The 72,089-nt window shown below is 37.4% G+C and overlaps 5 protein-coding genes and 1 long non-coding RNA gene across 6 annotated transcripts; 4 read left to right on the forward strand and 2 right to left on the reverse strand.

The window, feature by feature from the left end:
- Positions 1 to 25,556: 25,556 nt before the first annotated feature.
- LOC145052668 (uncharacterized) lies at positions 25,557 to 28,200 on the forward strand. Its single transcript, XM_079000523.1, has 3 exons — positions 25,557 to 26,210; positions 26,704 to 26,784; positions 27,485 to 28,200. The coding sequence occupies exons 1-3, from the start codon at positions 25,808 to 25,810 to the stop codon at positions 27,904 to 27,906; spliced, it is 906 nt and encodes a 301-aa protein (XP_078856649.1). The 5' UTR covers positions 25,557 to 25,807; the 3' UTR covers positions 27,907 to 28,200.
- Positions 28,201 to 29,002: 802 nt separating this feature from the next.
- On the reverse strand, positions 29,003 to 29,590 carry LOC145049619 (uncharacterized). Its single transcript, XM_078998003.1, has one exon. The coding sequence runs from the start codon at positions 29,588 to 29,590 to the stop codon at positions 29,003 to 29,005; it is 588 nt and encodes a 195-aa protein (XP_078854129.1).
- A 1,724-nt stretch (positions 29,591 to 31,314) lies between these two features.
- Positions 31,315 to 32,415, forward strand: LOC145052669 (uncharacterized). Its single transcript, XR_013684135.1, has 2 exons — positions 31,315 to 31,745; positions 32,020 to 32,415. It is a non-coding gene; the product is annotated as an uncharacterized LOC145052669 (long non-coding RNA).
- An 8,168-nt stretch (positions 32,416 to 40,583) lies between these two features.
- On the forward strand, positions 40,584 to 43,830 carry LOC145052670 (uncharacterized). Its single transcript, XM_079000524.1, has 8 exons — positions 40,584 to 41,041; positions 41,500 to 41,658; positions 41,768 to 42,099; positions 42,238 to 42,577; positions 42,987 to 43,135; positions 43,253 to 43,346; positions 43,418 to 43,489; positions 43,622 to 43,830. Exons 1-8 carry the CDS (start codon positions 40,676 to 40,678, stop codon positions 43,664 to 43,666), a joined length of 1,557 nt encoding a protein of 518 aa, XP_078856650.1. The 5' UTR covers positions 40,584 to 40,675; the 3' UTR covers positions 43,667 to 43,830.
- Positions 43,831 to 46,704: 2,874 nt separating this feature from the next.
- On the forward strand, positions 46,705 to 50,164 carry LOC145052672 (aspartate aminotransferase, cytoplasmic-like). Its single transcript, XM_079000525.1, has 11 exons — positions 46,705 to 46,933; positions 47,820 to 47,891; positions 48,042 to 48,187; positions 48,299 to 48,398; positions 48,501 to 48,621; positions 48,775 to 48,938; positions 49,013 to 49,150; positions 49,310 to 49,431; positions 49,505 to 49,599; positions 49,685 to 49,805; positions 49,945 to 50,164. The coding sequence occupies exons 1-11, from the start codon at positions 46,775 to 46,777 to the stop codon at positions 50,027 to 50,029; spliced, it is 1,323 nt and encodes a 440-aa protein (XP_078856651.1). The 5' UTR covers positions 46,705 to 46,774; the 3' UTR covers positions 50,030 to 50,164.
- A 13,642-nt stretch (positions 50,165 to 63,806) lies between these two features.
- LOC145052673 (transcription factor MYB3R-1-like) lies at positions 63,807 to 68,729 on the reverse strand. Its single transcript, XM_079000527.1, has 12 exons — positions 68,468 to 68,729; positions 67,937 to 68,142; positions 67,755 to 67,809; positions 67,593 to 67,650; positions 67,230 to 67,324; positions 67,040 to 67,143; positions 66,600 to 66,728; positions 65,079 to 66,450; positions 64,729 to 65,003; positions 64,548 to 64,656; positions 64,274 to 64,465; positions 63,807 to 64,099 (listed from the first exon to the last, which is right to left on the reverse strand). Exons 2-12 carry the CDS (start codon positions 68,014 to 68,016, stop codon positions 63,974 to 63,976), a joined length of 2,595 nt encoding a protein of 864 aa, XP_078856653.1. The 5' UTR covers positions 68,017 to 68,142; positions 68,468 to 68,729; the 3' UTR covers positions 63,807 to 63,973.
- Between the last annotated feature and the right edge of the window lie 3,360 nt (positions 68,730 to 72,089).

Here is a 72,089-nt window from a genome sequence, read left to right on the forward strand (position 1 = left end):
TGGGACATGATTCATGATGTTTCACATAAACACATGATACTAGACCAGTCTTTTGCTACAATATTTTTTATTTGCCATGTTTTCAAAATTTAACTATGAAGAGGGATGCCGTAATCATAATCGAATTTTTGAAAACGCAATATATATAGAATTTCTTTAAGTTGAACCATTCCAACATAAAATATATATATATATATATATATATATATATATATATATATATATATATATATATCCTTGACTAAAGATGATTAAAAACCCAATCTAAGCTTTTAGAATTGAAATTAAGTATAATTTCCTCTCCCTTAATTATAGCAAAACAACTTTTTCAACCCCTACAACTTTACGAATTGAAACTTTTGTTTTTCTATAATTAACATTGCTAACTTGCAACACTATACATAATAATCATGCTCCCACTAACATGATGATTATCAGCATAACACTTATGCTCCCACTAGCTCTGACATATTTCCAAAAATCAGTTGGACTTCTGAAATTTAAATTCGTACACCCTTTCTTAGATAGCTCACATGTGTGTCTAAACATTTTCCAGAACTATGAAAAGGGATGTTGTAATCATAGTCTTAATTGTTTAGACCTTTTCCATTTCTCACAAGTCCATGTTAGTGTGTCGGTTAACCACACACGCTCCACTAACGACTTTGAGAATGCAAACATCACAATTGCTATCTACTTAAAATCTTCTTAGTGAAAGCATTTCCTCACCATCATTTTCATGAATAGGAGAGAAACCTTATGACACTTAGATTTTATAGTGTATGAGTTTCTATCCATGTGAATTTGTTAAAACCATAATCACAAGACAAGGTTAGTGACAAATGTAGCTTCACATGGATTGAACTTGTTCAATCTTAATTTCTTGTCACCTGGTAGCACAAGACCCACCAATGCTTCCAAGTTGTTATGCACACAGTTTAGAACTAACAAAACGCACATGCATAGTCAACTTAATAGGAACAGACACAGAAACAAGAATTATGTCAACTTAATAGGTTGCAAACCTTAAGTCATGTGCTAGTGATAAAACTCAGGTTTTACTCTTGATTAAATCTTGAAATCCTTTCAGGATCTTTAAGACTCCCACTGTCCTTGACAAAACAAATATTCAAGGGATAATGCGGATTGTTATCAAGATAAACACTTCACACAATTGGTCTTAGTTGGTCTTTGTCTTATCCAAGACATCACAACTTACCAATTTCAAATGTACAGAAGTAGAAAACATTTTACACTACATTTGATAAGTGTTTTAAACCTTACTTTATGTCACTCAATGTTACAATCTTGGAGTATGACTCTAAGAGTTGTTTTGGAACGAAGTATGACTCATTCTCTTGATTTTAACCATTCCAACAATTCATGACCCCTCTTCTTAGTCATAACAATGCACCAAGATGTCCTTAGAGTATGAATTTGTGATATGGTTTCATAATCATTAAGATGATCATAAAACATGATACTAAAGTACTCTCCCATCTTTTCAGATTTGAGAAACTTTTATCTCTCTGCCAAATTTGATTCTTCTCATCCGTTCTGCCATACATTGAAACTTTTCCAATGTTACAGAATTATACTTAACCTTATAAGTATAACCATATTTACTAATCTTTAGTAAGTCATGATGAATCGATCTTTGTGGTGGACCTTGAACAACACACACCCAGTGTACCTAATTCCTTAGTCCTTCAATTGACTCACATATGCATGTGATCAATGAATTAGTCTCAATTTTACAAAGATGAAAATTCTCATTCATCATACAATACAGCTTGTATGATTCCAAGTTTCTGTCCAATTGAAGCTTGGGTGATGAGAACATTTCCTCATTTGGTAAATTCAGACACTACCACAAATGAGAGAATCAAACTCATATTTCCATTATTGCTAGAAACATACAAACATCAATTTTCCATAAATGTCATTGTAAGGGGATATAATATAAAATAAACTAAACAAAACTTTTATTTCTTTATAAATGCGGAAAAATATTCCTTACAATGCATCTTCAAATGAAAACTATGCTATTACATATTTCCTAGCAATCTATCATAACTTTTAAGTAGTAGCTCAAAAATACGATCTTCGAACCATGCGATAGAAATCCATCTTCGTGATCAGATTCAGCACACTCTTCTTTTAACCTTCCTTTTGCTCGATTCTGAAGCAGAGTCAACCATTTTGTATCTACTTGCTTTCAAATCTTTCAGGTATTCAGGGCAGCTTCGCTTCCAATGTCCCTTCTCATGACAATAAAAACGTATAGACTCTTTGGGAACGGTACATGAGACAATCACAGACTTAGCCTTTCCCTTTACCTTTCGGTCAACCGGGTTGACCAAGGTCGATCCCTTTCCATTGGGAAGAGAAAGCTTTTCTGGACTTCCAATGTTACCATTATCCATGTCCATGGAAGTTTGAGAATTTGATCTTTCACCAATATTTACTTTTCCAGTGCGCCAAAACATTTCTGATTCAACATCAATGAGCAAATAAGAAAGATTAATAAGAGTCGTGTCGTGATCTGTCACATAGTAGTCCTTAATGAACTCACTATATGACTCCGGAAGTGTCTGAAGAACCCAGTCAACAACCAACTTCCTTGTGATATTGACACCTAACAGTCTCAACCTGTCAATGTGTGACTTCATTTCTAAGACATGAGTGTTTCCATCTTTATGTTTCATTGCCAGTAGGGCTTGAGTGATCTTGAACTTTTCAAGTCTTCGATCTTGTGGGTCAGGGAGAATAAATGGAGGAGGTGGAGGAAGTGAAGCATGATGTTGAGGGACATCATCTTCAAGAGGAAATTTTGTTCCAAGAGATTTGGGAAGATCATAGTTCTCTGAACCAGACATCTACAATGGGAGAAAATCAAGTTAGTTGATTCAAGTCCTTAATATAACACCCAATATTAAATATTAAGGCTAGGACCTAACACAATATTTTATGACTTGGAAGAGGGATGCCGTAATCCAAGCTATAAAATATTTGAAGGTAGGCGAATGACGATTCACCAATTTCCACAATGAATAACGAAATAATTTATTAGTTTTTTATTGGATTTGAAACTCCTAGATCTTTTGAGATTCATTGAACTTTTAAATGACATGTTTCAATCTCGACTGTGCCCTCTCAAGTTTTGTGACTGGGATGTCGAGGATCACAAAACAAGGTGTGAATAACCATGCAAATTCACTTGGTACCCTTAATATTATCACCTAATCAATGTGCCGGTTAACCACACATGCTCCACCGATCTATGATAAACATTAAGTCACCCTTTGTGATCCTTACTGGTCCAAGTTAGTGTGTCGGTTAACCACACACGCTCCACCAATGACTTGGTAAGGTACAAAGTGTGAATTTCATGGGTTAGCACCATGTTCACATTTTTCCTAAAGTAACTAAGTTTGGGAATTAAAAAATATTTAGTTACTTTATAATAATCATTATATTTTTAATGAGAATTTAAAGTCACTGTCCTACCCGTTCGGCTAACAACCCTCCACCGATCAAGGAAGTGGTGGGTGAGAGTGGACACCCATTAAGCTGCCATTTTATAGGCAACAACCTTATACCCCCCTTATAGACCGGCTTCGTGAATGAGGCCTACTAATGGTAAAACGACTTGTTCTTATACATATATGTAATTATTAACCATTAATCTTATAATAGTATAAGGTTGAATTTTATCTTTTAAAACTTCTAGGGTATGGAATTAAAGTTTGTGTGAGACTTTACAAATTCCAAAACTTGAGGGCAAGTTTTGAACAATTCAAAAACTCTTGGATATTCATAACTTATGAGCTTTAATTAAGTGTTTTAAAACTTTTAATGAAGAGACTCTTGGATATCCATAACTTGAGGACAAGTTATGGAGTCCATAAAAGCATTTATTAGAAAACTCTTCAAGAAAATGTAACTTATGACTTCTTAAAAAAACATTCAAAAGAAAAACTTTTGGAATTCCATAAATTGAGGAAAAATTATGAATTCCATTAAAACACATTAAGATCAAGAATTAACTAACAAACAATTTGCAAATAATTCCTATGATCTAACAAAACTCATATGAACATGAACATCCACATCAACAATTTCAAGAATCATATGAACACATATAAAAACTTGGAATTTTGATATTAGCCTTGAAATTGGTTTACCACAATCATTACCACATCAAAAACAGGTTTTATAAGTCCAAAACAGTTTGTGGTAGTGATTCTAGACCAATTCCAGCCAAAACAGTCGAATATATGTTGTCAGGGGTTCCAACTCGTCGAGTGCATGAACAAACTCGACGAGTTGGATGCGTTTTGCCTTGGACTCATCGAGTCCCTTCATGGACTCGGCGAGTTTGTTGTGCAGACATCATATAAACTTCGATTTTTAGCAATTTGCATCAAGTATTCAAGAAAACAAGCCTAGGCTCTGATACCACTGTTGGGTTTTGAGCATTCTAACACTCCTAAGTGTACATACAACCCTAATAAACCTTGGATCTATGTTTTCTCTAAAATACATGCAAATAATAATTTCCAAGGTTTACATCCTAACTAGCATGGCATGAAGAACTAGAATCATAAAACACTAGAAGAATGACATGCCTTTTGATAGTGATTGATTGCTTGGAGTTTGAGAGCCTAGCACCAATAATGTGAATGCCTCAAGTGGAATCACAAATCACCACAAACTTGTAAAACTTATGAAAGTGTATACTTTGCTTTAAGAAATCAGCCACACCCTTTTTTCACACACTATGGTCAATTTCATGCAACATAAAATTGTTTATATAGTGTGCATGATTAGGGTAAAACCCTAATAACCCATGTCTTTTTCTTTCCAAGGATCCATGGGTTAAAAGCTCCATGGATCATCCATGGACTTCCATATAAGCTTAGCCCATTTCCAAATGAGTGTTAGCCCACACTATATAAATATAATAGCCCATGATTTAATTAGTCTTCCTTTTAATCACTAAATTAATTCATAATTAATTTAAGACTAAAAACTAATTAAATAACATGACTTCATATTTATATATTATAACTTATAATATATTAATAAACCATAAGTATACAATTCTGATAATATTATCCATAAATTGTTTGGGTGAAGTGCAACCCAAATGGACCATGTCGGGTCGGGTCAAGTATATATCAAATAAGTTATGGACTTAGACACCTTATCCAACAGGATTACCGTTTACGAGGGTCTGCCGGTAATGGCTCCCCTTAATTGCCTTCTTGGTGATGAATGGTCCCGCTTAGTAGCTTTGTTCAACTATAAGGGGGGACAAGGACAAGAACGACTAAAATCCGATATTGTTAGTAAATGGTTGGATTTAAAGACTAAAGTCACATGGTACAATCGATGCTACAATTATGAGAAAATGCGATGCTCTGATGTTGATGATGAAAAACTTCTTGAATACGTGAACGGATATTACATGTGTTAGTTTGATGAAACTGAGTTCGAGTATACGGACGTTTGGAATCTGGTTAGAAATAAACCTTTTTTCATGTAGACGACTCTTCTATTCATAATGTTCTATGTAATGTTTGTTAGTTGTTCATCTTTTATTTGTAATGTTATTATGTTATTTCAAATGTTTGTAATATATGTTAGTGAATTATGTTTCAAAAAATATATGATACAAAAGTTGTTTATATTAATCAAAACTACTAAAAACAAGTATTTCATAATAATGTATACAAACTTCCAAACATCAAGTTATTTAGTATCCCAAATAATATTTGTCATCCTATTTCTGTAGAGAAATCCCGCATCTCTACATGGCTTATCACTCTTCACCAGTACCCCGAAGCAATCATTTCCATATACATGCTTACGAATACTCCACAATCCCTTCTATTAATAATATATTATTGTTGTGGCGCGTCTACAATATCAATAAACTCCACAACTGCGTTGTATTTGTGTCCATCGGGGAAATCCTTCCAGTAGTCAATCGCATCTAGCTCTTCGATTATACTATCCCCAAAACTTTTGAATTCTCCATCAGTCAAGTACATAGTCAAGTACATTGTGAAGTAATTCATACATCATGCTGAATCATAAATGTGTACTTTCCAAATATCTAAATGTAGCACTGCCAAAAACCAATGGACATGAGGAACGTTTATGAGGAATAAAACCTGCAAACAGAAACAAATTTAATAGTCATTATTTGGTTTCCTATATAAAATAAATAAATAATAAACTTAACTAACCATATCCACATCCTTCCATTTAGGATGGCCTCCGACACCATTTGCTATATTCCTAAGAACATATGTTTTTCCGTTTTGCAAATTAAGTTCTTGAGGGAATATCGTTCACCTTGCGTTCATCGGCCGTCTTTCCATGAGCAAGACACTCCATATCGCAATATGCTGTACACATTTTAAGATAAAAATGTTCCAGTTTTTTATATAAATTATCGTCTAAAATTTTAGTTAAAAATTATATTTAACGAATGTTACCAAAGAAATTAACCACCCAACGTTAGTAACTGCAAGTAACCTCGACCAAAACTCCACATCCAATGTGAGCATATGCTGACTGTGCTTAGTGTTTAGGTTGGAAGAGATCGAATTCCATTATTTCTAAGAACTCAACGTACTGGCAGCTTCAAGACTGTCAAGCAGGAGATGATTTGAAACATCATTACTCTCTTCATTCACAATGTCTTCATTTGGTTTTTCAGGACTCTTCTCTGTTTTTTTTTCTTTGCTTTGGTGATTTTCTTCCCATTTGGCGTGGATTGCAACTAAAAAATTAGCATGTTAAATAATTATCAATACGTTAATATTTTAAAAATATACCATATTTAAAATATGAGTTTTGTACCAATGTGAACGGAGTCCACTGATACCATGGAACACCCATTTTTCATTGCGGCCAAACAATAGGAGTCATTTCTTTTGTGTGATGTTCACCTACGTCCGATGACTGCTCAACATGCGTAGGCGTAGGCCCAAATTCCCCCTCCATACCATGAGTAGAGATATCATCATAGTCAAAATGTGTATCATGGTAATATTTTTCTTCCTCCACTTCATTTATTATCTCTTCCTCCTCTCGAAACCCTTTGTCTGGTTCAACATTTGTGTCTGCTTCATCTTTTTCCTATAATACACGGTCTACTTTAGAACTTAAGTCAGCCACAATGCCTAGTAGACGCTTCACTAATGCCTTTGTGCTCGTCTTTTTCTTATTTACCAATCTTGATGTGTCGTTTGACATATAACTTGTTTCAAGATGTTGCGAGGAAGAAGCATTTGTGGCAAATTCAGTCGAAGATGTTTCTATTTCGTACTTGTACATCCTTCTTCGAGCAGGCGAGAACCTGAGGTGGACTATTTCGAACAGAACTATGTTGCCGTGGGGGAGACTCTACAGGGTTAAGAGTCCAATTGACATAACGAACATAAAACGACAACATCAGCTCCTCTGGGTTTGCCACGATATTAATAGGTTGGTTGTTAGGCTGCAAAAATCAGATTGTTAGTTTAACATGAAAATACATTGAAATTTGTAAATATAAATTATTGTTAATATAAAAACCATACCACATACTCGTTCATTATTCGACAACATTGATCCCAATTTAACGGTGTTTTACTTCTCCACGCCCTCATCTGTGGCAATTCTGTCAGCGTGCGTATATAAAACATGGTTGCCTCTGGGAATGTCTCCAAAATCCATATCTATGAAAAAAAAGTCATGATACAAACTTATTATATAATACAAAACGAAGTTCAAATTTTTATAGTATAAAAAACTAAACAATGATAACTATTAAAATGCATTAGAAAGTAACCTTAAACGGAAGTATAAAACCAGGAACGGTATACTTGTGTCCTTTCTTCGATTCGGGATTGGCCTGCTTAAATTCTCTAAACTCTTCTATTTTCTCAAACATTGCACGCATCATACACGAAGTATATTTCCAGATATACGTACCCCATGCAAACCTGCAATTTTCAATTTATTTTTTATAATTAGTACATTTCATACTACTACGTGAATGTCTGTTTTAAATGTAATACCTATTCCAATCATCTATATTATCAGCAAGCTTGTATACTGCTGCAGGAATGCCCGTTTTAACGTCCTGTCCGTGTAGACTCTTCTGTTGGAATAGTGTTTAAGGCTACAACTATATTAGGCAAGTATTTGACCCGGTTGAGCATGGTCCTTTTGGGTTGTCTTCACCATAGCAACTTGACAGGATGATTTATAATGAGAGAAGGAATATTATTAATATATTATAAGAATAATATAAGGAATAATAATATTGTTATTTGATTAATATAAGTCATAAATTAATTTGGAATTAATTTGGTGACTTAAAGAGATTAATTAAATAAAGGGGTATAAACTGTCAATTGTTTGATAGTTGCACTTTGGGCTATAAATCCTTTAGGGATAAGGGGGGATGAATTCTAGGGCTTTGGATAGGCTTAGATTTCGTCCAAGGCTTATCATGGAAAGGATTTGGATTGCTTAGGGCTTAAGTTATCCAATTAGGGTTTAAGGGTGAAACCCTAGGAGCCTTACTAGTATAAATAGACCCTATGGGTTGAGGGAATTGGACACACTTGTCTCTAAGGAAACCCTGGCCGAATTCTTCCTCCCCTCTCCTCTCTCCTAAATCATCTTCTTGCTAGTTGGTGTTTGTAAATCATTAGAGGAGTGACAATTGTGACTCTAAAGCCTCAAGGACAACAAGATCAAGCAAGTGATTCAAGGTAAACTTCTAATCTTTGATTTCATATTGTTAATATTGTATATTAGCCATTAGAAGTCTTGGATTCAATGTATGATCAATTAGAGAAACCTAGATCCAAGCATTAGGATTGCATGTGCACATAGGGATGTTCATATGGCTAAAACCCATCATCTTCAACATAAAAACAAGCTGGATAAGCATCATAACATCTTCATCTTATAGTGCCAAATAATTCGGGGACATATTCAAGTCTTCTAAATCTTTCAGCCGCAAACGTGCATCAGAAATATCTGGGAACAACCGAGAACGAAGCTTTGAATTTGACTGGCCCTTTTCGTCATGGAGTAAATCCACATAAGGACCAACTTTTAAACCACAAATCAGAATATATTCAGTTTCACCAAAATCCAATCGGACCCCCTCTATATCAAACAGAAACCTCCCCATTTCAAATATTTGTTGACACCTTACTTCGTGGAACATTATCATATGCACAAGTAAGGGAACACCATGTGGGATATGCATTCCTAAGAATATTCCAAAGGGGGAAGCTTCGAATAATACTCGTTGTGATTGTGTTAGGCGCGGAAAATACTTTTTAATGATAGTCCCCACCACGCCTTTCAAAGTTAATTTCACTTTTTATTGAGATCTTCGTGCTACACAACAAAAAAAATAAAAAAATATTATTTCATTTAAAACATTACTAATTGAAAAAAAGATATTAAACCATTATGAAATAGCAACATACTTAAAAGAAAAATAAAAATTGTGCAAAAACCATCACTCCGCAGAGGATAGAGGTCATTCCGCGGAGGCCTCTATGCGGAGTGACCTCTAGCCTACGCAGAGGCCTGTATTGTTGGATTATAACATTCTGCGGGGAAAAAGGGCATTCCGGAGAGGCCTCTCTGCGGAGTGACCTCTAGCCTACACGGAGTGACCTCTGGCCTGCATTGTTGGATTATAACATTCCGCGGAGGAAAGACATCACTCCGCGGAGCACCCTCTGCGGACTGACGTCCACCTCCACGGAATGGATCATCCAAAAAACGTATATGTGATTTGTAAACCTAAAAATCCTAAATCTGTATACATATTCAATGTAATAAAAGGAGTTTTCGTCTAATTTGAATCATATTCGACGTTTTCGACATTAATAATTAGATGAGAATGTGAGAAATACTCGGGAACCGTATCCATCGGCCATAACATCGAGGAATTCGGGGTCCATCGGTGATGGAAAGAGTTATATGCCTCGATTTCGCCGGATTTGAAGTCGTTTCAAGTTGAAGTCATCGTCGGAGTTGAAGTCGTCGTCGGATTTGAAGTCTTCGATCGAAGCCTATGCGACCCGATGCAGAGTGATGAAGAGGAACGAGGACCAAAAGAAGATCCCTTCGTTTTTCTCAAAAAAATATGGTTGAAATTATGAAATTGCCCACTCTACGCGGAGATTTCATGGTTCCGCGGAGGTCCGCAAAAGGTCCTCCGCGGAATGTATGTCTATATCTAGAAAAACCTTTTTTTATGATTAAATTCAGAAATTAAACCCAATTTTTTTGTCTATTTGCGGTATTTTCCTGATAACAATTCCCTTCGTTTAAAAACCCTAACCTCCAACTCGTAAAGGAACCAATGATTGTTAAAGGGAAAATACCGTCAATAGTAAAAAAAATGGGGGTAATTTCAAAATTTAGACATGAAAATATATACATTTCCAGGTATAGACATACATTCTGTGGAGCTCCGTAGAATGGCAAAATCATAAATAAATAAGTGTATTTAAAAAAAAAAAAGAACTCAAGATCCGCTCCTACGAAGGTAGCTCCGATGAATGGATCTGCAGAAAAAAAAAATCTCCTCCAATAATTTTTTTATGTAATGATCTCTAATTAAAAGACTAATTTTTTTCCACCTCACATTCATTCTAAACATTGTCAAGAAAAATTTATACTATCGTAATCTTTTCTTGAAAATAATTAGTTGGGGGAATGAATATAAACCTCGAATAATCGATTTGAAAAAAAAAACTGAAGATTCATTCCTCGGAGCTCCGCGTAATGGATATTGAGTTTTTGTTTAATACACTAATTTATTTACGATTTTGCCATTCTGCGGACCTACCTCCGTGGAATGCATGTCTATACCCGGAAATGTCCATTTTCATGTCTAAATTTTGAAAATACCCCCTATTTTTTTTACTATTGCCGGTATTTTCCCATTGTTAAACTTAAAAAAAAAAAGTCAATTTGTCATTCTTTCACAATAATGAAAAATATGATACGGAAGGTTTAGTTTTTAAAAACACTATTTTTTACATTATCTTATCTTATCTTATCCTCCATAATAAATGAAAATAATTTTGTCAAATGTTACATTCTCATTAATTTGGACACATGTCATTTTTTGATATTTTTGAATAAATGTTTTTCCATTTGTTATTTTCTCATTTTTTTTATCTTTTCTTAATTAGCACATCATATTTACACATCACTTAATAATTGTCTTACTAAAATGACCAATAAATTACAATATTACTACTCATACAATATTTAATATGTTTCCTTTTAAAATTTAAATTTTAAATTTTAAATTTCAAATCTTAATAAATTTTTGTTTAACCCTTCATATTTAACTAGAATATAGTCCGCGTTAAAAGCGGGAAACGCATAAAAAACATATAATTGTCTACAGATATTGCATGATGATTATAAAAAAAATATATGGTTATTGATATTATTGAAATGTGTAAAAAATACATTAAAAACGATAAAAAATATTATAATCATTGAAGGACCTCTTTGTAGACAACATTTTTTATTTTATTAGTTGAACGACCTTCCTCGTCTCATATAGTTATGATATTGTTATATAATTATAAGCATTTTACTTAGACGTTCCTTTCATAATAAGGTTACCTAATTTAAACATATATTGACAACCAATATACCGTTTTTTCCACTGCATTAAATATTGACAACTATTTCATTTATTCAAATAAAGTCATATAATATAATTTATAGAATGTTAGATGTTACATGGATTTAATTTTAGTATATCATTAATGAAGATTATTTTCTAAATCATGATTGGTTTATATTAAATTGATTATGAATATAACTGTTAACTTTTATGTTTGTTCTTATTTATTTGGTATTTGCAAGAACTTTGCATTCGTTATGGCGCAACTTTGAATAATTTTAGTATATCATCAATGTAATTTGGTATATCTTTCAGTTATATGAAATATCAAATAAAGACATTTCATTACTATTGTGATAATTTAGTATATTGTATTTTTACTAATATTAACAGGCTTATTTTTCTCTAATAACCGTAACGCTTTGACTAATTGTACTTTTTACAAATCTACTGATATCTTATAACTTTTATCTTACTTTATAATTTTCCATAACTATGTTATTTTCAAAATTGACTGTCTTAATAGTTTTTTTTTCAGTCTATTCAATTTTATATTTTATTGCACAACATCATCGTTTGTATGTATTATGAAATTTCACTTTAAAAATGCCTAATGTTTATACCTTGATATTAATTTTTTTAATAAACCCATTTAATAATTACGGAATATATATCTCGTTTTAATTAACATTTACTTCCTTTATTAAATCAAATTCCTCATTAAACGGATATATTTTTAGAAAGTAATAATTATAATGGGCAACATTATCTAAGACGTAAATACTTGATATACTTTTGGACGAAAAAAACCAGGATCATTAAAAAAATTTATATAAAGAAAATACAAATTTAAATTTGGTGAAATTATGAATAAAACTACTGACGAAAATTATTTTGGAGGGAGTTTTATTTTGTAAGGTATAATAATATTACACAATTCGAAATATATATATCTGTTGTAAATTTATAAATTTTATTATTACAATATAAAGATAAAAAAGTAGGTTGATATGATATACAAAAACATAATAATTTCAATGATATTTTAAAATCATGCCAAAATTAATCGGATTCTTATGACATAAAAATTAAAAAAAAAAAACTCATAATCATCTCTAATATATAAAAGTAACATTTTCATAATTAATGTCAGTTTCCAAGATAGTTGATTTCTATTTTGTTAAAGGTACGTAATATCTTTTCCTATTTATTTGAAAAGTTTTAGAAAAGTAGTTAACTAATTTCATGTAATTTGTGACAAAGAAAATCGAAATATATGAATACGTATATTTGATATAGGAACAAAAAAATAATCAAAAAAAAAATATAAAAAGCAAAAGAAGGTACTGACCTTCTGGTGCACAAGTATCACAACTAGCATTTTTGCTAGGAAAATTCTATTCTCATGTAAACATCATATATTGTAAGGCATGTACTCTAAGTGAAAATCATACTCTATGCTTAATCAAAACTATCCATTTGAATCCAAACTCTTGATTTAAGTTTAAAACCTAATACAATACATCTCATATGGATTGAAAACCCTAGAAATCCCGATTCAAGTTAATATGGACTAGGATTCTCTTATTGGGCTTAATGGACCAATAAACTTTCAATTTGACTACTTTGGGCCTAGGAACCCTATTTAGGCTCTAATTGGACCCACCTCCATGAAATTAGGGTATTTTGGGTCATATGGGCCTAGAATAATCCATCTTATTTCTGATGGGCCATGATGGGCCATAACTAGTTTCATGTCACACCCCAAAATCGGAACGGCGGAAACGTTCGGGTGTGGAGGACGTTATGTTTAGTATCACAAGACATGCATCATAGTAATCAACGTAATAAACAACCATTTCATTAGAAAGAAAGTGTTTACAATGTGTGTGTGTTCACAAAACATAGAATACATAAGCAAATAACAAAACAAGACTTGAAGTTATTATGCACCATCTTCTGAATTCCCAGTGCGAGTACATGTCTACTAGTCTCCTGAGAATACAAGTTATTTTGAAAGAGTTGATCAACAATTAAGCTTGTGAGTTCATAAGATTTTAGTGATGTAAGTATGTTGTGGAAAGTTGTTGTAAAATGTAGTAAGTTGTAAGTTCTATTTAGAAAAGTTCGCCTGTTCCTCTAGAAAGTCCTATATTTCCTACTTTGATGAAAGATAGGTAAAAATGACTCTACAATCCTTTCTATGAGTACTAAATGGATACAAGTTATATAAAACTCAGAGTAAACAAACAATCGATTGTGTGTATCTACCCTAAGCCCACAACCAAATAAGGAACATGAAGTAAGGCAGAAAGCACACATCCCATTGTTTGTTAGATCATTGTTGTATATAACCCTAGCGTATTCACTTGTTACTTATAGAGTTAATTGTAATAGTTCCTTTATATTTAATGAAAAGATTCTTTAAGAAAACCCTTATTTCTTATAATAAAATGGCGACCACAATGGTTCCTTCTATAATCACTTAATTTATACTGACTATATATAATCTAATATCAAATCGATAGTTAATTGGATGAATATGCCCTAAGCCCACAACCAAACAAGGAACAGGAAGTAAGGCGAAAAACACACATTCAATTACCTATCTGGTATTAATTATATATAACCATGATGTATAAACTAAGGTATTATAGAGTTAACCACCTAAGGTCTTTTAAGTTTATAATGGTTTAATAAAATGGATTAAACCCTTTACTGGGAAGTTTCTAGTTTTGTATAGCAAAAGTTATGATTTAAAAAGTATGTTTTGTACTAGAAAACTGTGCATTGAATTAGTGTCCTACGACTTAACCCATACCTGGTACCCCTTATGATGACTTAATGTATACGGAACATATATATCGCTAAGATCGAATGGATAATAGGTTGGGTGAATCCGTTCCAAGCCCATAACCAAACAAGGAACAAGAAATGAAGCGGAAAGCACACATCCTATTACCTGTCAGATCCTATTGATATATATCCTTTGATGTATACATTAAGGAATCATAAGGTTAGTGTAACACCCGGTTTCCCAGGTATATTAATTATATTGTAATTTCTTCATTTTTAGGCTACTCGACGAGTTGGTGCTTAGACTCGTCGATTCTGGTCGCGATTAGATGATGTGTTTAATGAGGGGACTCGACAAGTCCGGGGGAGTGACCCGCCGAGTCCGAGCTGGCGAAAGAAACCCTAATTTCTCGGGTTTGGGACCTATTTAAAGGCCCTTATGGCCTCCATTTGCGGCTACCTGTTCTCAGAGAGAAACCCTAGAGTGTGTGAGCGATTTGGGAGAGAAAGGAAGCCATTATTGACTTTTGTGGTGTTGTTTAGCAAGAAGAAGGAAATCCAATTCAAGGGGAAGCAAATGAGGTTGCTATTCTGTGGATTTGAACCTTAGATCATCACATTTGAGGTAGTAATTCGACTATCCTTCTGTTCTTATGATGATCATATGGATTTAGGGTTTCTTAGACCCTTTGTTGGTTAGATTTGATGACCAAATAGTCCCTCTTGGTGATGAGGCTTTGGATCTGGATCCATAGAGGTCCATAGAGCCTTACTCATTAAGCTTTATGAAGAGCAATGGAGGTTATGACCTTGGGTTATGGTATTTGGGGCTAAATCATCATATATGACCAAATAGATGTTGTATGTGCATCAAGATAGAAACTTTACATGGTTATTGGGTTTGGGAATGATGGATCTATAGATTAGAGGTCTGGATCTGACCTCAGGAAGTTGTTTGAGGATGTGCATGGAATGAACTCGCCGAGTCCAAGATCGGACTCGACGAGTCGGGGCGGGTTGTCCCGTGTCTCAGACTAGTTGATGACCCTCCGAGTTGGGTGAGTGACTCGGTGAGTCAGAAGGGATCCAGAGGAAATGAATTCACGTATGGACTCGACGAGTCGGGTCAAGGTTGATCGTTGACCAGGGTTGACTAGTGTTGACTTGTTAGTGTTAGACAAATAAGTCAGGAAAAGTATTAATTAGAGATGCACTTATGATATAGGAGGACGAGAGGTCGGGAGATCGAGCACGAGTGATTATCCGACATCAGTAAGGTGAGTTTTCTCACTATGTCGTGCTCGATTGGGTAATTATATGTGACCGGAAGGTCTTATGTTTATGATGTGTATGTGATGCATGTTATATATGATATGTTATGATATGAGAATGATGATGTGGACCGGAAGGTCAAGATGATATGGACCGGAAGGTCAACAAAGTTACGGGATGGAAATCCCCTGAGACACTTGGATCGGAAGATCCTAAGGCTTGGAAGGGCGTATGTGCTATACGTGGTATTTTGGGGAACTCACTAAGCATTTATGCTTACCGTTTGTGTGATGTGTGTTTTAGGTACCAGTGATGACCGCGGGAAGGCGCCAGCTTGATCAGTACACACTTGCAAATGACATGTTTTTTTAGATCTTGGGATATGGATTTTGTTATGTATTTGAGAGGATATTGGATATTTGATTTTTGAATGATTTGGAAGTGAAATGTTTTATTAAAATAAATTGAAAAATTGTTGAAATTTTTAATGGTGCTACAAATTGGTATCAGAGCCTTGGTTTGAGGGATTCAGATTCACCTTCGGGTGTATTTGAACTCAAACTGAGGATTTGAGAAAAAATTTCAATAAATAAACAATTTTTTCTAAAAAGAGTAAAATAATTTGAAAGATACGCAAGAAAGCAGTGTGTACGATCAGCCAGCGCCCGAACGGTGATTTCCCAAAATACCCTTACATTTGGTGTTATGAGATATGTTGAAATGTGTTATGCATGCTAGAATACGCGAGGTATTCATATTAGGACTAGAGTGGCCTGATTTGTGATGCCTTAGCCTAGGAAGATTTCTGCTGCCATGAGATGCTTTAGAGTGAATAGGTAGCAGTGAGGTGCAATAAGAGCCTACCGAAGGGTAGTTTACGTGTGGAAAGAGATAGAGTACTTGGGACTTGGGATCCTTGGAGGATGACTTGAGATGAATACTGATACAGTGTGGAAGGTAGTATTGGGCCCGTACTACTGGAAACACCGGATCAGTGTGCAACCCAAGTAGGAATCCTTCGGGTTCTAGGAATCGAGTAGGGTTGGGTTATCGAGTGTGAGTACACTCGAGCGAGTCTCTGATATTTTTATGATTGTATTTCAGAGACATCATGGTTGGGACGCACCATAGACCAGAGATCCGCGAGGGAGGTGTGAGCGACGAGGAGCTTCGCCAAATGATTCATTATGAGGTGGCTGCTGCCATCCGAGCTGAGATTCCAGAGATGTTTGGGTCTATCAAGACCACCCTGATTGAGACCTTTGACGAGCGATATGCTGCTCTTACTAATGTTGCTGTTGCCGCAACCACTGCGGCCGTTGCTGCTGCCAGGTTGCAAGGGAGTGACTCGTTGTTGTACCGGAAGTTCAGCAACATGAAGCCACCAGAGTTTGATGGGACTCAGGATCTGATAGTCGCGATGAGGTGGATATCAGACATCGAGGGGTGCTTTTACACATGTTCATGTCCAAAGCATCTGAGAGTTCGGTTCGCGCTGAACCAGCTTTGCTTGGGGGCGAAGAATTGGTGGAAGTTCGTGACAATGCATTTTTCTCCAGCAGAGCTTGCTGCGGTGACCTGGGAGAGGTTTATCGCTATGTTTCGTGATGAGTAAGTTCCCCTGGTGGAACGGGAGCGTTTGGCTCAGGAGTTCTTGACCCTCAAGCAGGGTACCGAGTCAGTTAATGTGATTACCCGGATGTTTCATGAGAGGGCGATGTTCTTCCCTGAGCACGTGTCGACCGAGCAGGCATGTATGAGCCGATATCTGAGCATTTTGAGGAGGGATATTCGTGAGTTCGTGGTGAACTCATCGTATCAGACATTTGCTGAGCTCCAGGCAAATGCCCGGAAGAGGGAGATTGAGCTGGAGACTCAGGCCAGGGAGGAGGCCGAGTCTCAGAGCAGGGATCGCCGACTGGCATAGTCTCAGCCGGCGGCCAAGCGGGGAAAGCCCGCTGATTCGAGATCTGGGGGCCAGAAGGGCCGCACTTGCGGGAAGTGCGGCAAGGGTCATGATGGAGTTTGTAGAGCGGGAGCTTGCTACAAGTGTGGCAAGGAGGGGCATATCGCTAAGGATTGCCCCAAAGGATTCATGGTTTGCTTTCATTGCAACCAGACTGGACACCGGAAGGTGGAGTGTCCACAGTTGCAGGGAGCCTCTCAGGGATCTGCCCCTGCTACTGCGAGAGCCATTGAGGGTCGGCCGGTGAAGGTCGAGGCGCCGAAGGCGCGAGGAAAAGCGTTCCAGCCGACAGCGGAGGAGGTCCGTGCTGCACCTAATGTCGTGGCTGGTATGTATTATGTTCATGTTTATTTATGTTGTTACGAGATTTTGTGTTTATATTATGTTATGCGTAGGTACTTTTCTTGTGAATTATGTACCTGCTTTGGTGTTATTTGACTTGGGTGCGAGTCGGTCGTTTGTGTCATTAGCATTCTGTAGACACATCAGTGCCCAGCGAGAGGTGAGGAGTCGACCTCTGCGTGTTTCTATAGCTGACAAACGAGCAGTGTATGTCACGGATGTGATTCGCGAGTGTGTGCTAGAGATCTTCGGCGTTGGGTTTCCGATAGATCTGGTTCCGATTGCGATGGGGGATGTGTGCGTTATCGTGGGCATGGATTGGATGAGCCATGTTAGGGCGGTGATAGACTGCGAGCAGCAGCTGGTGACTATCTGAAATCCTGGTGGGGGAGTGCTGACGGTTTATGGTAAGGGAACTCGTAGCGGGTCAACATTCTGTTCGGCTGCCAGAGCGAGGCAGAGTTTGCAGCAGGGATGCAAGGGATTCGTAGCTTATGTGATGGATGTGCGGGAGGCCACTGGGAGGCCACGTTCAGATGATAATGTCCTGATAGTGCGTGAGTTCCCGGATGTATTTCCCGAGGAGTTGCCGGGTGTGCCTCCCGAGAGGCAGGTGGAGTTTCGCATCAATTTGATTCCCGGGGCCGCGCCTATCGCTAAGGCGCCTTATCGCCTAGCACCACTAGAGATGCAGGATTTATTCTCACAGTTGCAGGAGCTGTTATGGAAGGGATTCATTTGTCCGAGAAGCTCGCCTTGGGGAGCGCCGATTCTCTTCATTAAGAAGAAGGATGGTTCACACCGGATGTGTATCGATTACCGGGAGTTGAACAAGTTAATGGTTAAGAACCGTTATCCGTTACCAAGGATTGATGATTTGTTTGATCAGCTACAAGGGGCATCTTGGTTCTCCAAGATTGATTTGAGGTCTGGATATCATCAGATGAGGGTGCACGATGAGGATATCCAGAAGATGACATTCAGGATGCGTTATGGACACTATGAGTTCGTGGTGATGCCTTTTGGGCTCACCAATGCGCCAGCAGCGTTCATGGATTTCATGAACAGAGTATGTAGGCCGATGTTGGATCGATCGGTGATTGTGTTCATTGATGATATCCTGGTGTATTCTAGATCTCAAGAGCAACATGAGGAACACTTGAGAGATGTTCTTGAGGTGTTGAGATCGGAGAGGCTTTATGCCAAATTCTCCAAGTGTGATATCTGGTTACGGGAGGTCCAGTTCATGGGGCATCTCGTTAACCATAATGGGATTTTGGTCGATCCGGCTAAGATTGAGGCGGTGATGAGCTGGGAGGTACCGAAGTCTGCCTCCGAGATCAGGAGTTTTCTGGGGTTGGCCGGTTATTATCGAAGATTCATTCAGGATTTCTCCAAGATTGCAGTGCCACTCACTAGCTTGACTCGGAAGGGTGTTTCTTTTTCATGGGATCCAGAGCAGCAGACCTCGTTTGAGACTCTTCGCCAAAAGCTATGCGAAGCCCCGGTGTTATCCCTTCCAGAGGGAGTTGATGATTTTTTGGTTTATTGCGATGCATCGATATCAGGGTTAGGTGCGGTGCTTATGCAGAAGGGGCATGTGATAGTGTATGCATCGAGGCAGCTGAAGCCTCATGAGGTGAGGTATCCCACTCATGATCTGGAGTTGGGGGTGGTAGTGTTCGCCCTCAAGATCTGGCGTCACTATCTGTATGGGGTTCGGTGTACCATATACACTGACCACAAGAGTTTGAAGTATTTGATGGATCAGCTCAATCTGAACATGCGGCAAAGGAGATGGTTGGATGTAGTAAAGGATTATGATTGTGAGATCATGTACCATCCGGGCAAGGCTAATGTTGTAGCCGATGCCTTGAGCCGTAGGGCGGAGAGTGCCCCGATGCGAGACGTTTGTTTAAAATTGACAGTGATGACTCCGGTGTTGGATACCATTCGAGGGGCCCAGGCGGAGGCCGTGAGACCGGAGAACCGCAAAACGGAGCGGGTGATCGGGCAGGTATCGAAGTTCGTTACTGATAGTCGAGGACTTATGACATTCCAGGGTCGTATATGGGTACCGATTGTGGGAGGGACGCGTACCATTTTGATGGAAGAGGCTCATCGATCGCAGTTCTCGATCCATCCCGGGGCCACTAAAATGTATTTGGACCTGAAAAGGGAGTATTGGTGGCCCTGTATGAAGAGGGATATCGCATGGTTTGTAGAGAGATGCCTGACCTGTCGCAGGGTTAAGGCCGAGCACCATTGTCCACATGGTAAGCTGCAGCCGTTAGAGATTCCCGAGTGGAAATGAGAACAGATTACCATGGATTTCATCACCAAATTGTCGAGGACTGCGAGAGGCGTCGATGCAATTTGGGTGATTGTGGACAGGTTGACGAAGAGCGCTCATTTCCTTGCTATTAGTGAGAGTTATTCCGCGGAGAGGTTGGCAAAGATATACGTGAGGGAGGTGGTATCGCGGCATGGGGTGCTGATCTCGATTGTCTCAGATCGAGATGTGCGTTTCACTTCCAAATTCTGGAAGAAATTTCATGAGGAATTGGGCACGAGGCTGTATTTTAGTACCGCATACCACCCACAGACTGATGGGCAGAGTGAGCGGACGATTCAGATGCTCGAGGACATGCTCCGAGCATGTGTGTTGGATTTCGGCGGGAGTTGGGACACGTGCTTGCCCTTGGCAGAGTTTTCCTACAACAACAGCCATCATTCGAGCATTGGTATGCCACCCTTTGAGTTGTTGTATGGGAGGAGGTGTCGGACCCCCATTTGCAGGGGAGAAGTAGGGAAGCGTGTGATGGGTAGTACAAAGATCATGCTTCAGACGACTAAGCAGATTCATCAGGTCAGGCAGAGGTTATTGACAGCCCAGAGCCGTCAGAAAAGTTATGCGGATAGACGACGGTCAGAGCTCGAGTTCCAGGTGGGTGACTTTGTTCTCCTGAAAGTCTCACCTTGGAAAGGTGTGGTTCGGTTCAAGAAAAGAGGCAAGTTGGGGCCTCAGTATATTGGTACCTTCCGGGTGACCGCTAGGGTGGGCAGGGTAGCGTATCGTTTGGAGCTACCTGCGGAGTTGAGTCAGATTCATGATACCTTCCACGTATCTCAGTTGAGGAAGTGTATCGCCGACGAATCGGCCGTGGTTCCCTTGGAGGATATTCAGGTGGATGCGAGCCTGAACTATGTTGAGAGACCGATCGCGATTCGGGATAGGAGGATCAAAATTCTGAGGAACAAGGAGGTATCATTGGTTCAGGTCCAGTGGCAACATCGGAAGGGGTCCGAGCTGACTTGGGAACCGGAGTTAGAGATGCGTGAGCAGTACCCCGAGTTATTTGTCGAGCGAGACTTCGAGGGCGAAGTCTGATTCTAGTGGGGGAGAATTGTAACACCCGGTTTCCCAGGCATATTAATTATATTGTAATTTCTTCATTTTTAGGCTACTCGACGAGTTGGTGCTTAGACTCGTCGAGTCTGGTCGCGATTGGATGATGTGTTTAATGAGGGGACTCGACGAGTCCGGGGGAGTGACTCGCCGAGTCCGAGCTGGCGAAAGAAACCCTAATTTCTCGGGTTTGGGACCTATTTAAAGGCCCTTATGGCCTCCATTTGCGGCTACCTGTTCTCAGAGAGAAACCCTAGAGTGTGTGAGCGACTTGGGAGAGAAAGGAAGCAATTATTGACTTTTGTGGTGTTGTTTAGCAAGAAGAAGGAGATCCAAGTCAAGGGGAAGCAAAGGAGGTTTCTATTATGTGGATTTGAAGCTTAGATCATCACATTTGAGGTAGTAATTCGACTCTCCTTCTATTCTTATGATGATCATATGGATTTAGGGTTTCTTAGACCCTTTGTTGGTTAGATTTGATGACCAAATAGTCCCTCTTGGTGATGAGGCTTTGGATCTGGATCCATAGAGGTCCAGAGATCCTTACTCATTAAACTTTATGAAGAACAATGGAGGTTATGACCTTGGGTTATGGTATTTGGGGCTAAATCATCATATATGACCAAATAGATGTTGTATGTGCATCAAGATAGAAACTTTACGTGGTTATTGGGTTTGGGAATGATGGATCTATAGATTAGAGGTCTGGATCTGACCTCGGGAAGTTGTTTGAGGATGTGCATGGAATGAACTCGCCGAGTCCAAGATCGGACTCGGCGAGTTGGGGCGGGTTGTCCCGTGTCTCAGACTAGTTGATGACCCTACGAGTTGGGTGAGTGACTCGGTGAGTCAGAAGGGATTCTGAGGAAATGAATTCACGTATGGACTCGACGAGTCTGTGCAAGACTCGACGAGTCGGGTCAAGGTTGATCGTTGACCAGGGTTGACTAGTGTTGACTTGTTAGTGTTAGACAAATAAGTCAGGAAAAATATTAATTAGAGATGCACTTATGATATAAGGGGACGAGAGGTCGGGAGATCGAGCACGAGTGATTATTCGACATCAGTAAGGTGAGTTTTCTCACTATGCCGTGCCCGATTGGGTAATTATATGTGACCAGAAGGTCTTATGTTTATGATGTGTATGTTATGCATGTTATATATGATATGTTATGATATGAGAATGATGATGTGGACCGGAAGGTCAACAAAGTTACAGGATGGAAATCCCCTGAGACACTTGGATCGGAAGATCCTAAGGCTTGGAAGGGTGTATGTGCTATACGTGGTATTTTGGGGAACTCACTAAGCATTTATGCTTACCGTTTGTGTGATGTGTGTTTCAGTTGTAACATCCCCCTCTAGCACGTATCACAATATTGTCCGCTTTGGGCCACTCGGCACGAGGACTTCCCAGGGGGTCACCCATCTTGGTACTACTCCCGCCCGAGCACGCTTAACTACAGAGTTCTTATGGGATATGCTGCCCTCACGACTTTGAAACGCGTTGTGATAGGGAAGGTGTCCATACCCCTTATAAGGAATGCTTAGTTCTCCTTCCCAGCCGATGTGGGATCAGATCTAACCCACTTTCAAGTGGGTTAGATCTGATCCCACATCGGCTGGGAAGGAGAACTAAGCATTCCTTATAAGGGGTATGGACACCTTCCCTATCACAACGCGTTTCAAAGTCGTGAGGGCAGCATATCCCATAAGAACTCTGTAGTTAAGCGTGCTCGGGCGGGAGTAGTACCAAGATGGGTGACCCCCTGGGAAGTCCTCGTGCCGAGTGGCCCAAAGCGGACAATATTGTGATACGTGCTAGAGGGGGATGTTACAAATGGTATCAGAGCCAGGGCACGGGTCGATGTGTTCGACGGGGACGTCGAACCCTATAATGGGGGTGAAAGTAGGTTAGATCTGATCCCACATCGGCTGGGAAGGAGAACTAAGCATTCCTTATAAGGGGTGTGGATACCTTCCCTATCACAACGCGTTTTAAAGCCGTGAGGGCAGCAGATCCCATAAGAACTCTGCAGTTAAGCGTGCTCGGGCGGGAGTAGTACCAGGATGGGTGACCCCTGGGAAGTCCTCGTGCCGAGTGGCCCAAAGCGGACAATATTGTGATACATGCCAGAGGGGGATGTTACATCAGGTATCAGTGATGACCGCGACCCTGGGAAGTCCTCGTGCCGAGTGGCCCAAAGCGGACAATATTGTGATACGTGCCAGAGGGGGAAAAAATGAAAGTACCGTAGTATTGTATATAGTAACTACTGTTATACTAATTACCTTAAATCACTTGTTAATTAAGGTATAAACGTGATATGGTTGTACCATACTATTGACTAAAAACACGGCGATAAAAGACATCGGAAGAAATGATATTTGGCACCCGTAGACTTGCAAGTCCCACTGTAACGAACAGCAAGGTGTAGGATAGTCAATCCCGTATAGATCTATACACAAATTCACAAACTTGTATAAAAGTCAAAAGGCCCAAAAATTCATTTTTTGGATATAAAATTAATATAAATGATTAGCCAACATTAATTATGCCTTATTCCGTAAAAGATCTATAAATATAAAAGGATATGTGTGATGGCTCCTATAATAATTCAATCCCAAATTTTGGGCTTTTATTTTCTTGGCTGAAATTATATGTAATTAGTAAATATGGCAACTCTAAAAAACTAATAAATAATTTTTAAATTATGAGATATTTTAACTTATGAATGTGTCAAAGAAACGATTTTTCACTTTCAAAACAAAACTTAATAATTGTTTTTTAAATTTAAACCTAAAAATAGTGATCTTGTAAATATGAATTATAAACCAAAAAAATACATCGTATTTTCTATACTTGTCCAATAATTAGTCTTTTAACATATAATATTAGAAAAAACAAACAAACACACACACACACACACACATATATATATATATATATATATATATATATATATATATATATATATCCCTATTCTAATAAATGAATAGTTTTAATCTTCTTTTGCCAAGTGCCACTCTAACACAACACCTCATTAATATTATGCCATGTGTCATGTAGATATATTAGGTAATTCATTTCAAAATTCAAATTTACATTTTCTAATTATATATTAAATTTGAAGTTATAATAACTTTAAAATTTTGAGATATCTTTTAATTAATAATTTATTTAAAATGAATTATTTAAAATAATTGATTAATAATTATAATTTTTTATTATAAAAGTTTAATTAATTTTATAACCATGGTTTCTACGGGTTATAAACTAATATATATATATATATATATATATATATATATATATATATATATATATATATATACCATCGAGAATACAACAATAATTATGGTGTAAATTTTTTTTCGTTATATTTTTTTTAAGATTCTTTGCATTTATTATTACATTCAATGTATTTAATGCATTATATATATATATATATATATATATATATATATATATATATATATATATATATATTAAGATTCTTTGTATTATTAAATGTATTTAATACATTATATATACAAATATTGATATTATGTGACATACTAATTGAATTTAATTAAAAAAGACCACAAAATAACATGTGGATTTAAATTTATTCAAAAAAAACTACAAAATTACATGTGACAAATTCAATAAAAATGTGACATTTGGCAAAATTGATCATTATTTATTAGGATAGACTGATTTATACCCTGTGAGAACCATATTTATAAAATTAATTAAACTTTCATATTAAAAAAATTAAAATTATTAATCAATTATTTTAAATAGATTATTAACTAAAAGATATTTTTTTAGTTATATAAAATTATAATTATTGATTTAATATATCACCTTATAATCTGTATTAATTTTATAATATTTTTTAATCTAATGTTAATAATTTAATATAATTAAAATTTTAAATTTTAAATTTTAAAATAAATAATCAATTATTAATTTAATATAATTAGAATGAAAAATTAAAAATTGAAAATGATAATTAATAAGTTGACAAGTGATTAGAATAGAAAAATTATTATATTCTATTACTGTTATATTATATTAAATAAAAATGAAAGTGAAAATATTGAAGAGAAACGTGAAGATGAATCAAAAAACAATTGAAGCAAGGCGACCGCCACAGCTGCCATCCATCAACAAATCAAGTTGTAAGATTCATCTATACTTCCATTTCCATACCCCCAAATTTTAGGGTTTATAATTCCCATCAGCTCAATCCCCTTAAAATCAATTTCTTATTTCTAAAAAATCTCCATCAATTTATACACCCAACTACGGATAAATCATAGGGTTTGCACTTTGTTCCAAGTTGAAGATATGGCCATCATAGGCGACGCTTTACGACAAGCATTCATGCAGAAACACGAATACGAGAGTCTACGTGACGAGGATAAAGCTTGGACTAAGCTACAAAGACCGATCTTGATCTGTGGTTTTGCCTTCATCACATTCTCGATCTTCATTTCTACTATTATTAGCTTGAACATAATATTTCCGAATGATCCCGGACGACGGCCGTTCTGCAGTGATCTGAGAATCCAGCCTCTATCGATTAATTTCAGCAGTATTGTTGCTGCAGACGTTCGTATCGGTGGTGGCGAAGACCGCGTGGGCGGTGCTTTTTATCTTACGGATCAAGAGACTGTTGATTATTACTGGATGGTTGTGTTTGTTCCTTCCGCCATGGTTTTTGTGGTGTCTGCAGTTTATCTTGTGGCAGGTGAGCTCTGCTTCCTTTTGTTCTAATTGTAGTCTGAATATATCGAACTGAAAAAAAAAGGTATAAGACAACGTGTTAAACGTTTTCCAGGCGTTCTACAACATAATCAATCAGTTAACAGGTTAAGCAAACTTCCATCATGAACACCTAGCTGCAATAATCACATTGAAAAACACACATCTAAACATCCCTACAGTAATGTTATTAGTGGAGCTTCACTTACCCTGTTGGCTGTTGGCAGTTTCAAGCTATCAGTATATTCTTTATAAATCTGGTCACTATTGTTTAGAAATTACATATGGATTATGTTTCATCAAGTAATCGATTAAGTAGTTTGCAAGAAAGAGCTGCCATGTGATTTTCATTGCATATGGTAGGGATTTATGCAAGAAAACTGAAATAACATTGAATAATAAGACAAATGTCATAAAGAACTTCAGTAATTATAGTTAATTGCTACTAAGTTTTTGGGCATGCTTCCATTGATATGCAGGTATTAGTGTATCTTATACTGCTCCAACAAGACATGGATGCCTGAAGGTGGTTGAGAATAACTACTGTACTTCCAGAAGAGGTATCTTTAATACCCTTTTGGCTTGTTTTCTGCTTATATTGGAGTGCATTTTGGCTCTTATGCTGTATACAAATAATAAAAGGTTCTTTCAAAAAGTTTATTCCCTACAAAATATCAGTTATGAACATACTATCATTTTAAAAAAAGATCCTTTCCAATATTCATTAATACATTATATTAACTTTTTGTTTATGACATAAAAATTGACAAAATATTTTCACTTTGTTACTACCAAAGATTGCTATTAGTCATTTGGTTCCACATAACTCATGTTGTTATTGGCTGCAAGGGTAAAAATGTCATTTTGTCTACTAGCATATCTCACCCATGGATCCAGTTATCATATCTATTGTCTTATTTTTAACATCTCATGTCCAATCCTTTTGATGTTCAGTTATAAAACTTTCAACTTCATTTCAAAAAACATATTTTGTCAAATGGGTAAAATAGTCATTTTCATCAATTGAACTTGTGCTTGCTGCGTTGGACAACTTAATATATTGTAAAACAATCGACAACCGTAAGTCAAGCACACTTTAGTAGTTTATTTAGAAAACTATGTATGCATAAATTGATAAAGAGTGAAACGTTGTTGCATAAATTGGTAAAAAATGAAGCATTTACTCGAAACATGTCTCTCATTTGTGTAAAAGACGTAAATACCCTTGCCATTTCTCATACTTATTTTCATGATTTACAGGAGGGGTTAGATGTCTATCAATTCTAAACTTAATATTCGCCATAATTTTCGGTCTTCTAGCACTATTTCTAGGTTCAACTCTCCTCACACTTGGTTCCCGGTGTTCGATCCCCTTATTTTGGTGCTATGAAATCTCATCATGGGGACTAGTGATCCTCTATGGCGGCACCGCCTTCTATCTCAGGCGGAAAGCCGCCACGGTCCTCGATGAAACCGAATTTTCCGGCCGGAATTTAGGGTTAGAGATGTTGGAAGCTAACACTGTGGAATTCACACCGGATGTTGAGAGGCGAGTAAATGAAGGGTTTAGATCGTGGATGGGAAGTTCGTATTTGTCGTCTGATGATGAAGATGAAGATGAGAATGATCCGAATGGTTATATGAACTTGTCTCGAACTAATTCGAGCAGACAAAGAGTGTGAAATGAAATCTGACTTAAACCCTAAACCCTGAACCCTAATTTGTAGTGTTTGATGTGATGAATATGAGAAATACTAACGGGATTTTGTGTGAACGGATGAGAAGAGAGGTGTTAGTAATGTGAATTATAGAGGTGGAGAAATGGCTATTTGTTGTAGTTGAGGTGTACAAAATTTTTAATTGTGAGAAATTGATTTTGTATTCCCACGTAGGCCGTTTGGTTGCTAGTTCTTGCTTTTTTTTTTTAATTAATTTATAATTTTGAGGTTTTGGGAACTTGGTGATAGTTGAAGAAAGGTCGGAGTTGTTATTGGTAGTTGCGAAGGCTTAACATATGTGTTGATGATTTGTAGAATGGGCTTGGCTTTGATGTAAGATGTGCTCTGTTTCTCAAGTTGGATGTTTGTATCTATATAACCTGTTTTTGTTACATTTTAGAGTATTATAGGGTTGTTTTTCTATGACAAAAGATGAATAGGGTATTTATGGCTTTGATCATATGAGTGATGGGAGAGTATATGAGTGATGAAGAGTGAGTTTATGTCTTATTAGGAAAAATGTATGTATTTTTTTTGTCCTGTCATATTAGTCTTATTAGGAAAAATATATATATATATATATATATATATATATATATATATATATATATATATATATATATAATCTTATTATACAAACCTTACTATTTCTAAAAATAGATTTAAGACGTCCAAACCTTTAAGCTGAATGTACAAACATTTATCAACAAATTACAAAATATAATGCATTAAGTACAAATGTAAAATTAATATTGAAACATTCAAACATATATCCTTATCTTACCAAGGATTTAAATTTTAAAAAAAATCATACTTTTTTATTAGAATAAGTCAACATAACTTTTGAAATCTATATCTATATCTTTATCTTTATCTTAATTTTTTTTTTTTTGGAACCGACAAATATATTATAAAAGCTTCACTAGCAAGATGCTAGAGAAGCGAAAGAGTACAAAATAATTAGTTTTACAAGATAACGTCTACATACTTATCCGCATTTTAGCGGATTGTTACACCATAAATTCCAATCCAAGACACCTTTTTTGATTTTATGTTTTATTCAAGTGAATAATACCGTTTTGATATTATCCACTATCTTCGCCGGTTGACTTCTAATGTTTCTGAAAACTCTTTTGTTTCTTGCCTTCCAGAGGCACCAAACTGTCCCATATTTTATAGCTTCAGCAATTTTCTTTTCCTTTGGGCAGTTTCCCCATCTTCTGTCATTCGCCAGCACCTCCTTGACTGTAGTACACTCCAAGATGGAATTCACTATACCACACCATTGTTCCACCTTTGACCACACTTCTTTCGCCACCGGGCACTCTATCAGCAAATGATCCGTTGTTTCATCAATTACTTGGCACACATCACAAGTAATGGCGTTAACATGGGCCCCTCTTTTGATTAGCGCTACCTTTGATGGGATTCGATTTTGTTTTGCCCTGCATACGAAGCACGCGAACTTTTTTGGAACCGCGTTAGACCATGTGAATTCACCATCTGGTACCGGGTGGGATGCCCTATCGAGCCGTGTTCTTAACAATGCTACAGATAATTCCCCATCTTCTTCAAAATCAGATATCCATCTGTCGTTCGAGTTCGCCATCTTCATTACTTCTCTTTTCAACAAGCCTAATTTCTCCATTGCCTTAAATGATTTCACAATGTTCGACCATACACCACTTGTCGACGACTTTGCAAAGCAATCATTAAGATTATTTCCAAGCTTATGTATGGCCGTGACAATGCGGGCCCATAGGTGTGTCGGGTCCACCTTGAGTTTCCATAGCCACTTCGATAATAGAGTCGGATTCAGAGTTCTAGATAATAGAGCCAGATTCAGAGTTCTAAGAGAACCCAAGCCCATACCATCCACCTGTTTTGGGGCTGTGATTTTTTCCTAGGCAACCCAATGTATACTTGACTTGTTTTCCATCCCTCCCCAAATAAATTGTCTTTGGATTTTCTCCAGTTCTTTAATTACTCCAATTGGTGCAGCAAACAGAGATAGATAGTACGTGGGTAGGTTACCCAGTACTGCTTTTGCTAAAGTTACCCGACCTCCGAAGCTTAGTGTTTTTGATTTCCATGTTGACAATTTTGACTTAAATTTATCAATTATTGGATTCCATGCATTTTTCTGTTCATATTGTCTCCCACGGGTACGCCTAAATATGTGAAAAGGAGGGCTGATGGTTCACATCCAAGAGGGGAGGCCCACTCACTTACCTCACTGGGTTCACCTCTAATACTATAAACCCGTGATTTATTGAAGTTCACCTTTAATCCAGATACCACGTGAAAGCATCTTAATATTCTTGCTAGATTAGCGATATTTCTTTAAGACCAGTGACCTATAAACAATGTGTCATCTGCGTAAAACAAATGAGAGATATTAACGTTGGAGTTTGGGATTTTCATCTCGTCAAATAATCCCCGTTCCACCGCCGAGCTCATCATGACATGTAGTCCTTCCATAGCTATTATGAATAGGAATGGGGACATCGGGTCTCCTTGTCGAACACCTTTTGACATATCAAACTCCTTTGTGGGAGAGCCATTCACCAATACAGAAGCTTTAGATGATTCTAGACATCCTGCTATCCATCTCCTCCATTTTTCCCCGAAATTCATCTGCATCATAATTGAATCCAAGTACTCCCAGTTAACCGAGTCAAAGGCTTTATTAAAGTCAGCTTTAAATAGCAACATCTTTCTTCCAGTTTTTTGAGTCCAAGAAACCAACTCGTTTACAATGAGAGGACCCTCCAAAATATTGCGACCTTCTAAGAAAGCTGATTGGACTTCATTGATACACCCACCGATGTGTTTCCTCATCCGATTAGCAAGGATCTTTGCTATTATTTTGTATAGGGCTCCTATGAGATTTATTAGACGGTAATCTTTAAGGGATAATGGGTCTTTCACCTTTGCTGCTAGGGATATAAACGAAGAGTTACATCCGTTTGAAAATTTTCCCCATGTTTCAAAGTATTTTACAAACTCCACAATGTCATCTTTCACCAAGTTCCAATATGTTTTAAAAAACTTAAACGTAAAAACGTCGGACCCCGGTGCCTTATCACTGAGCTGACCGCCAATTTAATCTCCTCCACCTATCTTAATTATCTTATAAAACATTTTTAGTCAAATGCTGAATTTTAAGTCGTTCAAGCTTTAATGCACTATTTACAATTAATTTATGCATTAAATCTTATCTGGTCACCAATTGAATGCACTATTTACAATTAATTTATGCATTAAATCTTATCTGGTCAACAATTGAAAAGGTAAAATAACCTCTTTACCACCCCCTCCCTTATTGTTTTGACCAGGTACCTATTCATATCCGTCCAACAACCTATTTGAAATGGTAGACTTAGTCAAAGTATGAGCTTATACAATTAATATAAAACCGATAATCACCATCGTTACTTCATAAAGAAACACAGTACACTTTGCTTTCTCTGTCTGTCTTGCCATTCTATCTTTTACTCCGTTTTTGCTTGATCGTGATTTTCATGTTCTCCACATCGTTTTAGGGCTTTGGGTGTGGCCGCCTCTGCCATGAACGTCGATTTAAACGATGATCGTACCACCGCCTTCATGACACCGAAAGCCCTAGCATCCGATTCCCTGGGTTGTTCACCACAATGAACTACCACCACATACCACCTCTCACCCGCAAATAAGTGCTAATTAGTGGTTTTTGTTGCCATATCTCATTCTACCTAGTTCGAAAATCTGGAACGAATCAACCTCGAAAACCACGAAAAAACTACCATTGTTCTTGGTTCCAGGTTATTTTAAGTTCTAACATGTTTGATATTTCTCTTTTTTACCTTTTTAATCATTTATCATTTTTAGTTCCCATTGTTTATGGTTTTTGTTTTTAAACATATAAACAAATTTTTCTAGAAAATATAGAAGATAGAAGTGATGCAAGGTGGGAATGAAAGTCGAAATATAAACAAATGTGTGTTAACTGGGGTTAAATGCAAGAAATAATTGTGTTTTTCTATTTATATTTTGAATAGTCTTTTTAATTACTCTAACATGCACGTGTATGTGCAGATAATCAGGTTTGTGTTTGTGTGCATCTTGTGTATCCATGTGTGCAGATGTGTGTATGTGTGTATCTATAAGATAAGAAGGCGAGCAAGTGGTATTTTTGTGTAGATATGGGTTATTTTCTAGAGAATTTGCTCTTAGAAGTGGTTCACGGGTTTTATTTTTGCTTTTTTTTTTTGCTCTTTTTTATCTTAATAATCTATATAGACCAGTTTGATTTTGTTTGTATTTACATCTGGAAATAAAGACCCGGGTTTGAGTATTGTTTGTTTTGATGCAAGGTAGATAGAATTTGATGAGCACATATCACAAGAGGGCAGAATCGTAATTAAGACTTTGTATTCTGATGGTATTATATAATTGTTGATTAATTAAACTCAACTACTAACATTGTGCACCTATTTGGATTTTTTATTTACTGATTATTATTTTAAACTTTTTAAATTACAAAATTTGGTGATTATTAGTTATTGTCGCATTCATTTCTGAAAAACTACCACAATATATGATGCATAGGAAATCATTGTTTTGTTTGTGTTATGTTTTACCTGGTTGTTAATGGGTGGTGGTCTTTCATTTTAATTTAAGTTCTATTAAGTAGATCAACGATGATGAAGAAGCAGGGCAACTTTGTGTATAGGCTATGAATACTTATATTTATTTTCCAGCTTTGGTGCACAAGTTATACATTTTTTTTGGGTAAAGATCTACAGGTACATTACCATTTCTTCCATTTTCCCTTTTTTATTTAGGCTAAATTCTATAACAGCAACATACTTTTCATTTTTGTATACCCAATTATAGCCCTATACTTCAAATAACAATGCTTGAATAAGAAAAATGAAATAATTGTAAATAAATGCAAAAATCTTCAAATAATCGTATTTTTCTTTTTGAATACCCATTTATAGCATTTTTTTAACTTTACAAATGGTACTTTGAAACTACGTTGTTATTGTTTGGTATGTGTATGGCAATTAAATTTTATAACAGTTGCATTCAGTTTAGCAAGGAACCTTGTAAACATTTTGATACTTACCTAATTCATGCAATTCATACTCAAAGAGCTAGCTAGGGATGCACCCAACTGCAACAACCGGTCAAAATATTAGTAGTATAAAGATATAAGCGATAAGCCTAATGTTTTTAGCTAACATAAGTTTTTTTTTTCTTATCAAATGTTGAGGACACATGTAGTTGTATGCCCTGTGGTTTCTCATTGGGCTTTATGTAATGACGATTATTTTGTTTTAATGTTATATATGTTTTATATTAGCCTTCTTAATGAAATTTCTAATTATATCACACGAAGTAACATAAAAACTAATTAAAATTTATTTTAAAAAGGCGACTTATTGACCTAAAAACTCATGTCAAATTGGGTCATGCCAAATTTGCTTTACAGTTTTGATAATTTTTAATCTTATATGTACTTAATACTTTTAATATATTACATATTATTACAAAACAATACTGCCAAAGTAAAAAATCAATAATTTTGTTAAATATCATTATTTATTTTTTAAGTTATAAATAAATTTTGATAGCTCTGTGCTCATTTACCCAACATAAATATTAGTGGGTTAAGTACATACAAAATGATGATCATGTCCTAATCTTCTTTATCACCCAACATGTTTATTTGAGTACTCAAGACCCTTAAACTCTAAAATAAAATAATAAATAAGAAAATTATTTATCACATTATTAACTTATGATATTAAGTAGGTATTTATCTTTCAGAATCGATTTCTCATTTCAACAGGAGTTAAGTCTATACATCAAATGTGGTGTATAAATAAATGTTGTACGATTAAAATGCACAATCAATCATGTTTTCATGTACATTTTTAAAGAATCCTAACTTTTTATTTCTAGTTCTTATTGATTACGTTTCTGCTAGGATAACAATATTGATAACTATTTAGATATAGTAAACTATTTTTCACAAAAAAAAAAAATCTAATCACCTCTACAAACTAATTTCTAAATAAACCAATTCATATCCGTCGCTTGGCACGGGTAAACGGCTAGTATATATATATATATATATATATAATTTATGCTTGACAAATTAGTTGAAAAGTGGTTGTGGAAAGACCGATAAGGGTGGTGTGTGTACCTTCTTACTATCTCTTATTTTTTGTTTGTCACTTAATCATGTCATTTTCATATTTTATTTCTCACTCTTCTCATTTTTTTAATACATATAAATAATATATCAATATTATATATTATTTATAGGGAATTAAAAATCATATATTTTGATATTTTTCTGATAATTTAATTTTGATATATATATTTTTATATAATTTATTTTGATATATATATATATATATATATATATATATATATATATATATATATATATATATATACACCCATTCATTTATGCTTGTATATATTCATTTTTTTTTTATGTTTGTTCATTTATGCTTGTTTAACACTTTAATGAACGTACATAAATAAACATAAACAAATATGAACATAATAATTTCTTAGAAAAACAAACAAACAAAAATAAATTTGTTTATTTGTATGTTTGTATTTATCCATTTATTCATTTAATTTTAGACGGACAAACATAACCAACTTTTGGGTTGTTTGGCAAGATCTGAATATTTAAGATCTGAATTTTTAAGATGTCTGAAATTTTAAGATCTGATTTTTTAAATATTGTTTGGTTGGAACCTCTGAATTATTATGTTGAATTATGAAAATGACAATTTTACTGTTTTATATTATTTTTGCTGAATAATAATAATAAATAAAGTTAAACACCATACAAAATCCAAATTAATATAAATCAAAATTTATCTTCATTAATTTGTAATGATCTTTTGAGATCAATTTACAAAAATTACAATAATTTTTTGTATGTCTTAAGGGTTTCAAAGTTAAAATACAACATATTTGACATTGAAGGTCAAAAATTTTCCCACCGAGTTATGAGCTTTGATCTTTTAAGATGGGATATAATTTAATTTGAGCTTTGAGTCTTCAATATATCTATATCCAACTAATGTTGAGACATAAATGACAACCAACTTTGATAACTTCAGAAAAATAAGCTTGCAAAATCTTCATCTGTTTCACTTAAAACCCCAATAAAAAATAATAATTTATTAACACTTTATGTATAAAAAATTGTTTGTATGTCATTCAAGATCAAATGTTCAATGTAAGTTGCATTACAAGACATAACACTCAACAACACATGGGGTATCAAAACAAAGATGAAAGACATGATCTGGAAAGCTTATAACAACATCCAACCTTAATGTATCATGTATAAAAGAAGTATCAAGTGTTAACAAAACACCATTAAAAGAAAACTTCATAACCTTCCTAATTTGTGTTCATCAACAGAAACCTCATCAAACTACTTAACATGAACATCATAGATGTTGGGTTGTTGTTATTATGTGCAAATGCTTCACATATAGGCATTCCTTCAACAAAAATTCATCCATCATAGATTTTGAACTAGATTTACTCCAATTTAGAAAATAAAATAGTAACTATCCCCAAAATCAATCGATGTATGTTGATAAAGTTGTCAGACCGTATGAATCATGGTCTGTTGGTAATGGGTAAAAAAGAATAAATAAATGTATAAGAATCAATTTTCATGAGTAAAAGAAAAGAAAAGGGTTAGCTACAAACGCAAATTGGAGTTGCTGGTGAAGGAAGCAAAGCTGGCGGCGATATATTTGTCAGAGTAGGGTGTGAGGGTTGACAGAGGAACTCGGTGGAGGAGGTTCAAGGGCTGGCGATGGAGGTGACCTAGAGGGAGATGGTCAGAGATGCGAACGATGTGGAGAACTGGAGACGGCCAAAGAAGCAAGCGATGCAGAGGAGAAGAGGGAACGCGTGTTTACATCTGATTTGGTCAGATATCTTTTTGGAATTCATTTTATAAATTAAGTTACTACCAAACGATTGAATTTTATAAATTCATATGTGTCTCTTTTTAAGAGGCATATAAGACCCAAACAGACATGGCCTTCATTAATTTAGTATTTAAAAGGGATAATGACTTAAAAGGGTAATGTATTTCTATACATTTGGTCACTGAGTTTTTTTTCGTCCACATTTACCCCTTTAACTTGTTAAACTGTACACATTTAGTCCTTATGACCGGTTACTTCAGGTCAGCCGGGAAAAATGACTTAATATGGTAATATATTTTTCATTTTGTACACATTTAGTCCTTAATTTTTTGTACATATTTAGTCCTTAACATTTTTTTTGTTTCAAATAAGTCCTTTTTTTGTACTAATTCAGTACTTATGAATGATTTCTTTAGGTTTTTCTCATGACATCTTACGTGAGATAATTATTGATGAGTTGTTTGGGGTTGTTGATGTTTATGTCCAACATGATCTCGACTGCTTGGTTGTGTAGGTCTTGTGGTTTGACTCAGGTCTTGTATTCTGAATGTCGTAACTTCTTCATACGATATCAGATTTTAACGATCTTTATATCCACGTGTTCATTTTTTCATTAAGATTACTCCCGTTAAAATGTAATATATTTTTACTTACAATTTTATAAAAAAAAAACATCCATACATGCATTCATAAAAAAAATATGGACATGGGCAGACGCAGGAATACATAGTTGGTGTTACCAAGATGAAATAGGTGTTGCTGGTATATGAAAAATAGCTATAAACGAAAAAAATCGAAAATACGAGATCGTATGGATATAAAGATCGTTTTCATGGATATAAAGAGCGTTTACATGGATATAAAAATCGTTAAAATCCGAGATCGTATGAAGAAGTTATGACGTTTAGAACACATGACCTAAGCAACCAAGTAGTTGAGATCACGATGGACATAAACATCAAAAGGCCCAAACACTTCATTAATGAATTTCCCACGTAAGATTGCGTGAGAAAAAAACTAAAGAAATCAGTCATAAGTATTTAATGAGTACAAAAACAAAAATAACTTATTTTGCAATATATATATATATATATATATATATATATATATATATTAAAGAGCCTATCACTACTGTCAAGAGTATCCCCCATAGTTGTCGTCTTGCTTTCTCTCAGGCTTTGAAGACCACTCTTTACAAGGTGATTGCCCAACCTGGCTCGGTTGAGGCATGGATGTGTTTGTTACTTCTCCCTCGATGCATACTGCAGGTGTTTAGACCCAAAAATAGACAAGAATGTAGGTCTGGGAATAGAAAATCTTTACAGCAAAGCTCTATCCTGAAATCCTTGGATACATGGGGGAAAGAGGGTGGTATCACGAAGTTAGTTCAAAATATGTTAGACAATCATGAGGTTGGAGCTTTGAGATAGGGTGGAGGCATCCTTCAGAATGAGGCTACATCAAGTAACACCAACATCGGAAAGTGCCTCCGTAAGGTTGCAGATGGTCATTTTACCGCAACAGTGAAAGTGTTATGTTCATCGGGTGTTGCACCATATAATGGTGATACTATTAAAGCTTAGCAGGACAAACACCCTTTCAGACCACCCCCATTTATGTCGAGCCCTATAATTTATGAACCTCCCCTTATAGCAGACTTTGATTGTGTATTTAGTTGCATCAAACCCTTCCCTAAATGAACTTCTTGCGGGAGAGATGGCTTGAGGGCTCAACACTTGCTAGATGCCCCTTTGTGGAGAAGGGTCTGCTATTGCCACAGATCTCATACATGCTATCACTTCAGTTGTTAATTTATGGTTAGTGGGAAGATGTCCAACCATTTTGGCAGAGTTTGTTGCATCCGCTCCTCTCACGCCTCTACTTAAACCTGACAACGGGATCCGTCCGATTGCAGTAGGCACTATATGGAGACGTCTGGTTTCCAAGGTTTCCATGAAAGGTGTGGGTAAAGAAATGGCCAAGTACCTTAATGATTTTCAGTTTGGGGTTGGTGTATCTGGCGGTGCTGAGGCTGTGTTACACAGTGCCAATAGGGTGTTGAGTGAACACCATGCTGATGGGTCTCTTGTAATGTTGACTGTGGATTTCCCGAATGCCTTTAACCTGGTGGATCGTTCAACATTGCTCCACAAGGTTAAGAAGATGTGCCCTTCCATTTATTTGTGGGCGAATTTCTTGTACGGGCAAGCAACGAGACTTTATATCGGAGACCAACATATATGGTCTGCCACTGGGGTGCAGCAAGGTGACCCCTTGGGCCCTCTTCTTTTTGCCCTTGTTTTGCACCCACTTGTGCACAAGATTAGAGACAATTTTAAGCTCCTTCTCCATGCTTGGTACCTAGATGATGGGACTGTCATTGGGGATTCAGAGGAGGTGGCTAGAGTGTTGAACATAATTCGGTTGCATGGTCCAGGTTTGGGTCTTGAGTTGAACATCAAGAAAATGGAGATTTTTTGGCCCTCATGTGATGGTAGGAAACTTCGTGCTGATTTATTCCCTACGGAGATAGGGAGACCTTCTTTGGGGGTGAAACTCCTTAGGGGGGCTGTTAGCAGAGACACGGGGTTTATTAGCGGGTTGGCCATGAAGAGAGCGGTCAATGTTGTTGATTTGATGGGCCTTCTTCCACAACTATGTGATCCGTAGAGCGAGCTCCTTTTGCTTCGATCGTGTATGGGCATTGCAAAACTTTTCCTTGGTTTAAGGACATGTCAGCCGGTACACATAGAAAAGGCAACGTTATTCTTTGACAAGGGATTGCGGAGGTTTATCGAGGATATGGTGGTATGTGGAGGCCCCTTTTTTGGAGACATTCAGTGGCGCTTGGCTTCCTTACCTATTCGTTTCGGTGGTTTGGGTTTGTACTCGGCCTACGAGGTTTCATCCTACGCATTTGTAGCCTTGAGGGCTCAATCTTGGGCATTACAAGACCACATCTTACGTGACAGTGGCATATGTGGTATGGACTCGGATTACCTATGTGCTATGACTCGTCTCCGTGATACGATTCCGGGATTTGACTGTAGTGGTTTCACTAATAAGGACATTGCCCCCCCCCTAAATCCCAGAAAGCTTTGGCGTGTGCCATTTTTAGCAAAATCGTCCAAGATATGGAAGTCAACTTCGACATGACTGTCAGACAGAAAGCAGTCTTTGAGTGTCTGCGGGCGCCTCATGCTCAGGATTTTCTGCTAACTATCCCTATTGATGGTCTTGGCCAACATATGTCTCCTGTGGAGTACCGAACTATCCTTCGTTACCGCCTCATGATTCCCATATTCTCAATTGACGAGATATGCCCAGTTTGTCGCAAGGCATGTTTGGATACCTTTGGGGAACACGCTGTTCATTGTAGAGAGCTCCCTGGTTTCAAGTATAGACATGATGTAGTTCAGGATGTTCTCTTTGATGCTTGTCGGCGTGCTGGTATTTCTGTGAAGAAAGAAGCGCCAGTGAACTTTTTGACGGACCCGCAGGATGGCAGGTCCACACTTAGACCGACTGACATTTTGGTCTTTGGATGGATAGGAGGGAAGCATGCGTGCGTGGATCTTACTGGTGTCTCTCCTCTCGTTGGTTTGGGGAGCGGAGGTTTTGCAGCTGGGCATGCCGCTTTGAAAGCCGCCGCGTGCAAAGTGGTAAAGCACGAGAATGCATGTAGAGAAAATCAACATGTGTTTGTTCATTTTGCATTCGCTACATTTGGTTTTCTCACACCAGAGGCGGTGGAGCTCCTTAATAGAGTCCAACGGGTCATGCATTCTAATGTCATATCTCCTAGATCCATAAATGTTGTTTTCAAAAGAATTGGTTTTGCCATCCAGAACGGGCTAGCGGCGCAGCTTGTTGCCCGTTTGCCTTCAATCGATATGTATTGAACTTTCATTATATGAGGAGTCAAATTATTGTATCTCCAAACCTCTATTAAAGCTTGGTAAATCACTAAATCGGTATTTGACTTGAAAAAAAATATTAATGACTAAATGTGTATAAAAATATTAAGGACTAAATGTGTACAAAGTGAGAAATATATTACTCTATTAAGTCATTTTTACCGGCTAACCTGGAGTAGCCGGTCATAAGGACTGAATGTGTACAGTTTAACAAGTTAAAGGGGTAAATATGGACGAAAAAAAAATCAGTGACTAAATGTGTACAAACCGAAAAATACATTACCCTTTTAAGTGATTATCCCTATCTAAAATTCCATTCCTTAAGAGTTCTAAAGAGAAGCCTTTTAAGTCATTATCTCTATTTAAAACTAGGTGTGAGACCCGTATATTATACGAGTTAATTTAAAAAAAAAAGATTAAACACTAAAGTATAAATAGTAAATATTTTTTAATATAAAACTTTAAAATAAGAAAAGAATAAATGTTTTCATATATATTATATTTAATACTTTATATAAGTATATTAATTTAATTTTAAAATTTAAAACAAATTAGAAATTGACAAGTAAATAATATTTATTTCAAAAATATCACAAAATAATAAGTGTCAAAACTCATGAGAAATTGACAAGTGGCAAAATTGTTTTCATTTATTAGAAAGATTTATTAGAAAGGATTCCATTCCTTAACAGATCTAAAGAGAAGGCCCAACTCATACTCCCTCGTCCCTCCCACATTTTATCATCCTAAGGCCCAACTTTGATAAGCACACAACCACACAGTCACACTGCGACATCTCATCGGCTTACTTCTTAGCGCAGTCGGAACCCTAATCTCTCTGCATCAACAATGGCGGCCGTCGGTTACGACTACGAAGATGGAATGCCGTCCTCCGCCGATGGAGGTTTGTCTTACGACCCTTCTTTCGTCCCCGACCCCGTCAAATCATTCGTCGTCCATCTCTACCGTCACATCCGGGAGAAAAACGTCTATGAGATCCATCAGATGTACGAGACTTCATTCCATACGCTAAGCGACCGTATGTTCAAGGATACCCCTTGGCCTTCCGTTGAAGCCGTTGCTCAGTACGTTGATAACGACCATGTGTTCTGCTTGCTTTACCGCGAGATGTGGTATCGCCACCTGTATGCTAGGTTATCTCCAACTCTCAAGCAGAGGATTGATTCTTGGGATAATTACTGCAGTCTGTTTCAGGTATGCCCTATGATTTTCCTCTCATAGTGTTTTCCTCGGATTATAGCTGATACTCTGACGAGCTCATCAGAATTTTTGCACATAGATTGTTACCTGTGAGCTTACGAATGACCTTGTATAGACTATTGTTTTTATTTGTCGTGAAACCCCAAGGTTTTATCAAATTAGACTGTTTAGTCATGAGACCACATAAGCTTGAGAGTTAAGCTGTTAAATCATAAAACATCTTTGAACTTGAGATGATTATCAATCTCAATATTCTACCTACTATAAATTCTACTACGAAAGAGATAATGGATTCTTTATGGTTTGAGATTGGAACTACTGTATTTCGAAATCTGGATTAATTTATCCCAATGGTTAATTCCAACTCCAGGCTACAACAACCTATATCAACCATGATCAAAGAGATTTACGATTAATTCAATGCTCATGTGATTGATTTTGTATCTTTGCAGGTGGTGTTACACGGTGTGGTGAACATGCAACTACCTAATCAGTGGTTGTGGGACATGGTGGATGAGTTTGTATATCAATTTCAGTCATTCTGTCAGTATCGTGCCAAAATGAAGAACAAAACTGAGCAGGAAATTGCACTACTGAGACAACATGATCAGGTAAGCAACTCAATTATGTTTCAGGGTTATCATGGATGCATCAAACTAACTTCAAACTTACATGGATACCTAATTCTGATGGAATACAATGTTCTTCGTATTTTCACAGGCATGGAATGTGTATGGGGTTCTCAATTTCTTGCAAGCATTGATGGAGAAATCTTCGATCATTCATATTCTTGAGCAGGAAAAAGAAGGTCTTGAACAGTTCACAGCTACAGATGGATATGATTATAATGGTGGAAGTAATGTTTTGAAGGTGTTGGGTTACTTCAGCATGGTTGGATTGTTAAGAGTTCATTGTTTATTGGGAGATTATCAAACTGGATTGAAGTGTTTACTTCCTATTGACATAAGCCAACAAGGTGTTTACACTAGTGTCATTGGAAGTCACATCACAACCATCTATCATTATGGGTTTGCCAATCTTATGTTACGAAGGTATTTTATATCTCTATATCTTCAAACTTCACCTTGTTTCTTTGCAAATATGTTTTAAAACTATGCTTACAATTTAAAATGATCATTTGTTGTTTTCATGAGAAACTGAATTATGATTTTGCATTAATAACTATGCAGGTATGTAGAGGCCATACGTGAATTCAACAAAATTCTTTTATACATCTACAAAACTAAGCAGTATCACCAGAAATCTCCACAATATGAGCAAATTCTAAAGAAGAATGAGCAGATGTATGCTCTGTTAACAATCTCCCTCTCTCTTTGTCCCCAAGTCAAACTTGTTGATGAAACAGTCAACTCTCAACTGAGGGAGAAATATGGTGAAAAAATGTCGAGAATGCAACGATATGATGATGAATCATTTGCACTCTATGATGAGCTTTTCTCATATGCATGTCCCAAATTCATCACACCTTCTGCACCAAGCTATGAAGAGCCACTTGTAAACTACAACCAGGTGCAGTGTTTATCTTTTTGTTCTACACTAATTCTAGACAGAAGGGTAAAATGGTCATTATAGTCATTTTCATTCGGTACAAAAACGAAAGTCTTCGATCTTACAACACTTAAAATACCTCATGGGGAAAAAGAAATGTGTCGTAATTTGTTTTTGTGAATTTGTATGTTATGGTTGCGTATAGACAGAAGGGTAAAATGGTCATTTAATGTCACCTAGACAGTTCATTCTGTCCAAAAAAAGAAAGTCTTTGAACATAGAACACCTACCCTTGATCATAAAAAGGCCCTAACTCTTTTTTTGTGGATCTATATTATATCGGATGCATATAGACAGTAGGGTAAAATGGTCAATTGACACTGGGAAATAAAAGAAACATGATGTAACTGTGTTGACCTATTTGTTATAGGATGCATATAGGCTTCAGTTAAAGCTCTTCCTTTATGAAGTAAAACAGCAGCAACAACTGTCAGTTGTGAGGACTTTCTTGAAAGTCTATTCAACTATTTCTCTTGAGAAGCTTGCATCCTACATGGAAGTAGATGAATCCACTTTAAGGTTAATTACATTACATTACATGCTTTTTTTATTTCCATTATGTATGTTTATTGCTCATTCTTATATATGCTTTTTGTGTTTGGATCAAACCAACTAATCCAACATGCTTTTTTACAGGACAATCTTGATGACATACAAGCACAAAACACATTCTGTTGGTGCTGATGGAAAAACTATATCCAATGCTGACATCGATTTCTACATTGATGATGTAAGAAATCCTTTTTTTTTTTTTGCAGTGGTGTTTTTTTGTTGAATTGATTTTTCATTTTCTTGTTATAGGATTTGATTCATGTGGTTGAATCCAAGACACCCAAACGATATGGTGATTACTTCTTGCGCCAAATTGTTAAGGTTTGTCAATTAAATATGTTTATGTTTTTTTTTCTAAAAAGTTCATTTGGTTATGTTGTTGATTTGGGCTTAAGATTTCTTTGTTTGTAATTATTGAATATTTAGCTAAAAGCCTTAACATTTTTTTTGCAGCTTGAAGCAGTGATTGGTGACATGGATAGAGTAAAGCTGGAATGAGTTTTTTTGTATGAAGAGCAAGTTTTGTTGGCTTTATCTTTTGAGATTATTGTGTGCTGAAGGATATTGTTTTTGGTAGGCCCAAAGAGTAGTAGTTATATTTAAAGACACCAATGTTTGAACCTTGTTTTTACCCAGCAATGTAAAAGCTCATCGCTATTTAACTGCCTGTATAAATGGTGTCGAATTAATTTTTTAAAACTATCAACTTAAATGATTGGTTTATGAAGCACAAATTACAAAGAATTTACAAGTATGATTTCAAAAAATGTAAATTTGAGAAGCGAGAATGAAGTGATCCTTACAAGATTAAGCTGTAGTTGTTATGGAATACTTGTTTTTAGAGTTGAGAAAAAAGAGATGGAATAATGGTAGATGTTCCACGAGAGGCGATTTTGAGACCCTTAAAGCTAGAGAGACCCCTAAGACATGTTTAGACCATTTACTAAATGTATTACTTGTCTAAGACATGCGTTCAGACCTTAATCCGAGACAATACTTGCTTTCGATTGAAATCGGGCTCTATCAAAGTTCGGATTTCGGCCACAAATCATGCCTTGATCTTGAATAAGATGTCTAGCGGGATCTATTAGGAAGTTCTTTGGTGTATTCTTTTTTCCAATGAAATTATGTTGGTGACCAAATTTGGTGTTGAGTTGAATGCTAAACTGGACATCTGAATGGAAATATTAGAGGAGAAAGGGATACAAAACAACACTGTTAAAATGAAGTATATTTTGTTCAATTTTAGTGGAAAGGGGATGATGAATGAGTAGATGCAAGTTTAGAGGAGTACACTCTTAAACAACACTGTTAAAATGAACTATATTTATGCAATTTTAGTGGAAAGGGGGATGATGAATGAGTAGATTTAAGTTTAGATGAGTACACTCTTAAACAACACTGTTAAAACGAAGTATATTTTATGCAATTGTAGTGGAAAGGGGGATGAGGTATGAAGGTAGATGTCACCTATTGCATAACTAAAAGGGAAAACCTTGGGAGTATTGTGTGACATAAATGTCCCGTTAAAATTGAAGGTGAAAATGGTTTGTCAATGTTAGGTCATCCAAGATTGACCACAAGAGGATGATTGGAGTACTAAAAATGAGGATATTGAGGTAGGCTTACAAAACTTTGCTGGATAAGATACCGAATATGATTTTAAGAATCTCGTTGGGAGTGACAAAAACCATTTTTTTTTTGAAAAGAAGTGACAAAAACCACTTAAAATTGAGGAAATGATAATTAAGGTGGTATGAACATATCATTAACGATGGTAAATAGACTAGAGTCGGTGGTGATTAAGAGTGTAAGTGAGCACATCCTATCTAGGCTCGAGCACAACTCGTTTGTTAGACCAACTTAAATAGCCTAAACTTGATTTGATCTTGACTCATTAAGAAGTTTGTTTATATTCATTAATAACTTAATAAGTAAATGAGTTTGGAAATAAGCTCGAGCTCGGCTCATGCTTGTTTAACTCGAGCTCGAGTTGAACTTTTAATGAGTCGGTCCTTGAAGCAGCTTACAAATAGTTTTGTTCACTTACATCTCTAATGATGATACAGGGAGATGACGTCCTAGAAGTATGTGAGAGGATGGGATGAAGCTAGACATGACAAGAGCTTGCTTTTGCGAAGACATTACCTTAGATAGTTGAATATGATAGCTAAACATCTTGGTACATGAGTAGTCTCGTCTCCTTGTATGTTTGTTTTCATATATGTATCGTTCATATCAGGACCGTTTCAAATATATTTTGGACCCATAACGAAAGAAAAAAATAGACCTTTAAAATACACAAATGTCGTCAATTTTTTTTTAAAATAATAACTTAATAATTGAAAGAAAATTACTTATACTATCTTCTAAATATAACAATTTCCATAAAAAAAATTGAACCCCTTTAAAAGATGGGGTCTAGAAGGTCGTCTCTATTGCCCGCCCACCTTCTGGGACATATGTTAGTATTTACATTTATTATCATTTTACTGCTTACATTGACTTACTACCATTGTTTCTTTTTGCAGTTCTAAGATTCGTATGTGTATTATGATTTATTTATGTATGTCTTACTGTTTATCTTGACTTATTTTTCTCTTGTTTGTCTCATTTACATGTTATTTATTTATCTTTTTGCGAATGTCAATCTATGTAATGCAATCATTTTTATTTATATGTTATCAATTTATTTTTTGCGAATGTCATCTATGTAATGCAATCGTTTTTCCCTTATAATAATAGATTATAATAGAATATGACTGTCGACACTTATATTTTTAATCCTATTCTAATTAGATTTCCGAGGTCTATTGCTTTAAAGATATTGATGGAGAGTAAATGAAATATAATAAAAGTTATATCTAAAAGTATGACACCATAAAGATAATAAAGACAAATAATGATAAAATGAAAAATATCTTAAAAAAGTAAATTACACGAACGATCCATATGTTTTTGGGTAATTTGTGCGTTTGGTCCCTAATTTTTTATTTTTTTATTTTGATGGTTCATATTGTGTTTTTGTTATGTGTTTGATCCATGTCTTAATTAACAAAACTATTTTGCTATTGATTTTTTAATTCATTTGAATAAATACACCCCAACCCCATCCTTCTCATATTATCTTATATATCTTATTATTTTTTTATATTTAAATAATAATTTTTTTAGATAAAACAAAAACAAAACGCATAACAAAAACAAATATTAAAAACCAAATACGTAATAAAAACAAATATAAAATTAAAACACAATTTACTCTGTACAAAAGTTCCAAATTTCATTCATCGTCTTCTACTAAAATGTCAATATCAATATCCCTATCCTAGCAAACGTTTCTTGAAGTTTGTGCCAACCTATAATCGCGTAGCCGCTTACGCTACCGTTTACATCTATCTGGATCCTCGTGCCGACGTTACCTAACGTCGTCAAGCCCTCATCCTTATCGTGGCACTGTGGGCCCCACAATCTCCATCCAGGTCACCACCTCCCTCACTCGCCACGTCATCTTATTCTATAAAGTCATACCGATCTGAACGTTTTTCGACTAAAAAGAGCGGGGCAGACGCAAATACACAAACGGAAAACGTAAACAAGTCAAAAATGAACTCCTCGTCGGCCGATCGGAGGTTGTATATGCTTTCACGTCACCTCGCCGGCGCGATTGGTAATGAAGGTAGCGGTATCTCTTCTTCTCCAACTTCTGCCGGAAATTCTGTATTCGCTAACGTAGTTCGTGCTCCCGAAGATCCGATTCTCGGGGTAATCTTTCTTTATACCTGTAAACAAAGCTGTACTTGTTTCATCTTAGTTTTCAGCTCCGTTATTGATACGTTTGTCCGAAACTAGTCGAGAAATTTCTGGAAACTACGATATCGTATCAGGTAACTAGATTGATAGAGAAAAGTCGTATTCAACTCAATGAAATCCATATCGATTTTGCGTTTGAGTCGAGTGCTAGGTATGAACTTCAGAAGTCGGTTATGATATTCTTTTGGAGTTGTTGGAGTAGATTTGTCTTAAATTTCCGATTATAATACTCCGGATCAGTTTATATATGGGCATTTGGGTTTGATTTATGTATATATGTATTTGTCTATTTTGATGTGATCATCAATGCATCGTTTGTTCAGGTTGAATATATACTATCTTGTCCGAAGATTAAATACACATTTTGACTTTTGCAGTGAAACTCGTATGATCTATTTGGGAATTACTGATACAATATGATATACATATCTTTTGAGATCCCTAAAATGACTTGTTTGATCATGTAATTCAAAACATATCTTTAACATTCAGAAGCGAGTGAGTGTATAATTATGATCATCGCTATCATATTTCATTTGTTGAGGTTACATAATTCTCATTTTAGTTTGTCTAGTATTCTTCGAGACACTGACACTATATACTTCAGTGTACAAATTGTGCAAATGGCTTGAGTTTCCTACATTGTATGATTATCTTTCTTACATTCTATAACAAAGTATTCTCATCGGAACAATAGCAGAGCATAAGAATGGTGTTCAATGAGTTCTTTAGTCAACACTAATTAGTAAAAAACCTGGACTGCCTTGTAAACTCTTCATGTTTAAAATGTTACTGGTTCAAACTTCATCACTCTTTCTTTATGTATAATGACTTGCAGGTTACTGTTGCATATAACAAAGACCCAAGCCCTATCAAGCTAAATTTAGGTGTTGGTGCTTATCGTACAGAGGTTAGTTTCTTTTTTCAATTCCGTACTTTTTGGTTACACTTTCAACCAACTCTACTGATCCTAGTGTCTATAGTTCAATAAGAGTTGAATCTAAACATCTATATTTCAACTACAATGACTGAATTGCCTGATTTGCTATTGACACCACAGGAAGGAAAACCTCTGGTCTTAAATGTCGTGAGAAAAGCAGAACAGCTACTTGTTAATGACAGGTCTCGAGTCAAGGAATATCTCCCCATTATTGGATTGGCAGATTTCAACAAATTAAGTGCAAAACTTATACTCGGATCTGACAGGTGTGAAGTGTGAACTGTGAACCTACCATTTATTATGTTATCTATGTATATTTTCACTTTCTTGAAACACGATTTTCTTTTTCTAAATATCTTTTTTGATCTTTTTAACAGTCCTGCTATTCAGGGAAACCGGGTGACAACAGTACAGTGTTTGTCAGGTACTGGGTCATTGCGAGTTGGAGCTGAGTTTCTGTCCAGACACTATTACCAAGTAAATATGTTTTCTTTTTTCATATCTTAAATTAAATTACTAGATACTTGCATAGACATTAAAAAATTTCCTTTTGTTGTTGACAACTTTTCACATCTGCAGCGTACTATATATATACCCAATCCAACATGGGGAAACCATACAAAAATATTCACTCTTGCTGGTTTGACTGTGAAAACATATCGCTACTATGATCCTGTAACACGTGGATTGAACATCCAAGGTTTGCAACATTCTTAAAATTGTTATTATTTGCTACATATATGGAGCTGTTTAGTTTTCATTTCCCTATTTTGATTTATTAAGTCTCTGTTTCCCCCTTTTTTTTTTCTCATTAAGTGAATAAACCAATTAGACTTGTTTTATGCTTACACAGGCTTACTAGAAGACCTGAGTTCTGCTCCATCTGAAGCAATTGTCCTTCTACATGCCTGTGCTCATAATCCAACTGGTGTTGATCCAACACTTGAACAATGGGAGCAAATAAGACAACTGATTAGATCCAAAAGTCTCTTACCATTTTTTGATAGCGCATATCAGGTGAGTTTTATACTTTTATGTTTAAAAAAGACTATTTATATTTAGTGCTAAAGATTTGGCACTTGAATTTTTAGGGTTTTGCAAGTGGAAGTCTGGATAAAGATGCTCAATCAGTTCGCATGTTTGTTGGTGATGGTGGGGAATGTTTTATAGCTCAAAGTTATGCTAAAAACATGGGGCTTTATGGGGAAAGAGTTGGTGCTTTGAGCATTGTAAGTCATCACCTTTTCACATATATATTTTTTCTCTTTGCTATGATGAGGATACTGAGGGCATTAACGTCTTTTGTAATGGACCTAATTGACTATATCTTCGTTTATGCTGATCTGATGGATTTTGGTTTTGTTAATTTGATATGTTATTCCTAACAGGTTTGTAGGAGTGCTGACGTGGCAAGTAGGGTAGAGAGCCAGTTAAAACTTGTGATAAGGCCCATGTACTCAAGTCCACCTATCCATGGTGCTTCAATTGTGGCTACCATTCTCAAAGACAGGTAAAAGGGCATTTATGTCTTTTTGAATTAGGGTTTCATGAGTCTGAATTTGCATTTGGTGAATCTATTGCAGAAAGTTGTATGATGAATGGACCCTTGAATTGAAGGCAATGGCTGATCGTATTATTACCATGCGCAAACAGCTTTTTGATGCTTTATCTGCTAGAGGTACACTACCTCTTAATTATTATTATTATTATTTTTCATTTTCTTCTGTTTTAATTTTTGTGTGTTGTGTGTTGTGTGTTGGCAGGGACACCTGGGGATTGGAGCCACATTATAAAGCAAATCGGGATGTTTACATTCACAGGGCTTAATACAAAGCAAGTCACCTTCATGACAAAAGAATTCCACATCTACATGACATCTGATGGGTAACAACTAACCAATATCATTTTTCTTTGATAATTCTATTCTACACAGTTATAGCATTATAACGTATAATAATAATAATAATAATAAACAAATGAATGAAAGTAGATTGCTATTTCTTACAAATGAAAAAAAATGCAGGCGCATTAGCATGGCGGGTTTAAGCTCAAGGACTGTTCCTCACCTTGCAGATGCGATACATGCTGCTGTAACAACTGTTGGTTAAGTTAAGTAAGTTGGTTTTATATTCTTTCTTTTATTTTTCCTCCAGTTTAATTACTGTTGTTGTAATAATGGACTGATATGATTGATAATCTCAATTGTGTTGCTTTAGAGAGAATAAAGGCTTATATTTTGTTAACCAATATTAGCTCTGGTTCAATTCATACATTTAAAAAGTTTTCGGGAAAAAGTTAAGTTGAATAGTCTTATGAAAATTGTGATTCTTGAAGAGTAAATATATAATCACACGATCTTACACAAGATACAATGGCTCTGAAATGACATGTTTAATAACCAATATTATTGTATTTCTTTTTAAGAATATAATCAGTTAAATTCAAGCATTTAAAGAATCAAACGTTATATCAACGAAACGAGAGGGATGTTTTGAATGTTTCTTGGTGAACTTATTTGGATGGGCTTGAAACACAAAAGGCAAAATCAAATTTGACCCAAAACGTAACGGACCTAAGCAAACAGAATTCATAATTGAGAGAAATTCTATTAATCAAAGTCGAGATACTCTCAAAACATCCAACTCGATTTATAGGATTGTTTAGAAGTTCGAAAGATATTGTCAAGTTATTGAAATCAATTGGATAAATGGAAATATCCTTTTTTTTTTTTTTTTTTTTTTTTTGTGAATTCACAGTAGAGCTGGTAAAACTCACAAAATCCGCCAAGTCAACACAAAATAAATGGATTTTTTTTAGACACGACATTGACACGAAGAATAAACATGTGAAGTTGGGTGTTAAGTTCGACTTGATATAAATATGGCACGACAGAATACGTTTACCAAATCCATGTCTAATTCAAAACAGAATAAAATCATATAGTAGAACCAGATGAAATAATCAAACACCTATATTGAAATTAGCTTTGTTAGGACTCAGGAGCTCCGAGTATGACATGGGCATTGTAAATCCCAGCTAATCAATTGTCATGTCTTTTTTGTTTGAGTTGTAATATGTCATTTTTGTCCTTCTCCTAGTTTATTAAATATTTTTTTTAAAGCATTGAAGATTTGATCTTTAATGCAAGTCAAGTAGGGGTAAACGCGGTGCGGTTTAGTGCGGTTATTGGCTAAAATCTCACCACTAACCGGCAACCGCAAATGCGGTTAATCCATTTTCAAAACCGTTTGGTGTTGTTATTTTTGTGGTGCAGTTTTGTTTTTGTGTGTTTCGGTTATTAACCGCATGGATTTGGTGCGGTTATTTTGTGTTGTTTTTAATCGCACTTTAGAGTTCAAACAGTTTTAAGAGTTTAAACATATTACTTGTAATAATAAAAAATCATAATGTATAAAACAATTAACTTAAATTACAAACAACTAATATCTTAAAAACTTTAAATTGCTAGTAATTAACAATAAATATATGAAAATTATTAAATTTCACCATTTTCCAAAGTTAAACATACAAAAAGATAACATTTTTGTTTTTTAGAATTTTATCATTTTTTCATCCATGAAACTTGTCTTCTTTTTAATATTTAATATATTAATAATTAATAAAAAAATTATATATAATATATGCAGTGCGGTGCGGTTTTTGAAAACTAATAACCGCACCGCACCTCAAATTTGCAGTTTTTGTAAAACAGAGAACCTCATCATCGGTTTTTATTACGGTTGCGGTTTATGCGGTTAAATTTAGTTGCAGTGTGATTTTTGTTCACCCCTAAAGTTAAGTAATCGTTAGTTGTTTCATGATCATCATATTTGTTCACCCCTAAAGTTAAGTAATCGTTAGTTGTTTCATGATCATCATATAAATCTGTGAACATTTCCGGTGAAATAAATACTTATATGGACTGTGAACTAATTTGAATGTCAATGTGAGACTAGCTCGCTTGGTAGAGATTTTGCCTCTTAAAATGAAGGTCTCGATTTGTAATTTTAAGAAGTGTACGATATCAATTGCATATAGAGGCATTCATGCAGTTTATAAATTTTGCGATGCAGTTTGTTATTTGTTATTTTGTCAAACGACATGGTCTTTCAACCATTTGAATAATTTAAAATAAGACGAGTATGGTCTATAAAAATTATATATAAGTAAAAAAAAATAGGTGTAAGAGGACTAAGGGTTTTAAGGGGTGATTAGGATTTGCTTATTTAAAACAAAATAATGTTTAGTTAAGTTTGTCGCATCATCTTTTCGCTAACTTTTATCAAATAAAAGAACTTTCATAAAATATCATAAATGCTTAACCTTTTCATAAGTTTCTTTTTCTTAAACTTAACTAATTTATCATTTATGTATCTTAAATGTTTTATTAAGTCCATTCATATAATTTATTATTAATACTAACATATGTTATATTTTCGGGTATTTCTAATGTAATCTTTCTAAAAAAAACTTACCAAGTATTTATCATTAATTAACATATGTCATATATATCCTAATTATAAACACTTAATGTCGAAAAAAAATATAACTAAAAAAATAACTTGAGGGTATTTTTTTCCTAAAACTACAGAAAATAAAATTCTCACAGATATAATTACAGAAAGAAAAAACAATAAAATATTATGTAACTGCAATATTTTATAATATTTGATAAATTTATAACTTTTTTATAAAATATCATTTTTATTTTGTTTATTGAATTAATTGATTAAGCAAATCTAAGATTGAAATATAACAAAGGTATAAAATAAAGTGTTATTAAATATATGGATCAAATATGAGAAATCCTAATTTTTTTTAAAGGTCAGAGAAAAATAGTAAAAAAACTTTAGAAAAACGCCTTCTTTTTCAATGGTAAAAAGTTTTCCAAACGTTTTTTCAAATAGTAATGTAGCACCCGGTTCCTGGTACGTAAATGTTATTTGAGTATTTCCTTTCTTTTAGCCTTGGACTCGGCGAGTCATAGGTCCGACTCGCCGAGTGGATGCGGGACCCGGGACACGTTTAAGTTGGCGACTCGGCGAGTCCATATCCTGGACTCGGCGAGTCATAGCTGTTGGATGAAACCCTAAGTTTCAGGGGTTTGCACCCTATTTAAAGGACTTATCAGCCCCAAGCCGGCCCCTATTGACCCTTAAAGCCCTGTATCTCTCGTTCTAAGATATTCTTTGAGAGTTTGAGGTTAGTGTGTGTGTTTTTGAAGGTTTGGGAAGGAGGAAGGAAGTAGATCCAGAAGAAGGGAAGCCATCCAGGCATTATTTGTGTTCTTCCAGCAGTTCCTTTGAGGTATAACCCGTTTTCCCCTTGATTCTATGCTTAAAACTTCATTTAGGTCCTTCTTGGTCAAATCCCCAAGCTTGTATGTGCATTGTATGTCGTAATAAGATGTTTGGCCTCTGGATCTAGGCAAGATTGAGCTCCAGGAGCTCAGATCTGTTAGCTTTATGGCCCCATGTTGCTTGTTAGCCCTAGATCTACCCCTTTTGAGACATTTTGAGCCCTAAAATCCATATTGGTGAATATCCACACGTAAAGTTGGAAACTTTACGTGTGATTCGTGTCCTAGAAGTCCAGATCTGTGAATGGCATGGACTGGAATCGAGCAAATCTGTGTATTTAGTGGATGCATGGCAACGACTCGGCGAGTCGTTCATATGACTCGGCGAGTCTGTTCGCGAGTCTCCGAGTTTGTCCCCTTTTCGTAGTGTCGAGTGAGCAGTGAGTCACGGGGTGTGACTCAGTGAGTCGGAAGCTTAACTCATCTATGGAGGTACTCGGCGAGTTCAAGGCAATCTCCTTAGATCAAGAACAGACTCGGCGAGTTGTTCATACAACTCGGCGAGTCTCAACATAAGTGTTCTTCGGATGAAGATGGACTCGACGAGTTGTTCATACAACTCGGCGAGTCTTAGCATCAGTGTTCATCGGATGAAGATGAACTCGACGAGTTGTTCATATAACTCGGCGAGTAGGATGAAGGACTTGAATATTGGTTAAGAAGGTAAACCCGTCGAGTCGTCGCCTAACACGACGGGTAGGATCGGGATTCAGGGCAGTCGTCTGGATAGGGACTCGGCGAGTTGGAAAGCCAACTCGGCGAGTCGGGTCAACTGAAAGTTGACTCTGACTTTGACTTAGGGCATGGTCAGGGGTAAAATGGTCTTTTTACCCAAAGGTCAGTGCGCAGTGTTTGATTGGGTATATTGTGGGAATTGCAGCCGGAGGATTTCCGGAGCAGCAGCAGTAGCAGCAGTAGGCAGTCAGTTCCCGATCAGATCAGCAGCTACTTCGAGGTGAGTTACCTTCCAGTAGCGGTGGGTCTAAGGCCACAACGCCGACCCACCAGTAGGAGACGTATGGTAGATGATTGTCTTTGTGATATCATCTAGGTTTACTACTACCTGATATGTTATATGCTAGCATGATACGTTGTATGTGATAGTAGTCGAGTTCGGTTGTTAGGACCGAAGGGTAGTCAGACACCCAAGATATGTCTGATAGTATATGATGATATGTTTGCATGCTGGCTTGTTATGTTATATGCGATAGAGGTAGTATGAGGGGACCAGTCCCTGTGGTCGGTTGTTAGGACCGACGGGTAGTCAGCACCCCAGAATGGCTTGACATGGGTAGTCAGCACCCCAGAATGGCTTGACATGGGTAGTCAGCACCCCAGAATGGCTTGACACGGGTAGGACGGCACCCCAGAACGGCCGTACCGGGTAGTCAGGCACCCCAGAATAGCCTGGCAGTATGGTATGTGGTACGACGGGGGAACTCACTAAGCTTTGTGCTTACAGTCTTCAGTTTTGGTTTCAGGTACCTCCTCAGCTAGGGGAAAGGAGCCGGCGCGGTAGCAGCATGTCATACACACACACTCTCCGGTTTCCGCATTTACGAGCTTCACTGGGATTTGTACTTTGATATTTTGATTGAATGTATGAATTGGCTTTTAGACATGGTTCACTTGTGTTATGATTCGATCAGACAATGTTTTTTGATTTTAATATTTTCTAAAGTAATGTTTTTAAAACGAAATTTTTGGTCATGAAAATTGGGTCGTTACAAGTTGGTATCAGAGCCCTGGTTTGAGGGATTCGGACACACCTTCGGGAGTGTCTGAACTCAAATCGAGGGATTAAAAGATTTTATAAAAGAAAATGTTTTCTAAAATTGAGAAAAGAGTTTTGAGAAAGAACGAAGTGTGTGATGTGCGCGACCGGCCGAGCTCAAGTAAGTATCCCCAAAGTACCCATACAAGTTTATGTTATGTTTATCAGCTTTTGTAGAACAACATGATAGAATAGGACTAAGGATCTAGGAGTGATGCCTTATGTGCCTGCTTAATGTGTTTCAGTTGTATGAGAACTTGCATGCTAGTTATTGAGTAGATAGTAAGTAGGATAGCCTGATTAGGTTATGCCTGGTAGTATGAGCTTAGCACTTTATGCTAAGCTCAGTTCCTGAAAGTGGATAGAGTTAATTGAGATTGTTACCCTTATCTGAATGCTGCTTGCTGCTTGCTTCGTGCTTCGTGGGACTCTGAATAATGGGAGTTAGCCATTAGGCGAATGCGTCACGTCACATGTGATCAGGGTTGAATAATCTTAGAGTGCCGGATTTGATCCTACTGCGCAGCTCTTGTTTGAGTCCAACCGTTGTAGGGACGAGTCCGATACTCGAAGGATTATCTGAGCCTCGTCACATGTGATGGTATTCGGGTAATGGCTAACTGGCATTACAAGGAGGCCTGCAGCAGCTGAGGACTGGTTAGAGTGGAACTAGAGATTTCCCTAGGGCAAGCCTAGGATGAGTATAGCAGTAATCAGCAGTAGTGAAAGGGATCTGGTGGAGTCGAGGCATTCCTTGAAGAAGGTACGGATAGATGTGGAAGGTAGTATGGGCCCGTACTACTGAAAGCAGAGGATCCGTACCCGAACCAATGATGGCCAAGATAATACCAGGGGACTTGTAAGTAGATGTGATCCCTCAGGGAGTATCAGTATCACTAATGATTGTTGTGATGTATTGCAGAATGGTGGTGCTTCGATCGAGGCCGGTAGATGGCGGTTCAGGAGAGGGGTCAGGTTCGGGATCAGGTTCCGAGTCGGTTGATGAGGGACTACGCGAGTTCATCGCGTCAGAGATCACCAGGGGTATCCTTGAGTCGACTCCCATTATCTTCGGGTTGATCAAGGAAGGGATCATCGAGTTGATGGAGGATCGCTTCAGGGCGTTCAGGAGCGACATGGCATCTGGCCAGTCGGGATCTCGCACACTGTCCTTTAAGGACTTCAGGGGCAGTGGTGCGCCGGATTTCCATGGGGTGAAAGACCCCATTGCTGCCAGGCGATGGATTGCAGACATCGAGTCTGCCCAGTTGACTAGCTTCTGCCCCGAGGGGTCGAAGGTGAGGTATGCAGCAGGATGTTTACGGGACCGAGCCCGGGATTGGTGGGAGTCAGTGGGTGACTCGTTGGGAGCCTCAGCTATCGAGGCTATGACCTGGTCGGACTTTGTGACCAGGTTCAGGGCAGAGTTTGCGCCGGTGGTCGAGCTTCAGCAGCTGGCCAGGGAGTTTCTTGACATGAGACAGACGACGGAGACTGTCGCGGAGATCACCGCCAAGTTCCGGGAGAGGGCTTTGTTGGTGCCCCAGTATGCCGGTGACGAGGACATGAGGAGGACTCGTTACCATGATATGCTACGAGCTGACATCCGGGAGCATGTTAGCTTTTCGGCTTGCCCTACCTTGGACTCTATGATTGCCAGGGCGAGGGAGAGGGAGATAGATTTGGAGCACATCCGGAAACGGAAATTGGAGGAGGGACAGGCAGGAGGGGCTTCGGGGAAGAAGCCCAAGGGATCAGATGGTAGGCCGAAAGGCCAGTCAGGACCGAGCCGCTGCAAGAAATGCGGCAGGCCGCACGAGGGGGCGTGCAGGATGGGATCATCAGGCTGCTACAAGTGCGGCAAGTCCGGGCACATCAGCAGGGATTGCACTGCTCCGGCAGCAGTTATTCAGACATCAGAGTTGCTGTGTTTTCACTGCAACCAGAGGGGCCACAAGAAGGCCAATTGCCCCCAGTTGATAGTTTCAGCGCCGGTGAAGGCGCCAGCTCCAGCGACCCTGCGGATCACGGATGGCCGGCAGGGCAAGTCAGAGGCTCCAGTGGTGAGGAGCCGAGCATTTCAGCTGACTACCGAGGAGGCACGCGCCGCACCCGATGTGGTGACGGGTATGATTCTTTCCCTCTATCTTATTTTTTTTTATAATGTTATGTTATTGATATGTGCTCTGTATGTATACGTATGCATTAGGATCGTTCCATGTGAACGTCCTCCCAGTTCAGGTGTTATTTGATTCGGGTGCGTCCCGATCATTTGTTTCCCTTGCGCTTAGCAAGAAGTTTCATGAGCCATCAGGCGAGTTAGATTGCCCTTTGGAGGTGGAGATTGCTGATGATCGATCGGTGCGAGCATCGATGGTATTTCGAGATTGCGTGCTGCGTTTGTTCGAGGAGCGCTATTTGGTAGATTTGGTTCCCATACTGTTGCGTGGGAACAATGTGATTATAGGCATGGATTGGCTGAGCCCTAATGGGGCTGTGATAGATTGCGCGCAGCAGCTAGTGTGGGTCAGGACCCCAAGTGGGGGAGAGTTAGTGATTCCTGGAGAGAGGCCCCAGTGTGGACCCGCTGTATGTTCAGCAGCGAGGGCTAGGCGCTACCTTCAGCAGGGATGTGCAGGATATGTCGCGTATGTGATGGATACCCGGGAGGCAGGTAAGTCGACAGTGAGCGAGGTTCCGGTGGTCCGAGACTTTGCAGATGTTTTCCCAGAGGAGCTTCCTGGGATACCTCCGGAGCGACAGGTGGAGTTCAGGATTGACCTTGTTCCTGGTGCGGCTCCGATAGCCAAGGCACCGTATCGGTTGGCTCCTCCCGAGATGCAGGAGTTGTCTACGCAGCTGTAGGAGCTGCTAGACAAGGGATTTATTCGTCCGAGCAGTTCGCCCTGGGGAGCCCCGATTCTGTTTGTGAAGAAGAAGGACGGGTCGCATCGGATGTGTATAGATTATTGGGAGCTGAACAAGGTAACAGTGAAGAACCGTTACCCGCTTCCGAGGATTGATGACCTCTTTGACCAACTTCAGGGAGCATCTTGGTTCTCCAAGATTGATTTGCGTTCGGGTTATCATCAGATGAGGGTCAGGGAGGAGGACATGCAGAAGACCGCGTTTCGGACACGCTATGGCCATTATGAGTTTGTGGTGATGCCGTTTGGGCTCACCAATGCTCCTGCCGCGTTCATGGACCTCATGAACCGCGTATGCAGACCGATGCTGGATCGGTCTGTGATAGTCTTCATCGATGACATCTTGGTTTATTCCAAGACTCGGGAGGAACATGAGGAGCATCTGAGAGAGGTGTTAGAGACCCTGAGGAGGGAGAGCTTGTATGCCAAGTTCTCCAAGTGTGAGTTTTGGTTGCGCGAGGTGCAATTTCTTGGACACCTCGTCAATCAGAATGGGATTCTGGTCGATCCGGACAAGGTCGAGGCCGTGATGAGATGGGAGGTTCCGAAGTCTCCATCTGAGATTCGGAGTTTCCTGGGATTGGCAGGCTACTATCGGAGATTTATCCAGGATTTCTCAAGATAGCCGTACCCCTGACGCGGCTGACGAAGAAAGTCGTGGTCTTTCGGTGGGGACCCGAGCAGCAGGCTGCATTTGAGACGCTGAGACAGAGATTGTGTGAGGCGCCGATCTTAGCCCTGCCAGAGGGCGTAGAGGATTTTGTGGTTTATTGTGATGCGTCCATTTCTGGGTTGGGCGCGGTACTGATGCAGAGGGGGCATGTCATTGCCTACGCTTCGAGGCAGCTCAAGCCTCACGAGGCGAACTATCCGACACACGATTTGGAGTTGGGGGCGGTGGTCTTTGCCCTCAAGATTTGGCGGCATTACCTCTACGGGGTTCGATGTACCATCTACACGGACCACAAGAGTTTGAGGTACCTCATGGATCAGCCGAATCTGAACATGAGGCAGCGTCGATGGTTGGACGTGGTAAAGGATTATGATTGTGAGATCCTTTACCACCCGGGGAAGGCCAATGTGGTGGCCGATGCGCTTAGCCGCAAGGCGGCGCCGATCAGGGACGTTTGCATGAGGATGACCGTGGTGACTCCCCTGTTGGAGCAGATTCGGGAGGCTCAACAGGAGGCTATCAAGGAGGAGCATCGGGAGAGCGAGCGTGTGGTGGGTCAGGTTTCCTCCTTTGATTATGATAGCCGAGGACTTTTGACACTACACCGTAGGGTGTGGGTGCCGTATCACGGAGGCGTGCGCCAGATTTTGATGGAGGAGGCGCACAAGTCCCGATTCTCTATTCATCCCGGGGCGACGAAGATGTATAGGGATCTTCGTCTAGACTATTGGTGGCCCTGCATGAAGCGGGATGTGGCATGGTATGTCGAGCGATGTTTGACCTGCAGGAAGGTCAAGGCCGAACATCAGAGACCGCATGGCAAGATGCAGCCGTTGGATATTCCACTGTGGAAATGGGAAGATATCACGATGGATTTTATCACGAAGCTTCCCAGGACCGCACGTGGAGTGGATTCGATTTGGGTCATCGTGGATAGATTGACCAAGAGTGCTCACTTTATTCCGATTCAGGAGAGCATATCGGCCGAGAAATTGGCCAACATCTATATCAGAGAGATTGTGGCACGGCATGGGGTGCCAGTATCGGTGATCTCGGACAGGGATGTGCGTTTTACTTCCAGGTTTTGGAAGAGATTCCATGACGAGTTGGGCACTCGTCTGCATTTTAGCACTGCCTTTCACCCGCAGACGGATGGGTAGAGCGAGCGGACCATCCAGACTCTGGAGGATATGCTGCGGGCGTGCGTGCTAGATTTCGGTGGTAGCTGAGATACCTATCTTCCCCTGGCTGAGTTCTCCTACAACAACAGCTATCACGCGAGTATCGACCGCCCTCCCTTCGAGATGTTGTACGGGCGGAGGTGTAGGACCCCGATATGCTGGGGTGAAGTTGGCCAGAGGGTCATGGGGAGCACCGAAGTGGTGCTCAAGACGACCGAGAGGATCCAGCAGGTCCGGAGTAGGCTTCAGACTGCTCAGAGTCGGCAGAAAAGTTATGCCGACAAGCGTCGATCCGATTTGGCGTTCCAGGTCGGGGATATGGTTCTCCTGAAGGTGTCGCCGTGGAAAGGCGTCATTCGATTCAGGAAGCGGGGCAAGTTGGTCCCGCGATTCATCGGACCGTTCAGGGTCGTAGCCCGGGTGGGCAAGGTAGCGTATAGGCTGGATCTGCCAGCCGAGCTTAGCCAGATCCACAGCACTTTCCATGTTTCTCAGTTGCAAAAGTGCCTAGTGGATGATTCTGCAGTAGTACCTTTGGAGGATATTCAGGTTGATGACAGTCTGAATTACATTGAGCGCCCAGTCGCAATCCTCGACAGGAAGTCGAAGGATTTGAGGAACAAGAAGGTGGAGCTAGTGAAGGTGCAATGGCAGCACCGCAAGGGTTCAGAATGGACTTGGGAGCCGGTGGACGAGATGATGGAGCATTATCCCGAGCTGTTTCAGGATCGAGCAGCAGACTTCGAGGACGAAGTCTAAAATAAGTGGGGGAGATTTGTAGCACCCGGTTCCTGGTACGTAAATGTTATTTGAGTATTTCCTTTCTTTTGGCCTTGGACTCGGCGAGTCATAGGTCCGACTCGCCGAGTGGATGCGGGACCCGCGACACGTTTAAGTTGGCGACTCGACGAGTCCATATCCTGGACTCGGCGAGTCATAGCTATTGGATGAAACCCTAAGTTTCAGGGGTTTGCACCCTATTTAAAGGACTTATCAGCCCCAAGCCGGCCCCCATTGACCCTTAAAGCCCTATATCTCTCGTTCTAAGCTATTCTTTGAGAGTTTGAGGTTAGTGTGTGTGTTTTTGAAGGTTTGGGAAGGAGGAAGGAAGTAGATCCAGAAGAAGGGAAGCCATCCAGGCATTATTTGTGTTCTTCCAGCAGTTCCTTTGAGGTATAACCCGTTTTCCCCTTGATTCTATGCTTAAAACTTCATTTGGGGTCCTTCTTGGTCAAATCCCCAAGCTTGTATGTGCATTTTATGTCGTAATAAGATGTTTGGCCTCTGGATCTAGGCAAGATTGAGCTCCAGGAGCTCAGATCTGTTAGCTTTATGGCCCAATGTTGCTTGTTAGCCCTAGATCTACCCCTTTTGAGACATTTTGAGCCCTAAAATCCATATTGGTGAATATCCACACGTAAAGTTGGAAACTTTACGTGTGATTCGTGTCCTAGAAGTCCAGATCTGTGAATGGCATGGACTGGAATCGAGCAAATCTGTGTATTTAGTGGATGCATGGCAACGACTCGGCGAGTCGTTCATATGACTCGGCGAGTCTGTTCGCGAGTCTCCGAGTTTGTCCCCTTTTCGTAGTGTCGAGTGAGCAGTGAGTCACGGGGTGTGACTCAGTGAGTCGGAAGCTTAACTCATCTATGGAGGTACTCGGCGAGTCAATGCCTTGACTCGGCGAGTTCAAGGCAATCTCTTTAGATCAAGAACAGACTCGGCGAGTTGTTCATACAACTCGGCGAGTCTCAGCATAAGTGTTCTTCGGATGAAGATGGACTCGACGAGTTGTTCATACAACTCGACGAGTCTTAGCATCAGTGTTCATCGGATGAAGATGAACTCGACGAGTTGTTCATACAACTCGGCGAGTAGGATGAAGGACTTGAATATTGGTTAAGAAGGTAAACCCGTCGAGTCGTCGCCTAACTCGACGGGTAGGATCGGGATTCAGGGCAGTCGTCTGGATAGGGACTCGGCGAGTTGGAAAGCCAACTCGGCGAGTCGGGTCAACTGAAAGTTGACTCTGACTTTGACTTAGGGCATGGTCAGGGGTAAAATGGTCTTTTTACCCAAAGGTCAGTGCGCAGTGTTTGATTGGGTATATTGTGGGAATTGCAGCCGGAGGATTTCCGGAGCAGTAGCAGTAGCAGCAGTAGGCAGTCAGTTCCCGATCAGATCAGCAGTTACTTCGAGGTGAGTTACCTTCCAGTAGCGGTGGGTCTAAGGCCACAACGCCGACCCACCAGTAGGAGACGTATGGTAGATGATTGTCTTTGTGATATCATCTAGGTTTACTACTACCTGATATGTTATATGCTAGCATGATATGTTGTATGTGATAGTAGTCGAGTTCGGTTGTTAGGACCGAAGGGTAGTCAGACACCCAAGATATGTCTGATAGTATATGATGATATGTTTGCATGCTGGCTTGTTATGTTATATGCGATAGAGGTAGTATGAGGGGACCAGTCCCTGTGGTCGGTTGTTAGGACCGACAGGTAGTCAGCACCCCAGAATGGCTTGACATGGGTAGTCAGCACCCCAGAATGGCTTGACACGGGTAGGACGGCACCCCAGAACGGTCGTACCGGGTAGTCAGGCACCCCAGAATAGCCTGGCAGTATGTAAGTTACGTGTTTGTATGGTATGTGGTACGACGGGGGAACTCACTAAGCTTTGTGCTTACAGTCTTCAGTTTTGGTTTCAGGTACCTCCTCAGCTAGGGGAAAGGAGCCGGCGCGGTAGCAGCATGTCATACACACACACTCTCCGGTTTCCGCATTTACGAGCTTCACTGGGATTTGTACTCTGATATTTTGATTGAATGTATGAATTGGCTTTTAGACATGGTTCACTTGTGTTATGATTCGATCAGACAATGTTTTTTGATTTTAATATTTTCTAAAGTAATGTTTTTAAAACGAAATTTTTGGTCATGAAAATTGGGTCGTTACAAGTAAAAATCTTTAGAAAAAACTATCATTGAAGATGATCAAAATTCTACAAAAAACATTTAAGTTAGCTTATGTGGTGCCAAAAAGTAATAAGATGATAAGTTATTTTTAAATATTTGACAAGTTTGTTTGAATTAACTTATGTGGTGCCAAAACTACAGAAAATAAAATTCTCACATATATAGTTACAGAAAGAAAAAACAATAAAATATTATGTAACTGCAATATTTTATAATATTTGATAAATTTATAACTTTTCTATAAAATATCATTTTTATTTTGTTTATTGAATTAATTAATTAATTAAGCAAATCTAAGATTGAAATATAACAAAGGTATAAAATAAAGTGTTATTAAATATATGGATCAAATATGAGAAATCCTAATTTTTTTTAAAGGTTAGAGAAAAATAGTAAAAAACTTTAGAAAAAACGGTTTCTTTTTCAATGGTAAAAAGTTTTCCAAACGTTTTTTCAAATAGTAAAAATCTTTAGAAAAAATTATCATTGAAGATGATCAAAATTCTAAAAAAACATTTAAATTAGCTTATGTGGTGCCAAAAAGTAATAAGATGATAAGTTATTTTTAAATATTTGACAAATTTGTTTGAATTAACTTATGTGGTGCCAAAAAGTAATAAGATGATAAATTATTTTTAAATATTTGACAAGTTTGTTTATACGTGTAATAAGAAACCAACTTATCAAAAACTTATTATTTACATGAATAGGTTTTTTTAATATTCTCATATCCAAACAATTAAAATAACTTATTATTGGCGACAAACCACAATAAATCATTCAACACTTAAAATAAGCAATCTCAATCACCCATTAAATAAGTCCAACCCAATTTCAACTTATTTATCGAACATACAACCCATTTAATCGTTGCGTCAAGTTGAGATTTCTCAACCTGTTTATTAAACATATTGATATGCCCAAACAAAGAACACAACTACTCAAGTACCCGAATTCACAGATAAGATATATAGATATAGATATACGATGACTTTAATTAAGTTTATATTAATTCAAAATAGGATATGGGTCAGGTAGAGAAAGGAAGAGAAATCCATATGTTAACACAACAAATGGCAATTTGATATCAAAAATATATAAAATTTATAAAAATTAAGATGTTTGTTGTACAAATTGACCACCACTCCCCAATCTCTACCTGCAACTTTTCAAGAGGTAGGAAGATGGGCTTGTCAAACTTACACCACCACCACCACCACCACCACCACCACCCTTCCTTGGACTCCCACATTCACTAAAATCCAACACCCTTCTTTCACTCTGCAAAACATACAATAAATCTCAAATTATTAAAACAAAAAAAAAAAAAAAGTGAAACATGCAAACCACAACCACTATCAGTGTGTGTGTGTGTCAGCTCAGGGGTTGCTGAAAGAATAACTTTTTTTACAGATATAATAATAGTTGCAAAAAAAGCAAAGAAAATAAACATACTGGAAGATTTGATTCTTGTCGAGTCTTTTCGCCTTTTTCTGAGAATCTTTTCTTTAGAATGGAATCAGGAGTTTCATCTCCCAAAACCTCCCGAGCATTTGCATATGCTGAAGCTGTATGTTCACTTAACTGTTTCATTAACCCAAGAGCATCATAGCTTCTTTCACCCGGACTCGTAAAGTAACCCATATCCTACAAACAAAAACAGCACACAAAACATAAAACAGAGGGTATTTTGGTCTTTTTGTTAATATAAAAGAAATTGTAATATTACCTCAACTGTAATATCTGTATCAACTCTTGGACCAGGCACAAAAGAGAACCAAGGTGACTTCCATGCAGAAGGTGATTCCAAACTTTTCCTAAATGGAGTTTCCCCAAATCTATACAATGCACTTTCAGTTACAATCTGATTAAAATCAAATAGATTTTTTTAAAAAAAAAATGATACATACATTCCGGAGTTTTCAACCACGGCATCATCAACAGTAACTTCAAGAGGTTCTGATGATGAAGGGCAAGATTGTAATTGTACAGAGGATGCACCAAACCGACTTCCACCTCCCCCCTTGTTGTTTCTCTTTGAGCTCATTCTTCCAGGTGTTGTTCTAGCAGCACGTGGGCCCTTAGGTGTAGTATATAACTTGTTTGCAAATTTATCGGGAGAAAATAATAAATCATCTAAATTCTGTTCAACAACTCCTCCTCCTCCTCCACTTGGATCTTCAACCTAACAACAATTCAAAAACATGTTAATAATAATTCTTTCATAAAGTGATGTAAGTCATGATATTTCAAAACTCACTTTTGCTGTTGTGTTTGTGTTTTTGTTCCCCTCTTTTTGAGCTGATAATTCATCATGTGGATTCAAATTTTCTTTATCTTTAGCCATGTTAAGAATGGAGACACATTCCACCTTTTTCCCACATCTTTTTTCAGATAAAGGTGACAACAATTCCCGATTTCTCTTTTTCATAATCGATGGTGTACACATAAAAGTCTTGGCAGCATTTTTCAACACCACCTCAGGAGGGTCATCGCGTGAAGGGGAGTCCCATAATCTACATGGACTGAAACAGCTCATTGATGATGTCATCATAAGTTGACGAATACCAAGTGGACTATATTCATGATGTAATTCTCCACCAGATTGTATCAAATCACAGCTAAAAAACGGAATGTCTGATGATGGAAACTGTGGTGGCTCATAAGATAGGAATCCTGGATTCATTTCTGTTTGTAAAACATGGGATTCGTCATTTGATGGATGGGTTTGAGTAACGTTTTCTTGAAAACCACTGTTGTCATCAACTGATGGATGAATTTGAGTGCCATTTACTTCTTCTTGTGCCCCTACATTATCTTGATCGTTAATGAAATGAGAATCGGTGGAATCAGGGATTCCGGAGTTGTAAATAAGTCCAGTGAATTCTTGGTTTCCAACAGAAAGAGCGTTAAATTGATCGGATGCAGTCCCCATCAAGAGAGAATAATATGATTCCGGATTTGAAGCCTCGGAATCAGGGATTCCGGAGTTGGGTTGTTGATAAAATAAGGAATCAGATGATCCTTCACGTGGGTGTGGATCCATATCAAAACCAACAACATTGTTCTGATCAACATCTATACACTGCAAGAAATCTGATTCCGATTCCACCCTCACAATCAAATCCGGGTTTCGCAATTCCGGTTCCTGTCTCAAAACTGAATCCGAAGTTGGCAATTCCGGGTCCTCTCTCAAAACTGAATCCGGGTTTTCCAATTCCGATTCCGTCCTCAACATTGTACTCTGAATTTGGAATTCATTGGAGGAAGGCTGCCCTTCTTCATTCCCATGATTCAAATTTTCTTGGGGATCGTCTGTGGTGTATAGAACGATTGTGTCTGCCATGTCATCATCTACCACCATTTCGTTTGCCATGTCATGATGGGACTGTGATGAACATCTGACTAAAGTTGAGGGTTGGCTGCATTCAGAGATTTCCTCAAAATCTTTATGAATGCTATTATTATTGTCTCCACTACATTGTTGTGTTCTTGATGAAGTAGGAGTTGAGTGATTTGTATGAGTGACACATGGCAGACCTTGGAACTGTGTAAGCAAGCCTGATGCCAGGTAGGATTCCAGTTTCTTTTTAACTGAACTGTTCCAATGATTCTTGATAGCATTATCTGTCCTGAGACCCAATTAACAACAACAAAATGTTTCAATAATGTTTTACTTTTACCAATTTATGCAACAATTAAAAAGTGTAGTATTTTATACTGTAGAAAATAAAAATTGTTATATTGTTTTTGAATATAAAAGTAAGCATAGCATATATACCTCCCAGGCAAGAACTTAGTGAGCTCAGCCCATTTATTTCCATAAGACTGATGGGCTTTAATCAACATCAACTCCTCTTCTTGAGTCCAAGCCTCCTTGTTTATGGCAGGATTCAGATGATTATGCCACCTGGATATATTATAAAATACAATTTATAAACACAACATAAGGGCAATGCATTGTGTGATTCCTCAAAAAAACCATTACAATGTTTTTCTTTGAAAATTTACTCATTTATAGCAATGTCATTCAATTACAGCAACTTTTGCTGATATTGGATGTATTTTTACAAAGTCAACTGATAATATATATATATATATATATATATATATATATATATATATATATATATATATATATATGATCTAATTACATATTTAAAATAATAGTCAAAAAACACACACACACACACACATGAACATAAACTACAGTAAGCTTACCTCTCACGACACTGCTTACCAATGCGACCAGGTAACTGTTGTGCAATGGTTGACCATTTTTTGGGTCCATATTGCTCTACTAGTTGAAGTAATTCTTCATCTTCCTGACATTTGTTAAGAATACAATGGATATTATGTTATAAAAAAATAAATAAGAAACTAAATGTCGATAAAACATTATATGACTCACCTCTTTTGACCAAGGGCCTTTAACAAGTTCTGGATTTAAAACTTTCTGCCACCGATGTAAGCATTGAACATCAGTTCGATCCTTGAAGCATTCGGCTGAATCAAAATTGACATTAGACTTTAATGAAGTTTTTACTTTATAATAGTATGAATCATTTTCAACAATTAGGGATTTAAGGCAAAGTACTACTCCTTGGGTGAAAGTGAAAATTGTGATTGTCAATGAATCAACTATTGAGGATAGTATCAGGATCAATTTTTATGCAAAACATGTCTGAATGTCTTGTAAGTTGTAACCTAAAAGGGAATGATGCCAATTGTAGATAGTTTAAGATCCAACAAAAAGATGTGTAGTAGTACATACCTATCTTTTTCCAGTTTTTGCCTTTGAACCGCTGAACAGCTTTACACAAAATATCATCCTATAACAGAGCAATGATCCATCATCAAGTTAAGAATCCAAAAAACTAAACATACAGATAGAAATATGTCCACTAGTCAAAACTTTCTTGATAACATTGTATACCTCTTCTGGAGTCCATTGCCCCTTTGTTGAACGCCTTGTAGGGCCAGTTGTCCTCCTAAAAACAGCAGCATATGTTACTAAGTACAAAGTCTAATTGAGGCTTCCATCAACTAAATTACATGGCAACAATGATAAACAAACAAAAGAAATAAATATTTTGACACTGTAAGTAATATCTATACCCATGTATATCTCGAATTTTTTGAAGTCCCTGGCTAATTCCATCAGAAGAAGAAACTGTGTAGATCGGATCACTTTCCATCCCTGAGAACCTTCTTGCAAACCTTCAACCACACTTGCTGGTAACTCTCTATATACGATCTCCCACAAACCATTATCAGTTTGCTACTCTTGGGGGTTGAAGGAGGAGCTACTCACACAAAAGATTCTGAAAAAAAAATGAAGCGTATAAAACCCTAATACTGGAGATCAACATCACATTTCACACCACGGAAATAAAATCAATTACGATGGCAGAAACTCCATCAAGAAATTTAGACTTTCCGAATGCGAACAAAACCTAAAGAACGAAAATTGGGTAAAAACAGATTTTTCGGCGAAGAAGCATGTCACTGGAACAAAAAATCGAATTTCTTGACAAATTTTCGATTCAGTCAAGGATTTTGATACTCATGAGTCGAAAATCAATAGCGATTCAACAATCTATCAAAAAAGACCAAAAATTATAAACGGAAAAGGAACAAGAAACTCACTGACGCATTCGAGGATTCTGATTACAAAAGTAGAGGAAGCAAGAAGACAGTTCCGATAGATCTGCGATCAAAAACTGCGGAGAAATTGTGTGTGCGATTGTCTGTCTGTGTTGTGTTGGATGGAGAAAGGAGAGAGCGAACGGTCTGCTGCTAGGAATTCGAAAAATGAGAGGGAGGCAACGACAAGCCCTATGCTATGCGTTTAAAGGTCTGACCATCTCTCACTTCTCTTTCTCCATTTTTTGTTTATTTGGGAAATTGGAAATTTAAGTCCAACGGCCAGCTACTATAAAGAAGACTTTAAAGAAAATTACACAAAGCTCCTTGTACTTTTATTCTTCACATGTCTGCCCCTCCTTTTTTTTTGTTAGGCTGAAGGCTATTATTACAACTTATCTACAAAAAAAAAATTAATGTTACACCTTCTTCACACGACATCCCTGTTATCACATCAATATCCTTTATAAATGATTACAACTTCACATTATCAATATTTTTTATTTTTTATTTATTTTAGTCAAACATATATGAGTATATAAACCAGAAACAAATCTGATGTCTATTCTTTTTATCGGTCTCCATCTACCGTCGTAATCAGTCAAATGAAGCAATCAAACGGCTCCCGTCGCCGGTCTTTGATCAGATGACTGAATAACATGTTGCTAAATTGTGTGAAGAATAGACGGAGACAAGTGTATTAATGAATCTTGAGCCGATAATCGTTAAGAGGGTCATCACAATAGGTTGGAGAAACGTAGTCGAAGATGAAAAGCGATGGCGGTGACAAACCATGCGATCTGAAGAGGAACGAAAGAGGGATGATATTAATTGGGATCGGTTCCAATGAGCAAGTGGATGAGACGTATTTGAGGGTAATGACGGTAATGTAAGGAATCAACACATAAGCAGGAAAATATAAAGGAGTCGTGTCCATTGGACATTGATAGCAGTGGCGACATTATTCATAAGTGCGATGTAAATTTAAGTAGTATATTAATTAAAATTAAATTAATTAGTTAGTTATACAAATTTAATTAAAATATTTTAAAAAAATTATACTTTAAAAAAGTTACATAATTAAACTTAAAAAGACAATAAGAATTAAAAAAAATTATATAATTTAACTTAAAAATACAATAAAAATTAAAAGTTAACCACTAGGAAATATAAACTACTACTTAAAGTCATTGTTTTATTCATGTTTCTTTTTCCATATGTGCTCAATTAAATCATATCAGAGATTGTGATGTGTTTTTCTATTTTGTATTTTCAAAAGTCACATGAAGTATATTGGGTTGCGGACTTGTATTTGTAACAACCGGATTTATGGAGGTATTTAAATTAAGATGTTGTTTGTTTTTTCCGAGGCAAAATGTCTGCAATCTGCGGACCACATCTGTAGTAGAATAGTTGGATCAAACATCTGCAGTCTGAAAGACGATTTTGTTTTTTAACATCTACAGACTGCTAGAATAAACTAAAATCTAATTAAACCGGTTTTTTTTTAAACTTAAAAGAGTTTTTCAATAACTTTATGAATTTATTATAGATAATTAACAAATATAGATCGACTTTTATGTATTATTGTATAAAAAGTGAAAATAAAATGGTACGAATTAACGTATATATTTGATAAAAGCCAACAAACTTTGGTCGCAAAGATATACCTAAACATTGTAATTAAGGATAAAAGAATTTAACACGTAGAGTTAATGGAAAGAAACTTTGATTTTAAATGAATTTTCAAAATTTTCATTTTACCTTTTCAATTAAATCAATTAAAAACTAATCATAAATATTTATTCCAATAAATGAATGATATTGAATTAAATAATGTTTTATAAAATTTGGCACAAAAAATATAAAGACAATATTACGATTTTTTTTTTCATATCTATATAAACAGCCATAATGACCATTATTGTAATTAAATTTTTATTTATAAATTTGTCATGAAAGTCATGATTGTGTCATCGAACCTTTTTTCCCTTAAGTATTGTAATTTTTTTCCCGAATTGTTTGTCATAGATAAAGTTGGAATAAATCTAAGCTTAAAAAAAACCTATGATATATTTGTTTTTAAAGTTAGAAGGTGTATGAAGATGTTTGAAGACTCTGGTCCACCTCTGCGCCAAGAAGAGGACGCGTATACCTGTTTAGGTCTGCAGTTTTCAAAAACACAAACAGTTTGCGAAGCCTAATGTCTGTGCGTGGTCTGCACAGCGCAGACAGAAGAGACCAATAAGATCTGCAGACAAAAAACAAACAACGCCTGAATGTATTTTGGATTTTGGGCGGGACCACGTCGTGGGGAAGGCATCCCATGACGTAGCGATGGTCGATGTATCGCGAGTTTTAAATGACCTATGGACACGACGTGGTGGCGGTTTAATGAGAAACCCTAATCTCCAGGATTTACGCCCCTATTCAAGGGAATGTGAGGGTTATGGTTACCCACCCTCAGCCTTTATCACCCTTCTCAGCCTCCAAGCAAACTATAGCCTCCATTTTGCTTTCTAAGCCTTTTGTGTTGATTTTTGTGCATCTTCTGGACTTTTGTAAGTCCTCAAGTTCCCTGCTTTTTGGTTTATTTTGCATAGATCTAGGTTTCTATGCCTTAACTTCATGTTGGGACATTTTAGAGTGTTGGGATTCCATAAAGTTGCCAAATTATGGATCCTTAGAGTCCCTTTGGGGTTAGGAGTGTTGGATATGGAATTTCTTAGAGTTTTGGAACTCTTACATATGATCTTGGTCCTTTTTACTCTATTTTGACCTAGTTTGAGTTCAAGACATGCATTGGACATGTATGTCTATAAAGCAATGATTTTTATGGCTCGTTGGATGACGGGATGCCTTCTATGAAGTTTGAATGGTTGGTTTGATTGATTAAGAGCTTTTGGTTTAAGTTGGTCTGAACAGTCACCATGACGTGGTGAATGGGTCACCACGACGTGGTGCATGGATGTCATGCGACTGTTTTGTCCTATAGTCCCAACAATGTGGCTGGATCTAGCCACGACAGGACAACTGGCTGATTTGACTTGTTGACCTTGACCTTTGACTATGTTTTTGACCAAGTTCGACCTGAGGGTATTTTGGGTATTTTAGGCAATAGTTTGAGAAAAAGTCATTGTTTGTTGTACAGGTGACCCATAGAGTTGGTACGCGGAGCTGTGGTGTGATCAGCTATCTTTTCAGATTGAGAGGTGATTTTTCTCAATTTACTTGTGGGTCGAAGGCATCAATGCCGGCCCACTCGGTTATGTACCCTGGTTTAGAGGATATTGTTATGATGTGTTGATTTGTTAGTACTGAGTCCTGGTATATAAGATGTTGTTATGCGATAAAGATCAGTAGATATGCATGTTAGTTTGTTAACTGGTTATATGATTATATATTACTTTATATGTTATCTGTGAATAGGTATATCGGAAATGTTTGGTTGGGTTGAGGCGTTACTACTTTGTGCGGAAGCCCATAAACCTGGGAGCAATCCAGACTTATGTTGCGGGCTCAGAAGTAAGTCAGACATGAGCTGTGGGCTTGAAGGAAAACCATAATCATGATGTGGACTCAGGGGTAATCCATTATGTTAGTTGTGGACCCAATATGCACACCG

The sequence above is a fragment of the Lactuca serriola genome, chromosome 5 (assembly GCF_051521515.1).
Source record: "Lactuca serriola cultivar US96UC23 chromosome 5, Lser_US96UC23_V15, whole genome shotgun sequence".
Classification (NCBI taxonomy): domain Eukaryota; kingdom Viridiplantae; phylum Streptophyta; class Magnoliopsida; order Asterales; family Asteraceae; genus Lactuca; species Lactuca serriola.

What these genes read in the sequence shown, in the direction of transcription:
- LOC145052668 (XM_079000523.1), top strand. Translation starts at nt 25,808, where the DNA reads ATGGCCATCATAGGCGACGCTTTACGACAAGCATTCATGCAGAAACAC. An exon ending in TGCAGTTTATCTTGTGGCAG is followed by an intron (nt 26,211 to 26,703) that starts GTGAGCTCTGCT and finishes ATTGATATGCAG; the next exon opens with GTATTAGTGTATCTTATACT. An exon ending in CTACTGTACTTCCAGAAGAG is followed by an intron (nt 26,785 to 27,484) that starts GTATCTTTAATA and finishes CATGATTTACAG; the next exon opens with GAGGGGTTAGATGTCTATCA.
- LOC145049619 (XM_078998003.1), bottom strand. Translation starts at nt 29,590, where the DNA reads ATGGAGAAATTAGGCTTGTTGAAAAGAGAAGTAATGAAGATGGCGAAC.
- LOC145052670 (XM_079000524.1), top strand. Translation starts at nt 40,676, where the DNA reads ATGGCGGCCGTCGGTTACGACTACGAAGATGGAATGCCGTCCTCCGCC. An exon ending in CACTTGTAAACTACAACCAG is followed by an intron (nt 42,578 to 42,986) that starts GTGCAGTGTTTA and finishes TATTTGTTATAG; the next exon opens with GATGCATATAGGCTTCAGTT. An exon ending in TCGATTTCTACATTGATGAT is followed by an intron (nt 43,347 to 43,417) that starts GTAAGAAATCCT and finishes TTCTTGTTATAG; the next exon opens with GATTTGATTCATGTGGTTGA.
- LOC145052672 (XM_079000525.1), top strand. Translation starts at nt 46,775, where the DNA reads ATGAACTCCTCGTCGGCCGATCGGAGGTTGTATATGCTTTCACGTCAC. An exon ending in CTTATACTCGGATCTGACAG is followed by an intron (nt 48,188 to 48,298) that starts GTGTGAAGTGTG and finishes TCTTTTTAACAG; the next exon opens with TCCTGCTATTCAGGGAAACC. An exon ending in ATCTACATGACATCTGATGG is followed by an intron (nt 49,806 to 49,944) that starts GTAACAACTAAC and finishes AAAAAAATGCAG; the next exon opens with GCGCATTAGCATGGCGGGTT.
- LOC145052673 (XM_079000527.1), bottom strand. Translation starts at nt 68,016, where the DNA reads ATGGAAAGTGATCCGATCTACACAGTTTCTTCTTCTGATGGAATTAGC. An exon ending in GGCAATGGACTCCAGAAGAG is followed by an intron (nt 67,651 to 67,754) that starts GTATACAATGTT and finishes GCTCTGTTATAG; the next exon opens with GATGATATTTTGTGTAAAGC. An exon ending in GTGGTTGAAAACTCCGGAAT is followed by an intron (nt 64,657 to 64,728) that starts GTATGTATCATT and finishes TGCATTGTATAG; the next exon opens with ATTTGGGGAAACTCCATTTA.